This window comes from Telopea speciosissima, chromosome 9 (genome assembly GCF_018873765.1).
Source record: "Telopea speciosissima isolate NSW1024214 ecotype Mountain lineage chromosome 9, Tspe_v1, whole genome shotgun sequence".
Taxonomy (NCBI): Eukaryota; Viridiplantae; Streptophyta; class Magnoliopsida; order Proteales; family Proteaceae; genus Telopea; species Telopea speciosissima.
The window spans coordinates 45,617,404-45,689,492 of NC_057924.1; the positions used below are offsets into that span (position 1 = coordinate 45,617,404).

General features: G+C 39.6%; 2 long non-coding RNA genes across 2 annotated transcripts in view; both read right to left on the reverse strand.

The window, feature by feature from the left end:
* Window positions 1-25,739: 25,739 nt before the first annotated feature.
* LOC122639305 lies at window positions 25,740-38,458 on the reverse strand. Its single transcript, XR_006329495.1, has 3 exons — window positions 38,409-38,458; window positions 36,802-36,924; window positions 25,740-25,752 (listed from the first exon to the last, which is right to left on the reverse strand). It is a non-coding gene; the product is annotated as an uncharacterized LOC122639305 (long non-coding RNA).
* Window positions 38,459-65,858: 27,400 nt separating this feature from the next.
* The window catches only part of LOC122639304, a 6,290-nt gene continuing 59 nt past the window's right edge, over window positions 65,859-72,089 (reverse strand). The window contains exons 1-3 of the long non-coding RNA XR_006329494.1: window positions 72,007-72,089; window positions 71,878-71,884; window positions 65,859-65,902 (exon numbers count right to left, since the gene is read on the reverse strand). The exon at window positions 72,007-72,089 is cut by the window's right edge and continues 59 nt beyond it. This is a non-coding gene — a long non-coding RNA (uncharacterized LOC122639304). The remainder of the gene's footprint in view (window positions 65,903-71,877; window positions 71,885-72,006) is intronic.

Consider the following 72,089-nt stretch of genomic DNA (forward strand, 5'->3'; position numbering starts at 1 on the left):
TAATTCGATTCTGAAAAATCGGACTCTCACACGCTGAGCCGAAAGCCTCCCACAAATCGATGGTAAATTTAAAATTTGTCCATTTTTTTAATATTTATTTCGTATTTTTCTGTGAGTGGGTGTTAAAACAGTTTGTTTGTTTTAAAATCCTTGTAAAAAATAGTTAAAGGTTTTGAAAAATCCCAAATATATATTTTTAAAATGACATATTTTCCTCAAGGGCATTTTAGTAATTTCACAAATAGAAGCTCAAAAATCCAATTTTGGCTTGGTTTCTTGGGATGGATGTGATAGAGTACGACCTGCTGTAGATCTGGGATTTGGCTTGGTGAAAATTGCCTTAGAAAATTGGCCAAAGTGATTTTACCATTTTACCCTTCAAGTATATATATACACTTTTAGACTCTAAATCCAGATCAATAACCCAAAGAATTCCTAAATAAATCAAATCCATGATAATCAGCTAAGATGAAATATTTTTGATAGAATAATTCTAAATAGAAAGGAATGTTCACTATTCTCTTTATGTTTTTGGGTTGATCTGTAGTTTGTGGTAAAATATAGTATCTCATTTTATCTATTATGTTTTTCTACTGTTATTAAAATTCTAAGGGTGTACATAGGCTTTTTACCTAATTTAGGTTAAAAAAATAAAGATTAACTTTTTAAATATTTTTATTTATGTTATTATATACATATTTATATTTTCTTTATGATTATCAGTCCCATTGGTACAAAAACACAAGCAAAGCACACAAACCCCTCTCTCTCTCTCTCTTTCTTTTTATTATTATTAATTTTTTTTGAGTGAATAACCCCTCTCTTATAAAATTGTTAGTATTAAGTTGACTTATATAATGGCTCATTTAACATTGCTAAACTTATACTTAGATGTCAAGTTTCAGTCCGAACGAATATCACTCGTCATCAGAGAATAAAGTCTTAAGAAATTAAGGTTGAACAAATTAATAATCTTTGGAAACAGTTAAACAGTGGAAAATACTCAAAATAGAAGGAAAAAGACAATTCTACACATAGCCCATGTGGTTCAAAAACTGGCATGGATGATCCGAACAAAAATTTAATTATTCAACTGTGAGAATGGCTAAATTCTTTGTCGCAACAGAGTAGTAAGTGTTGAATAAAAAGGTTGACCTATTTTTAGAAATTAGAAGAAAAAAAAAAACTTATTTTAGTTCAAAAGTATTAATTTTATTTGTGCTACTATTTACATATTTATATTCATGCCTTTTTTTTCTTTTGGTGTAGAGAACACTACCTAGGTGTATGCGATACGCTGCCCTGCACCCTGACACAGGAGCGAGCGAAATGACCGCCCTGCCCTAAGAAATTTTTTCCTTTCCATGGGGAAACGAGCAAAATGACCTCTTATCCTCAAGAATTTCAACCTTTCCATAAGGGCACAATGATCATTGGTGTAGAGGCAACACACCGCAAACACCCAGATAGTGTTCTCTGAGCATAGATATACCTAAAAGGCATGGAATTATCCCCTACACTTTAATCACACGTTAAGTTGACTTTAAAAAAAAAAAAACTAAGTTGACTTATGAATTTGATAAAAGAAAGGTTGTTGATTCAAATTCATTAGAATAAAACGAAAAAAAAAAAAAAAAGATTCAAAACAACCTCGATTGTTCTCATGTTTATTGAGAAAGGCAACTTCAAAATTCCAATAATTTACTTTTGCTTCAGTTGAGTTGTTTATCATACCCATGTCCCATCCACAAGTTGGAGCCGATTGGCTTCCTTCCTTTCATTAGAGGGTTGGGGAGCTTTGAGCTAGGCTGCTGCTACGATACTTGAGGTGTGGAAGTGAACCGATCCAGCTTTTGTCTTTAAGCCGGTTGATGGAATGTAGTTTATAGTTTTGCTTTAGCGAATGAGAAGCAGCGTTTGCTTTCGGAAAGATACATTTAAGTTTCTGAGCAAAAATTAGAGAAGCATAATTAAAAAAAGGAAATAAAAAGCCAAAAGTATATGCATATTGTTACAGCTGAAATCTGACCCGATGACATTGACATTTTGCAAAATGGTAAAGAACACTGATTAGACCTGGAGCAGACTCTGAGGGGGATTCTCCGATGCCTAAGTCAGACCTGAGCAACATATAATCATTTGTGAAGGGAGTAAGAACAAAGTGTTTTTGAGTTGCCTAGATTTTATCTAGTCTCTTACCTTAAGTTTTGCCTTCATATTTATAGAAAGAGAGGCGGTGGAGGAGTCCCTTTCCTTGTAATGGATCACTATCTCAATAACAGATTTGTGATGAGAGAGCTTTGAATCTTTTGACGGTTTAGAGTTTGATTAGTCTTTTACCACGTATCGATCATCTACTGGAGGGTGTTTTTTATGTATATCACATAATATATTCCACTTGGTATCATTGACGAGAAAAAAAAGTAGTATTATACTGCATATTGATATGATGACATTAGAACCACAATTCTAAAGTCATCCAACCAAGTTTAATCAGAATAAACCATTTTAAGTTTTTGAGTGTTAGAAAAGGAAAGATGTTGGGTCAATATTGGATATTGGACCCAATATTGGATTCCTCTAGCAATAGCGATCTTTCTTTGGTGGGAAAGGTTTGATGGGTTGATGATTGAGTCCCAATAGGAAACTCAATATCCCTTACCCATGTGTGCTACCAATTTGGAAGTGAGAGGGAAAATCACATATATTCATGAGATTGCCAAAATTCATTAAGAATTCTCACATCCTTGGAAAACCGTGGAGCACCTCCCCTCCTAGAAACCGTCCTCTCTTCCATCCCCTCTCTTAGTGTTTGATCTTGGAGATTGCTTGGGTTTTGAAAACCCTAGTGCATGGAGGAGTTGGCTTGATCGTGTGGGAACGCAAAGCTGTGCGTGGTGCGAGGAACGACTGTGAAAGGGCTACTTTCGGGTGGAGGTTTTGTATTTGTGAAACTGTAGGTAACAAATCGAAACCCCTCAATTGTTCTAGATAATTAAATAGCATTCTCCATTGATAGAATCGATCCTACCTCACTTCCACGGATCTATGTTGATCGCCTTACAGTGGTATCAAAGCCTTGCTATCAAATGGGAATGTTTTTAATTTTTATCCACTATTGCATGTGATGCTCTTAGTTCAGATCCAAAAAAAAAAATTTATGTTGTGGCTTAAGGGAATCGCGCATGAACCAAGGGGGTGGGAAAACAAGCCCTATGGCTGAGGGTTTTCTAGACAGATGCATGCACACCAGGCGGCTTCAGCCACGGGTATGCTTGTGTCTTATGCCAGGAGGCCGTGGGCTATCGTATGCATCGCTCGGCAAAGGGAACTGGGATGTTGCGTGCGCTAGGTGCGTGCAGCCTGTAGCGCCGCGCCCCTGCCGCCTCGTGCCCCGCTCATAGCCCCTGCTATCTATTGCCTCTTGCCCTAGCGGGCGCTGTGCTTGCCTCTTGTGTGGCCAGTGCCTGCTGCTGGTGCTACCTGAGCACTCAGGCAACAGTTTGGCCCCTTTCTTTTTCCCATGGGCTGCCCTTGTTGGGACAACAAGCATATTATTAAAAAAAAAAAAAAAAAAAAAACCTGTTTTAAGGCTTTTTTGAAAGGAGACTCATTGGAGATGATGGGTGAAGGGATTTTTTTCTTCACCCACCTTCACCATTTTACATAATGGCTTATTTTATTATTATTTTTTGATAAGCATGTATGTGGTATTGATTAAATCATGATGTGCATTAGATGCTCATGGCCATTGTGACATGATTAGTCATGGTGATGGTGATTTTATGTGTTTTTGGGATTTTTCACATACAATATGGAATCTATAATTTTTGGGCATCATGTATATAATGAGGACCATGGTTATGGGATTTAATAATTCACATGCATCATGATGGTTGTGTGTGGTTGGCATGGGATGGCATGGATTTGGTTTTAGATGTAATTCCCTTCCTTTTTTAATTTTCCTCCAGGCAGTCCAATTTGATGAACTGGTTTCTTGAATTGTAATATTTTATTTTAAATGGGGTTGTAATAACTTTAAAAGTTATTTAAATGATCGTGGTCATGATGGGATCGCGATTGTGATCTTAGATCGATGATCTTGATGGTTCGGGTCGTGAGAAGATTGGAGGAGGGCTTGCTCACTTGGAGTATTCGAGTAGTTTACAGTTTTGGATTTATTTCCCTGTAATAGTTATGTTAGGAATCCTTAGAAGAAAAGGAAAAACTAGAGAAGAAACAATAGAAGAAAAAGAAATGGGGAAGAAAAGAAGAGAACTCGATGCACTGAGTTCCTCTTCCCCAGTTTGTATTTATAATAATAACCAATTACATCAACATACGAAACTCATTCCTTGACAACCAAGAAACTAAAAATAATAAGAAAATAACCCTAACTAGGAAACTAATATAAAACAGTGGAAACAAACTAAGAAACCAAGATAAGGACAATCACCCTATTCATGGTAAATTACCCAAACTATCCTTGTACCCCCATGACACAAGGGCCCATTCTCAACACTCCCCCTCAAGCTGGAGTACACATATAGCAAAATGAAATCTCCAGCTTGAAATAAAAGCACAAAGTAACAATTGTAGCACCACCCAACAGCACATCACCAGCTCAGGCACAATAGCCACCAATCAGTAACAGTAAATAAAAGAAACCGTGTCGAATAGCACCAAACAACGAGCAATAATAAATAATAGAGAACCCCAATCACGATCTAAAGATCATATAACAACAACAACAACAACAACATCACAGGTAGTAGATAGGCATCTTCCCAAAGAAGACAAGTAAAAGTGCAGCTCCAACAACTACATCACAAGAAGAATCTTGCAACTCTCTCAGAGGCACCATTTCACAAAAGGCTATTGTCTCAGAGGTACTACTGCGGTACTTGTACATCAGCTCGGTGCTTGTAGAATGCGGACCCAAGTCCCAAAGACAACATCTGGTTGCTGACCGACCAATCAACATATGGTTGTTGACTGACCACACAAAGACAGCATATGGTTGCTGACGAACCACTCGGCATAAAGTACCCGTGGACCAAGTAGATAAAAGTTGTACTGTTGCTGAATCCAACATATAAACTCTTAATGTTGCTGTGGATACGAGCATATTACACATATAGATAAAAATAATCTTCAATCTTAAAAAATGAGTGACTGAAGCAAATAAGTCTTCAATCATGTACAAACATCATATTGATGGCCAGATAAATCAGACAAATAATTCTTGAGCAACGCAATAACCACAAGCATCAATAATCACCAAGATATTCTCCAATCTCCCCCTCACGTGTAGCATTACACGTGAAAAAATAAGGTAATGCCAATGGGAGACAGCTAGAGTGTGCCAACAATGCCGATCTTTAAAAAAATTGGAACTCCAAATTGATATAATTTGGCCAACCAAAGAAACCGGAGCAAAATACCCAATTGAGTTCGGTGTGGATACAACCAAGTAACAATATGCAATAGCAAAAATTAATGGCAGAACTACAATTAACTCAATGTGAAAAGGGAAGGGCATGGCTATAATTAAAGAAATCCAAGTAAAGCACAAGCAGGGTCAAGGGTAAACTTAAAATTGAAAGGAAAACATAGATAAAGTTGAATAATAAAACAAGGGGATGGGTAATGTGGGAAAAACAAAAGTGGATGGGCTTTAATGGAGGGGCTATTGGAATAATAAAAAAATGAGGGTAACTTGTAATTAACTTGAGAAAATTGCGTAATATTAAAGAAATCCAAGTAAAGCACAATCAGGGTCAAGAGTAAACTTAAAATTGAAAGGAAAATATAGATAAAGTTGAATAATAAAGCAAGGGGAGGACAAAAGTGGATGGGCTTTAATGGAGGGGCTATTGGAATAATAAAAAAATAAGGGTAACTTGTAATTAACTTGAGAAAATTGGGTAATAGTATAGTGTAGGGGCAATAGTGGATAACATAGGGGACATCAGAGGAAATAGAAATTATTATTTGGGGAGTCGGGGACAGTCTTAGCAATAGGACAAAATAAGGATGTGACTGAAGTTAAATAAAGGGATAGATGAGGGGCACAATTGGCAAAGAGAAAACATGGTGACCTTTAACAACCTGTAACTTTACCTTCTTCCTCTCATTGAAACCAGAAACCAGTAGAGGAGAAAAACTTGCGATCAAACCAGCCCTTCTACCAAGAGCCCAAAGCAACCAAAAAAAAAAAACTCGAAGTAGCCTCGTAACTCTCGGCCTCAGTAGATGAACGGGCCATAGTTTTCTGTTTGCGAGAAGTCCAAGAAATTAAATTCGGACTAAGAAAAATGGCAAAACCACCGGTAGACTTGCGATCAAGGCCATCCCCTGCCTAATCTGCATCAGAGACTGCTTGCAAGGATCGGGTAGGAGAGTGTTCAATGAGCAGACCATGAGATCGAGTGTGCTTCAAATAGCGTAATATACACTTCACCATTTGCCAATGATTAGAAGTTGGCACATGCATAAATTGGCAGGCACGATTAATAGCAAAGGTAACATCTGGTCTGGTGAGGGTCACATACTGCAGGGCACCGACAACAGATCTTTACTCGATAGGGTTGGAATGAGGTGCACCCCCTGCAGCTGATGCCGGCTGGGTAGTAGCCATGGGATTGCTTATAGGCTTGCAATCAATCATACCAGTGTGACGCAAGAGATCTGAAATATAACAAGACTGTGATAGATGTAGCCCCTTGGAATGTGAAGTAGCCTGAACACCAAGGAAAAAATGAAGAGCTCCAAGGTCCTTAATGGGGAACTCCCCCGGTCGATAATTGTTGCAGTAGAGAAGAGATCATGGAAGAATCACTATCAGTCACCAAAATATCATCAACATAGATGAGATTGTAGCAGACATGAGCACCCTCTCTGCGAATAAAAAGTAACGTATCTGTCTTGGAACCATGAAATCCAAGAAGGAGAAGAAAATCAGATAGCTGATGAAACCAGGCCTTGGGCGCTTTTTTGAGACCATAAATGGAGCGACGAAGACGGCAAACATAACTAGGATGATTGGAGTCATTAAACCCTGGCGGTTGGGACATAAAAACCTCTTCTTCTAATTGGCCAAGAAGGAAGGCATTACTAACATCCAATTGACAGACCACCCTTGAGCGATGGCAATGAAGAGAACACAATGAATGGTAGTCGGCTTGATGATAGGACTAAAGGTTTCACCATAATCAAGGCCATGCTACTGGTGAAATCCCTTGGCAACAAGACGAGCCTTATAGCTCTCTAAAGGCCCATTCGCCTTGCGTTTAATACGGTATACCTATTTACACCCTATGAGATGCATATGGGACTGGCATGGGACCAAAGACCTAGTGCCATTACGAATCAAGGCATTGTATTCCTCGGCCATAGTAGTGCACCATTCTGGAACTTTGGATGCCTGTGAAAAGCAACTTGGCTCAATAATATCATTAGTAACAAGCATAGCATGAGGCCGTAGATGGGGCTGCACATCTTGAGAAGGCATTGGTGGGGGATTGGAGGGTACCAGGGCGGGTGCAGTGGTGGTAGTGTAGATGTCACTGAGAAGGCAAGTTCACCTAGGCGAGGAGGGTGGTGTTGTTGCAGGTAAGGGTGAGGGGGAAGTCGAGGCTAGAGAGGAGGCAAAAGGTAAAGGAGAAGGGGGAGGGCTAGCCACAACAGGCATAGGAGCAACGGAAGTTGGCAAGGGTAAGGGCACACCCGTGGGCGGTGGAGGACTCAAGGGGGAGAGCCGAATGGGGACAATACCCCAAGGGGAAGATGGAAGAGATGGAGCCAGGTGGAGGTCCCAATATAGACTGGGAAAACGGGAAGGACTTCTCATCAAAGCAAACATGTCGTGCAATAAATATCCTGTTAGAAGGGATGTGAATACAGCGATAACCAATATTGGAAGGGCTATGGCCAAGAAAGACACACGACAAAGAACGAAAATCCATCTTATGCTTATTATACGACCGTAAATACGGAAAACATAAGCAACCAAAAACTTTAAGAAAAGTGTAATCCGGTAATTTATGATAGACAAGTTGGAAAGGGGACACCCCATTGGAAATAACGGAAGGCATTCTATTAATTAGATACACCGCAGTTTCAAAAGCAAAAGTCCAGTAATGTTGGGGAACCGACCCTTGAGAAAGAAGGGATAGCCTTGTTTCGACAATATGTCTATGACGGCATTCGACTGCCCCTTGCTGCTCATGGGTATGAAGTGCCAAAATTCTGTGAGTGATTCCAAGTTTGGCAAAAAACATGGGGAGAGTCTGAAACTCTCCACCCCAAATTTGTTTGAAAAGCCTTAATTTTTCTGTCAAAGTGTCGTTCAACCAAGGCTTGAAATTGCTGAAAAATAGGAAAAACCTCAGATTTACGCACAAGAGAATAAAACCATATAAATTTGGTTGCATCATCCACAAAAATAACATAAAATCTATGTCCCGATAAAGACGGGGTAGCAAAGGGACCCCACACATCGCTATAAATCAAATCCAAAGGAAATAAAATTGTTCGTAACAGGTAAAGAAATTCTACTGGCTTTGCCTAACTGACAAGCCATACAAACATTACTAAGACGTGAAGAAAAATAAGGTAAATTATTTAAATTAAGCATTTGATGGAGTAAGCGCTCATGCGGGTGTCCTAAACGACTGTTTGAGTTTAAAATAATACCGCAAGCGTACAGGTCAATCGTAGCTACTGGTCGAACACGAGGAGGTCAACCTTGAATAAATTTCCACTTTTAATTAAGACGAAGTGTACAACTTACCAAATATGGAAAAAACCTATATATGGAAACTACCAATTATGAAAACTAGCAAATATAGAAGTAACTAAATTACCAAAGATAACAAATTAAAATAGAAACTAGGGCAACCGCTAAGGGAATGGATGAATTAAAAGTAAGAAAGTCACTTGGGAATGGGTTCCACCATGAGAATTAAGGTAGATCAATGACTAGCATATTAGGGCAAAGCATGCATACAGCCTAGGTCTATAAGATATGCGGCACGGCTCATATACGGCTAACATATCCTATGAAAATAGTGCTCATAAAACATATAATGTAAACAAAAAAATACATAAACATAATGGTGTCACAATGGATACGGCTAACGAACATGTATATAGTTCCCCTTGGAATGATATACAAGCTGTGGGCGGTCATCCATTGTAAGTACAATATTGATCATGTCCATTAATCACATAAACAATGCTAGCCATCAATTCTTCATTCTCTCATGTTTTCACCCACTCCCAAGAGGAGAGGTTTAGCTAGTCATGAAAACAATGAAGAGGGAAAGAAAGATTGATGGAGAAAAAGACATAGAAATTACTAAAACTAAAAGTTATAAGAAGAAGAACTTAGCTGGTTAAGGAGGTTGCACAATCCAATGAAGATGACTCTGTCACTCTAGCCCATCACTTGAATTCGCCGCACCCCGATAACGAAGAACAAATTACAAAAGTACTTAAATAAAATTACACATATGATCTTAGGGGAAGGGAGATAAAATTCTGTTTGAACAATAAGAAGAACAAAATAATAGAAAGGAAAAAAAATTGCAGAACTTGAAGAAAATAGAATAGCTTTGAATTGAATCTTCTAATCTTCAATAACTCCACAAACTTGAATGTCGATTACAGCCCCACTCAGAAATCAGAATTGCTTAATAGACAAAGAGACTAGAACATACAAGAATAGAACCAAAAAAACTAAAGAAGTACAAAAACTAGATGGGAGAGGAAAAGCTTGAGTCCATTTCTCCTCTCTGCCCTTTTATATCTTATTCCTAAGATAAAGGGAAAGAAGAAAAATAAAAAAAACTAAAGAAGAACCACCCAAATCGTGGTTGAATCCCATCCTAAATACAACTCTCCCCTTTGTTCTAAAATAGAAAGATAAATTAAAATTCCTAGAACTTAGAAACCTACCCTATTTAGAAGACTAAAGATAAAGGAATAGGAGTCTTCAACCTTGAAAAACCATTGTGATTAGGAGGGTCTTGCACAAAAAAAGTCGCCCATAGCCAGTGCCGAGTCTTGTCACATGAGAGAGAGAGTGAGAGTTTTTTTCTTTTTTTTTTATATTTTATTTTCTATTCCTTCATCATAAATATCAACTTCACTGAAAATCATTATTGAGCTATATCTTTCTATCCTGAGCCCAGATGGAACCAGTCCGAGGATTAAAGTTGCACCATTTTAAATTCCAAACGATATGAGCCCAACATCCAATATTTTCCGAAAGATCTCTAATTTTCCAAAATTACCCTTATGCCCCTATGCTTGATATTTCTCTCTTCTTCTTCTTCTTCTTCTAAACATGAATCGGCTCAAGTCAAGTGACTTCCAATATTACGCATTGGAAAGCTAATCCAGCTGAATTCTTCAACCTTGTAACGCGGTGTTTGGCTGTCCAATTAGACATGTATTCTCCATTTTGATCAAAATGTCCCTAAACCTGAAAAATGACAAAAAGTACCCGAGTAGTACTATTCAATGTGGTAAAATGAATGCTTTAAACCCTAAGATTTCACACATAAATGTGCCCATCAGATTCCCCCACACTTGAACATTACTTGTCCTCAAGTAAACAAAGCAAAAACTAATCTAGAATGCAAAAATCCTAACTCATTTTCGTAGGAATCACGGTTGCACTTAGCATGTGCAATAAGCCTTTAAACCCCTAGGTTACCCCTAATGGACGAATTGTGTCTCGTGAGTGTTTGCAGTTAATATACATACAAAATTCAATTTGTAAATCTATACAATGGCCAAGATACATAATGCAGCCCCAAGATAATTTATTTTGAGATTTTCTAGATATTCCCCCACACTTGAACTTTGTTATCCCACTCTGAGTTGGAGAACTGTCATACGTCTAACTTAGGGAGGTTTGGGGTAGGGTGAGTCACATTGTTTTTCCTTGAGATTAGATCGAGTAGGTCATCTAGACTACAAAAGACTTCAACTAGGAACCTTGGTAGAACCTTTAAACACATGCACAATCTCAATTTCACTTTGATTTCACTTTGCCATATATTTTCAAGTATTGAACTCAAATGTCCCTCCACTACAATTGGCTTGAATGACATGTAGGGCTTACACCAGACACCCAAGTTACTAAGTAGTGTTGGAATAGATTCTCAGTGCATATATCATTTGATTGCCACATTGTGGCTTTAGACATTGATGCAGTATGAGTTCAAACTTTTAATTTATATTTTTTTATTTTTTATTTTTTATTTTATTCTAGTCCAATCAGTGGAATGTCTTGACCTCTTAAGCTTTTTAGGTGGCTCTTGTAGTGAGCTTTAGGCCAATTACTCTCAAACCAGACGGCTTTAAGGAATTAGGTGTAAAACACCCCTCGGGCTTACTTACTCAAACCAAATAGGCTACAAGCCAAGACTGGATCAAAGAGCAAATATTTTTTTTTTTTGGGCAATCAACTATATCATGCAAGTGTATTATGGTTCAACCTTAGCACCTAACCAAAACTCATGTAAACAGGACGACTAACAAAATCGGCTCTCTCAATAGACAGTGTACTTTCAAAGAATTTAAAATCCCTTTGATCAGTATATTCCAATTCCCTCCTCAGTGCGGAATTTTTTATTACTTCAAAGTGTAGGGTATTTTGGATGCTCTCAAAGTCTTTCAGAATAGTAAACTAAAGAGGCTACACACTCGATCGAACCAAAGTACAGACTACAAATCGATGAAATCCCCCCATACTTAAATTATGCAGTGTCCTCAATGCATGAAAAAAAAAAAAAACAAGGACAAAGAAGAGGGGGCATACCGGATATGATCATGGTGGCTCAAAATAAGGGGGTACATGAAAATCAATGACCTCGTAAGAATGTGGTGAAGAAAGTGGCATGAGAGAGGAATTAAGAGATGTGCTAGAGATTGTAGAGTTTGTACCCTTACCTGGATCAATAATACAGTGCCCCCATTGTGTTGTTGGGACAGCACCTCTTATTCCTTTTCAGGTGGTTCCACCGGTGGTGACTTAAGAAGAGAAGTAGACAGATTACCATTTGGCTCAATAGGTGGTGGCTTGGTCCACAGTTTAGAAGGCTCTCCCCCATACTTGGATTGAGGCAAGTCTTCTAGACATTGATTGATACCTGTGTTAAGAGCAGTTGCAACCAAATTAGGTGGTTCAAAAATTAGATGCATGCCTTCATCTAAGCATGGTTGCTTTTCCAATCTAAAGACATTAAAATCACGAGATGCATTCCCAAAAGACAGCCTCATCAGACCATTTCTACAATTGATTAGCGCATTGCTCGTAGCTAAGAAAGGTCTACCAAGAATAATTGGGATTTGGCCTTTGATATTGGTCACAGGTTGGGTATCTAGGACTATTGAAATCTACGAAAAAAAAAATTCCCCAACCTTTAATAACACATCCTCAATTACTCCCTTGGGAGTCTTAACTGATCTATCTGCCAATTGTAATGTGACAGATGTTGGCTTAAGGTCTCTTAACCCTAATTGTTGGTACACTGAATATGGCAATAAATTGACACTCGCTCCTAGATCAAGAAGGGCATGGTCAATTCTAGTGTTACCAATCGTACATGAGATAGTTGGCCAACCAGGATCCTTATATTTAGCAACTATCTGTTGCGATAGAACTAAGCTCATATTGGCAGTCAGGAAGGCTTTTTTAGGTACACTGATTATCCTTTTCTGAGTACACAAGTCCTTGAGGACTTTTGCATAGGTAAGTACCTGGGAAATAGCATCTAAAAGAGGGATGTTAACTTGCACATTTTTTAAGACATTTAAAACTTTTTCAGTTATTGCATCATTCTTGTTGCTTTTAAGCCTATTAGGAAATGGAGCCTTAGGGACATAAGTCTTCTTAGGTGGCTCTTCATGTTTTTCTTCATTAATCACTATAGGTTCATCAGACGAACCTTGGACAGGGGGCTGGTCATTCACAACTATGGGAGGGTCATGTGGGGCACTTACAATGAGAGGTGGATGGGAAACATTCACAACATCAACAGGAGGCTCAGAAGTTAAAGGAGTTGGTTAAATTGGAACCTCTTGTTGGTACTCACGTCCACTCCTCAGAGCATATATGGCATTACATTGACTAGAGGGCTCTGAGTAGTGTGGACTCTGACAGATAGAGTTCAACTGAGTGTGAGGTGGATGGGCATAGAGGTCCTAGGGTTTGGGTCTGGTTGACTTGGCATCTTACCCTTTTCCCTTTCGTGGAGAGTATTGGCCAATTGAGAGATTTGCCTCTCCATGTTATGTTGGTTGGTCATGAATGTACTCATGAGAAGCTCTATACTCTTCTCAAGAGAATTTTTCCTGGTAGACTCATCACTATTTTTCAGAAATTCAGGTGGTTGTTGATTGATCATTGGGGTTGGTGGTGTGGGTCGGAGATTATTGGGAGGGGAGACAAATCTACGGTTAGTTTGCTGGGGAGCAAACTAACCTTGGATTGGAGACTGGAATGTAGAAGGACCAACTTGATTGGGGCCTTGGTTCCATGAGAAGTTAGGGTGATTTCTCCACCCTGGGTTATAGGATCCACTATAAGGATTGTTCATTACATGCACACTCTCATAGTTTCCATACCCACTAGACCTATTAGGGTACTCATCCATCACATATGATAAGGATTGGTATCCACTACCCAAAGGGGGGGGTCTGACAAACCTTATTTATCGGGGAAGGTCCCTTGGTCACTATATCTTCCAATCTTTTAATAAGACTGTCCAACTGAGCCTCTTTGGCTACAATTCCCTCTACCAAAAATCCCTTACCGGAGTTTTCATTTTCTTGAGTGGATTCCCACTCTCTGGTCTTGTCCGCTAAGTCAACCAAAAACTCCCAAGCTTGATTTTCAGCGGTGAATGATGTGAATCGGATTCCACCAACTGCTTGGTTTGATAATCTATATCCTCATAGATGATTTGGCACAGATGCCACGTATTTAGGCCATGGTGAGGACACTCTTGAAGAAGGTTGTTGAATCACTTCATGAATTTGGAGAAGGATTCGTTTGGTCTGTGTCTGAACTGCAGAATGTCAATCCTAATCTTATTGGTCTTATGCAAGGGAAAGAACTTCTTTAGGAAGACAACTGTAAATTGATCCCATGTAGTTATTGAGTCTCTAGGAAAACCATAGAATCACTTTTTAGCTTGATCCTTAAGTGCAAAGGTGATGAATCTCAAGTTAACTGCATCATCAGTCAATTGTTACATCTTAATGAGCACACATACCTCCTCAAACTCCCTAAGAAACAAATATGCATCTTCATTAGCTACCCCATGAAAGTGGGGCAACATACTAATGAAATTAGATTTAAGCTCATAATTGTTTCCTTGAGCGGCGAGTAAGCGAATGCATGAGGGTTGTGCAGTCCGTGCGGGATAAAAGCGGTCCCTAAGGGTCATAGGTTGCCTCTCTCCTTCCTCACCCATGGTTGGAATCGCAACTCGTTCTATCCGGTTCTTAGAATTCCTCACCCAAACACGCATACAAAAGCCACAATCTGAAATTAGGGCACTCCTCAAAACTCTATTTTTATTTTTTTTTGGATTTTTTTTTTATTAAAACACTACGAATCAATTAAAGTTGGAAACTAAACAAGTGTCACTTCCTCGGAAACGGCGCCAAAAACTTGTTTGAGTTTAAAATAATACCGCAAGCGCACGGGTCAATCGTAGCTACGGGTCAAACACGAGGAGGTCAACCTTAAATAAATTTCCACTTTTAATTAAGGCGAAATGTACAGCTTACAAAATATGGAAACAACCTATATATGGAAACTACCAATTATGGAAACTAACAAATATATAAGTAACTAAATTACCAAATATAACAAATTAAAAATAGAAACTAGGGTAACCGCTAAGGGAATGGATGAATTAAAAGTAAGAAAGTCACTTGGGAATGGGTTCCACCATGAGAATTATGGTAGATCAATGACTAGCATATTAGGGCAAAGCATGCACACAACCTAGGTCTATAAGATATGCGGCACGGCTCATATACAGCTAACATATCCTATGAAAATAGTGCTCATAAAACATACAAAGTAAACAAAAAAAATACATGAACATAATGGTGTTACAATGGATACGGCCAACGAACATGTATATAGTTTCCCTTGGAATGACATACAAGCTGTGGGCGGTCATCCATTGTAAATCCAATATTGATCATGTCCATTAATCACATAAACAAGGCTAGCCATCAATTCTTCCTTCTCTCATGTTTTCACCCAATCCCAAGAGGAGAGGTTTAGCTAGCCATGAAAACAATGAAGAGGGAAGGAAGGATTGATGGAGAAAAAGATATAGAAATTACTAAAACTAAAAGTTATAAGAAGAAGAACTTAGCTGGTTAAGGAGGTTGCACAATCCAATGAAGATGACTCTGTCACTCTAGCCCATCGCTTGAATTCGCCGCACCCCGATAACGAAGAACAAATTACAAAAGTGCTTAAATAAAATTACACATATGATCCTAGGGGAAGGGAGATAAAATTCTGTTTTAACAATAAGAAGAACAAAATAATAAAATGGAAAAAAAATTGCAGAAGTTGAAGAAAATAGAATAGCTTTGAATTGAATGTTCTAATCTTCAATAACTCCACAAACTTGAATGTCGATTACAGCCCCACTCAGAAATCAGAATTGCTTACAAAGAGACTTGAACATAAAAGAAGTAGAAAAACTAGATGGGAGAGAAAAAGCTTGAGTCCGTTTCTCCTCTCTCCCCTTTTATGTTTTATTCCTAAGATAAAAGGGAAAGAAGAAAAATACAAAAAACTAAAGAACCACCCAAATCGTGGTTGAATCCCACCCTAAATTCAACTCTCCCCTTTGTTCTAAAATAGAAAGATAAATTAAAATTCCTAGAACTTAGAAACCTAACCTATTTAGAAGACTAAAGATAAAGGAATAGGAGTCTTATCTTGAAAAACCATTATGATTAGGAGTCTTGCACAAAAAACGTCGCCCATAGCCATAGCCGAGTGTTATCACATGAGAGAAAGAGTGAGAATTTTTTTCTTTTTTTTTTTAATTTTTAATTTTCTATTCCTTCATCATAAATATCAACTTCAATGAAAATCATTATTAGGCTATATCTTTCTATCTTGAGCCCATATGAAATCAGCCTGAGGATTAAAGTTGCACCATTTTAAATTTCAGACGGTATGAGCCCAACATCCAATATTTTCCGAAAGATCTCTAATTTTCCAAAATTACCCTTATGCCCCTATGCTTGATTTTTCTCTTTTCTTCTTCTTCTAAACATGAATCGGCTCTAATCAAGTGACTTTCAATATTACGCATTGGAAAGCGAATCCGGCTGAATTCTTCAACCTTGTAACTTGGCGTTTGGTGGTCCAATTAGACATGTATTATCCATTTTGATCAACATGGCCTTAAACCTGAAAAATGACAAAAAGTACCCGAGTAGCACTGTTCAATGTGGTAAAATGAATGCTTTATATCCTAAGATTTCACACATAAATGTGCTTATCAACGACGATGCCCAATGTCAATAAAAGACCGAACAATGGAAAGAGCAAATGGGGGACTGGGAGGAAGGAGTTCATACAGACCCCCTTTACTCGGTTCGGACAGCAGAGTGGACTTGGTTACCTAATCCTTCACAAGAAAGTGAGATGGGTGAGACTCAAAGTATGCATTATTATCATTGCAAAATTTCTGAACAGAAAGAAGATGTTTAGAAATAAACGAAACATGAAGAACATTAATTAAATAAAAAGTACGATTTGAAAGGGAAGGATAGGAAGAATAACCAATGTGAGCGATAGGTAAGCCCTTACCATTGCCAACGTGTAATTGATCCTTTCCCATGTAGTCATCAAACTGAGAAAGGGATTCACCCCAATCCCTTTTGTTCAAAACCCTAGAGTCCCTATCCTCATAATTTCCCTCTTTCTTCTGTAAATGATGAATTCCTGCAACCCCCTCCCTGATGGGAATCTTATCTCTTCCCATTTTTTTTTTTAATCTCCTTCCACATCTCCTCTTATAGTTTGATCTAAAGTCTTATATGTTTTTCTACCCTATTCAATTTATTGTTAAGTTGATGAGTTCCTTATTCTGTTGTACTCTTAGAGTAGTCCCAATTCTTAATATATTTTAGGGAAATCAATTAATATGGGTATTCCTCATTGCATTGATCTTTTGTGTTTGTGAAACATTAATAGGTACTACAGATCTTCGACTTGAGAAGATGATGATTAATACCAGAGATTGTTGTCGCCGGAGGATTAAGCATAATGATGATGATGATGATCCAATACCTTTATTAGTGGTAACTGAAGATGTGTTGTTGAAAGTGTTTTCATGGCTCCCCATGAAGTCCCTCTTTTAGGCAAATTCAAATTCCTTTATATGGCATGGACACATTGCTTTTCGCATTGCCTACACGCTTTGACCTGGTGTGTTTCGTTTTTAATCTAGGACTTCAGGCTCCGTTTGGTTGCAAGGGAAGTTAAAGGGAAGGGAAGTGAAATTTTCATACTTAAAAAATGAACTTTTTTAATCATTACCCCATGTGACACCATGTGACAATATGTGACACCATGTGACAATATATCTAATTCCAAATCATTCCATATTTGGTTATTAAATTTCACTTTACTGTGCAACCATTTCTCTTTGGTTTTGAATGTAAAATAAATATTACATGTAAAATGTATCTTTACTAGATATGGTAAGAAATTTAAGTAGTTTATACAATCACATGGGTAATGATTACAAAAGTTTTTTTTTTAGGTTTGAAAAATTTCCCTTCCCTTTCCTTTAATTCCCCTTGCTACCAAACGGAGCCTCATGTTTGCAATCCAACTACACAGGAACTCATAACATTGCCATCACTGTAAAGTGAGAAATTAATGGTGGTTTCTTAGGTTTTGGATACGTTGAATCTACTAATGAGTATAAAATAGTACATTTGGTTCATCATTCCTCTGGTTTTCGTGTTTCTCTCCCAAGAGAATATATAGAATGTAGGGTTTTCACTTTGGGGATGACAAAGGATCTTAACACTATTCATCACCAATTGGTGGAGCTGAGAGGGTTACTTTGCTTTTCATGTGTTGCACTTAACAAAATGGATATATGGATGCTGAAAGACTACCATTACTCGGCATAAATTTCATTTTCTAAAATTGTACATGGATTCATGCATGTTGATCATATTTTTACCGGTATTCCCTATATTTAGAATTTGGACAATAAGAAAGGCCTGAATCTAGTCTTTCACTAATGACTTTTTTATAAATTGATGCAGAAGAGCTTTAAGTTTGATCAAATTGCTGAAGTTGCTCACTCCCAATCACAAGAGCTGGCATACACAGACCCGCCAACTTATGTAGTGCGCGTTTTTGTACTTTTTTGTGTTCCAAACATAAATGCTCAAGGGGGATATATGACAAATCTTTAAGGTCAATTTATTGCTACCGAAGGGAATTTACTATATGCAAGAGATAGCAATGAAGCAGAAGCAAAAACCATTCTCTATGGGTTGCAATTAGCTCGTTAATGCAGCACGGGAAGCGGAACAGATTGAGAGGGCTCGAATTAATTCACTCTCCAAGTAGAATTAAAAACGAAGCAGGGGTGCTTGGGCTCTGTTGCTCTTCTAGGCTATTGAAAACCAAAACGGGTTGCAATTCTTCAAGATTGCTTTAATGGAGTCCATGACTCAAACATTCTTTCATTTTTAAAAATCTGCCCCTTACAAACAAAAGACTTTGCTTAAATAAATGATTTCCCTCAACCCAATCTTGGTTCCCCTATAATCCTATGGCCAAGATTACAATTTATTTTAAGTAGAAGCTAGATGGGAAAAGAGACCATGCTCAAAAAATCCCCACCATTTATTCTAGGAAATAAACAAACTCCACCATTCCTCCCCTAATCTCTCGTGCTTGCTAATCATCCTCTAATCCCTCCCTCACTCTCTCTTTATTTTAAATAGTTACTTGAAATAGGAGGAGGCTGATTAGGAGGCTGATTAGGATCAATCCAAATCTTCTTTTCTTAAAATAATTCCAAAATCAGTCCTAATCTTCTTTTCTTAAAATAATTGAGAATCCAGGGCTGCATCATTCCCTCCTGGTTTAAAAGAATTCGCCCTCAAATTCACATCACCAACAACGGTCGAGCTCCACCGGGATTAAAAGGGAACATGGCTTCGTCACCAATCATCTTCTTACCAAATCCAGCGGTGACCCACCACAAACCAGTACCTCTAGTTGTCATGGTCTCCAAGGGTACTATAAGGATTGGAGAACCAGTCCATCGAACTTCCATAGCAGCGATGATAAATCAAACCGGTTGTACTCCCTCAATCAACAACTCGGAAAATTGGACAGTGATGTGGGGAGTGTTGTAACTAACCACTGGATGAAAACCATTCTCAATCCGACCCTCTTGCTTGATGCATGATTCCATCAAAGGCCTTAACAGAACTTGCAAAGACGCAACTCCAAAGCAGCAATTCCAACAAGGGCCCTTCGCATCAAGACAAGGGACTGTCGGTTGTGGCATTCCACAACTCACACCTTTCGATTTAGGTGCTGCTGGCACACCATCTTGTAGCCTGAAACATGAGGCAAAGTTGAGTTCGATCTCCTCATCCGGGTATTCATCGAATACCGGTGGTGATTCTAAATCAACCATTGCTGCAGGATGATCCTCCGTATCAACTTGTAGACGCACCGACGAAGGAGAAGAAGAAGAAGATGCTTCAGTCAGTATCTCATCCATGGTACGACGATGGGAAGCACTCCTCAAACGTCTGATCTCCAAAGTCAGATCAGCCACTTGACGTGGAAGTTTCAGGTGATCAATCTCCATAGCAAGTGTGGTAACTTGCTGCCGGAGTTCCCGGATCTCTCCTCTAGTGTAGATATCATCCATAGGAGCTGTCAAGCCTCCTCTACGCATGAGCTGCATGGCAGTGCTACTGGGCTCTGTTACAGATAATGCAGCATGGGAAGCGGAACAGATCGAGAGGGCTTGAATTAATTCACTCTTCAAGGAGAATTAAAAACGAAGTAGGGGTGCTTGGGCTCAGTTGCTCTTCTAGGCTACTGAAAACCAAAACGGTTTGCAATTCTTCAAGATTGCGTTAATGGAGTCCATGACTCAAACATTCTTTCATTTCTAAAAATCTGCCCCTTACAAACAAAAGACTTTGCTTAAATAAATGATTTCCCTAAACCCAAGCTTGGTTCCCCTATAATCCTATGGCCAAGATTACAATTTATTTTAAGTAGAAGCTAGATGGGAAAAGAGACCATGCTCAAAAAATCCCCACCATTTATTCTAGGAAATAAACAAATTCCACCATTCCTCCCCTAATCTCTCCTGATTGCTAATCATCCTCTAATCCCTCCCTCACTCTCTCTTTATTTTAAAAAGTTACTTGAAATAGGAGGAGGCTGATTAGGATCAATCCAAATCTTCTTTTCTTAAAATAATTCCAAAATCAGTCCTAATCTTCTTTTCTTAAAATAATTGAGAATCCAGGGCTGCATCACTCGTGGACAAGGTATTCAACGCATTGGTTTGGTTTCTAATGCAAAGGAGCTACTTGATGCTACTATTACTGGAGAAAGACAATCTTTTCAAAGGCTGGAAAAGATTCTTACAATGATTCTTCATAGATGGGTGAGCTGGTGGATATTGTCCCGTTCTGTTGGGAAGTGCACGACTAAGCAGTTGTGGAGGTTGTTTGAAGACTATAGTTGTGTTGTAAAGCTCAGAACTTGCAATTCGATTTTGCGACATCCAAACATTGTTGAGCATGGGATATTTCACTTACTCAACATGGCCACCACTGTAATTGTTGCTGGAGAGCTTGGGGTGTCAGTGAAGAATAAGTAGGCTTGGAATATATTACTCTCAATCTAATTCTACTGATCATGCTTTAGATAGTGGCTAACTTATATATTGTTGGCAAATTTGATCATTTTTGCTTGCTGTAGGTCTGGATTATTAATATGCATTCACATTATAGAGCTTTATTTGTTGCAGTTCATATTAAAGAATGTTATTGTATAATATACCTTAAAAGAATCCGTTTATAATTGGGAAAAGGGATAGTTGAGTTTAATGTACTTTAGAAGAATCCTTCTCATGTTTCATATTCAATACATGAGCTTTTGTTTGATAATCATAACCTATTGTATTTTAAAGTTTTAAGATTGTTAAGATTGAGCAACACCTTTTTTTTTTGGCAATTTCTTAAAATATTTCTGTTCAGGATCTGCAAGACTTCATAAGTTACCATTTGTTCTGTCATTAATAATGATCTTAAGGATAATGGGTACAATGGTGTGTCCTAGTTCTGATTCATGGCTACTATAATTCTAAGGGAGTAGAACAGTTTGGCTGACTCCCGGGCAAGGAAGGCCCTATCGATAACGGGTACAATGGTGTGTCCTACTTCTGATTCATGGCTACTATAATTCCAAGGGAGTACAACAGTTTGGCCGACTCCCGGGCAAGGAAGGCTCTATCAATAACGGGTACAATGGTGTGTCCTAGTTCTGATTCATGGCTACTTGAGTTATGTAATTCACAGCCATGAGCTCTCTCATTCTCAATAAATGATTTCCTTTTACCCAAAAAAAAAAAGAAAAGAAAACAATCAATTCAACTTAACTGAAACAGAGTACATTTAAACTACAAAAGGCTATTTATCACTGACTCACTAGGACATGATGCTTTTGACTTCTCAGTTGCAATTTTCCTCTTTGTATTTACAAATGCAGCTTCCTCAATGAGTTTTCTCCTCTTGGAGTGCAACTGCTCAAACTCTGCATTTACCTTTTTTATCTCATCATTGATTTTCTTGTTACTGTTTTCCAATTCCAAAGCATACATTTTGGTGTCAACAAAATTTTTTAGTTCCTCAATCCTTCTCATTAGCCATTCATTATCAATTTTCACAGCTCTGTGATCTAAACAAACTTCATACCATTTATCGATCATGTCTTTAGATATATTTTCATAAGTGGTAGCTTGCATCTGATGAACTATCTCACACATCTCAATTGTCCAAAGCATTCTTGAATTCTTTCCAACAACGATGCAATTTCTAAAGATATCACCATAACGAGAGCAAATCGAATCAAATGTGTATGCCACATTGGCTGGAATCTTGTATCTTTGTATGTCTTCCTGTTGGTTTGCTTCAGTGATTTCTTCTAATTCAATCCCTTTCTTATCAACTCTAGGAATGGTTAGCTCTTCCAAGAGAGATACTTGATCATCAATTTGGTAACTTGAAGACTTAGTTGTTGGTATAACAACTTTGAAGGCCACATCCTTATTTACAAATTCCCCCTTTGAAGCTTCAGTGATTCCTTCTACTTCAATCCCTTTCTTATCAACTCTAGGAATGGTTAGTTCTTCCAAGAGAGATACTTGATCATCAATTTGGTAACTTGAAGACTTAGTTGTTGGTATAATAACTTTGAAGGCCACATCCTTATGTACAAATTCCCCCTTTGAATCTCTTTCAAATTTATGTTCTTTTCCATCGACAATAACTTTATCTTTTTCCTTGGAATCCCTTCTGATAATATTAGCATCAATTGCTTCCTCCATTTTATCTACCATAAACTCATCAATTTTTTGGGTTGTTTCATGGTTAGCAACAATCACAATGCAATCCATGTTTTTTAAAGGAGTAGCTATGTCAACGCTTTTCACTTGGCCATCTAGTCCAGAATGAGTATTAGTACCTGTTGAAGCAGTCTTTCTTTTTCTTTCCTTAATTGCAGAATTAGCATCTTCTCTACCTTCCTCACCAGTAGTATCAAGAAATTTTTCTTCTTCTTGATGGTCACTTTTGCTACTACTAGCCTGGACATCCTTTCCATCATTAGTAATAGTCTGAACAAAAAGAAAAGGTCACACTTCAGTTAATAAACTTTATATACTCCTTGGAACCCTATAAACTGTAAATGAAAACAAGAACTCTTACTAAAAATTGGATAATTTTATTCCAAAGCCAAAAGTAAAAATGAAACAATTATTTACCTTCTTGTGGGTGATGTCTAGAGATGAGAACATTTGAACAGTAGGAACTTGCCTAAGCTCATCTTTCCATGATATTAGAACATCATCTTGAGCAACTTGCTTCCTATTTGTTGAAATTGAAGTACAATGTCCATTTGTTCCAACATTTTGATTTCCTTCAACAATCCCACAAGTGGAAATAAGTTGTACATCAATACTCTGCATCAAACAAGATAAGATGAATGAATAACAGAGAAGAACAGGATCTAGTGAACCCTAATCTATAAAACAAAAAAAAAATAAATGGGACATCCTTCATATTATTTTTAAAGTTAGAAATTGATCATAAAATTATGCAATACTAATTTATACTCGGCCAATAATTAATTAAATTCTAGCAAAACCTTACTTTCTCTGCTTTGGTGCCCTTTTTCAGCGAACATTGAATTTGAAGACGGACACTTGAAGCAAATTGTGGGCTAGGTCTTGCATCTCCTTTCTCTTGATGACCTAAATGTTCTTATATCCGGCGAATCCCACCACCATAGTAAATTTTTCCACAATAGTTACACTTAAGAATTCTTCCTTTTCCAGTAGGGTGGATCAAAATTTGACCATGATTCCACGCAATGTCGGTCTTAGAACGAGTTGCCTTTCTCTTGATAGAAGATGGGACATGAACAAGCATATTGGTATTTGATATTCCAACTGTTGAAAACAATTTAAGAATTATAATCTTGGTAGTTAATAAAGAAATTGGATATTACTTATAGGTTCTAGATTCCGATACTGCCTTTACCTTCAGTAGTTGGAAAGGCAATGCGATGTTGTTCATCTACCACTTTTGAGGCTTCATTTGGAGATTGGGAAGCTTCCTCTTCTCCAAAATCATCAACATTATGGACTGACATTTTATGCATATATTCTTGGAATGAATTTATGGCAAACAAAGGTGATTTCTTTCTGGTGTCATCCTCAACAGCTTCCAATCTTGTATGTTGATTAGTAATATCATCATTGTTAATTGTTCTGCAAGCTTGCAAAGATTGTTGCTGATCAAATGAATCCATGTCTTTTGGCATTTCTAATGCGATTTCCTTGTCCTGAAACAAATTTCATAATATAAACAGTCCATCAACTATTGTCTTTAGATACACTCTTTTCAAAATGGAGGCATTTAGTTCATATTTTCTGTGATTATAAGTTAAGAACACATGAATATGCATATCTTGGATTTCTTATTGGTGCATGATTTTCCATATCTTGTCCAAGACCATTGTTTGGCATCCATGAGGTTCTCCTGTTCCTTTGAATAAATTTATTTTCACCAAAAAAAAGAAAGGTATGTCATAAATAATTATTTTCTTTAATTAAAAAAAAACATTAATATGCATTTAAAACCATACTTTTATAAAATCAAAGCAAATGAATGGCTCCTGCTTCTAGACATAGGGCCACGTGAAATGATCGTTGTGCCCATGGGGATTCTGCCTTTCCATGGGGTGTGGCGATCATTCTCGCACGGCCTTGTGTGTAGCGCCCCCAAATCCAGATGTGATATGGGTGCTGGCCTTTGCAGGCCGCCGTGTGATAACAGTAGGTCTTCCACTTGACTTACATTTACATCATACGCAACGAAAATTTAATCAATCACATGTCATCGTATTGTAGTGGAAACTATGATATGTGATTGATTAAATTGCCACTGTGTATGATGTAAATGTAAGTAAGGTGCATGGAAGACCTTCCGTTATCACACAGTGGCCTGTGAGGGCCAGCACCCATATATCGCATCCAGAGGGAGATCTGGAAAATGGATCTAGACTAACCTACGTGTATGTTTTTTCTGCTTGTTAGACTTTAAATTTTGAGTCCTATCATTGGAAACGTAGTCCTTGCCCTAGAACCTTATAAGGGTCATTCCTCCACACTCGGAGCATATCCCATTTACATACGAATTGTTGAGAAGCCATGTTTCCTTTTTCTTTGCATCTTAAAATGTTTATGATATAACAAGGCATTCAGTTAACTAACATAAAATGTCGTGCTTGGCACGTTGGTCAAGTGCTCACTTGCTGAAGCGGTCACGGTTTCAAATTTTGGAAACAACCTCTTTGAAAATAGGGGTAAGGCTCCCTAGACCCTGCTAAATGCAGGAGCCTTGTGGACTGGGTACGACCTTTTAAAAATAAAATTTATAGGAAGGCATAAACAAATAATCATAGTCTCGAAACACAGTTTTTGATAATAAAACTCCATTAAAAAGCAGAATACATAGAGAAAGTGGAAAAGAAACTGGTATCGTAGAATGAAAAAGTTACTCAACCGGCAGCTGTAAAGATGTTTCAAAAGATGGGAGGATCCATTTTCCATGAACCCAGTGCCGACGGACCCGCATTTGTGACTTAGATACAGTCATAATTAAGCCAGTTGAATCAAGGATGGAATAAAATATGTATTCCTGCTTGCATAGAACTCCCCATATCTCACCCTTTAGCCATGCTTTACGATAATCTGCAAACACCTCAATCAATTCACCCCAATTGAAACTTTGATGATCACTCTCCAACTCCATAAGAGGCACTGGAGGCCTTATTCTGGATGCATCCACATGCATTTTCTTCCTCATTCCATTCCCTGAAGTATCCCAAGCCTCAACCTCAATATGGCGTTTGCATGACTCGAAGATGGTTGCTGTGAACCACCCACCACCATTAAAGCTATAAACCTCAACCTCCGCTCCAATGCAAATTATTTCTTTTAACTGTTCATACAAATAGAACAAGAATGGATGAAGAAAATTATTTAACAGAATCGTATCATCAACAATCCAGATCCGATCCTCTACGGCGTGGCTACCCCAACGGCCTGTGCTGCGCAGACACAAGACGATGGGCAATTTTATCACCGTCTTGTGTCTGCGCAGCACAGATCGTTGGGGCAACCGCGCCGTAGAAGATCTGGATCCTAGCATCAAAGCATAGATTGTTATAACTTCGCTAACTAATTCAAACCATGGTATCACATCAAAGCATAGATTGTTATAACTCGTGTGGTGTATTTTGTTTAAATTTTATTGAGGTTAAATTAAAGTTGCTTTGGCATTGGGAAACAAACAAAAAAAAAATGAAGATTGTTGGTAAACCATGTAGGCAAGCTTAGCAGGGTGGGTGTATTTTAAGACCCGTCTCACATTTCATTGTCTTTACGAAAGAAAAAAAAGAAAATGCAAAGGGAAAAGCTATAGTTTTACTAGAGTGTAGTAAAAACTCTCTGTGGTTTCAAGGAGACAGAAAGATTGCAACTCTTCAAGAATGCAGTGTAACTTTCCAAAGTTATGGAGTAGAACATTTCAAAAAAAAAGGGGGCGTACTCAGTGCATGAGGCTCCCGCCACTACCTGCGAAGGGTCATACCTAGTGCATGAGGCTCCCGCCACTGCGGGGTCTGGGGAGGGTCATAATGTACCAATCTTACCCTTGCTTCAAAGTTCCTATAAAAGACTCAACCGTTGAATAAATTCATTTCAATTTCATTCCACTTTCATAGAGGAAACTAAACCCTAATTCTCTAGCCTCATTAAACAAACCTAAAAATTAAAATTGAATCCAAATAAAGAAAAATAAACCCCAAAGTGAAACCCTAATTGCATTTGACCTTTTTGTCATAAAATTACCAAAAATAAACAAAAGCTAAAATAAAGAAAACTAGGTCAAGGTAACTCTTGTTCAACTTAGATTCCTTGTTACAAAAGAGTTACCAAAATAAACCTGAAGTAAGTTAGCACCAAGTTTTGCTCTGCAGGTGCACTTTAGCCTCCAAGAGTTTTAGGGTTCGATGGTGGATCCTCCCGCCGAGAGGGGGAATCGCCCACCGGATCCCCTTCGGCCGGAGGCTGCAGGGGGCAGTGTTGGTCGCTCTTTTGCCGCAGTGGTTGCTGCTGATGTTCTTGTGCCTTTGGAGACTCCGACGATGGAGATTAAGACACTTCTGTCCACCAAGGTGCACCAGCGGTCTTCTTCTCCGACGCTGAAATCGCCAAGTCTGTGGAGCCTTTTCAGATGGCATTAGTGGCGAAGTGTGCATTTGGGAGACCCACCCTCTTTGAGATTAAGCGTGCCTTGCAGTCGTCGTCCCACCTTGCGGCTGATGTGCAGGTTTCGACATTGGACTCGCTGCATATTCTTCTACGTTTTGTAAACCATTCGGACTTTGTGAGGGTCTGGTTGAAAGAATGGATGGTGGTTAAGGGTTTCACATTTAGATTCTTCAAGTGGACCAGATTCTTCAAAGTAGGTTAGGAGGCACCTGTGGTTCCAGTTTGGGTCTCGTTCCCGAACTTGCCGATAAATATGTATCACGACAACTTTTTCCGTTCGGTCGCTGGGGCGGTTGGAAAGGTTTTGAGGGTGGATGGGGCGACGGCGGGCTGCACGAGAACTATCGTGGCCAGGGCCTGCGTTGAGGTGGATGTTCGCTCGACGCTACCGGAGAAGATATGGATTGGCTGCGGCTCATCAGGGTTTTTCCAGAAAGTTGTGATGGAGCGATGGCCTTCCTTCTATTTAACGTGCTCCAAGTTGGGGCATGAGAAGGAGCATTGCTGCAAAGCCACCAGGAGTAATGATAATAGCCTAAGGGCTAAGGACCAGATTCAGCAAGGGGGGGAGACTAGTACACCCATCGTGGAGGTGGAGACAATCACAGAGACTGTGGCAGCGAACAAGGGGAAAGCCATGGTGGTGCGAAACCACGGGGAGGGCACAAGTAGAGAAGCACCAGTGGAAATCGAGGGACAAACCCAGTGCCAAAAGGGGTTTAACGGACCACAACAGAATACATTGAGGATGGTTGAAAAACGCCCTCAGTGGCGCCCTACTGGTCGAACATTGGCTTTGGAGCAGGCATGGAGGGGACCTTCTAGGCCCTTGGGAGGAGACAACGACATGGTAGCTGTGTCAGATGGGGAGCATGAACCTGAGGGATTGGAGGGATTAACTATGGCTGCGAGTGGTAGGAGGGATGGGGTGAGTTTTGCAAGACCCAAGGGTACTGACGAAGAGGCCGTGCTTGAGACCAAAGATGGTAGCAGTATAGGCACGGGTAGAGTGGACATGGGCTGAAAGGCCATGGTGGAGAAGCTTCGTCCATCCAGCTTTGCGGTGGACAGAACGTTTAATGTATTTTTTAAACGTGTTGTAGAGGAGAATGGCGGCTGTAGCTTGATGGTGCCACCATCCAGCCCCACTGACAAAGAAAACTTGGTGATAAAACAGCCTGCAGTTTTAAAACCCAATAGGATGATTACTAGGTCCATGGGACCCACGCCCCCCCCCCCCCCACGCCGAGTTTATAATGTTTGTACTATTTTAGAATGTTAGAGGGTTGGGGAACAAGCCATCTATTCGGCGTTTGAAGGCAATGATTATGTCTGATAAAGTGGATTTGGTAGCGATTGCGGAGCCTAAAATTCCTTTTGCGAAGGCTGCATGGATTACGAGGAAATTTGGGATGGATGAGGTGTGCTCGAATGGGGTGGAAAATGGTGAGCGACTTTGGGTTTTCTGGAAAAAAGATTCGCAGGTGAAGGTGGTCCAAGGGCAAGAGCTAACAATCACATTGGAATGTACGCTTTTAAACTCCTCTAAAATACTGTTATCCTTTGTACATGGCCATTGCTTGGTGGGGGACCGTAGGTGTCTGTGGGATGGGCTGCTGGAGATCGCAGCTGCTAGTAACCTCCCCTGGGCGGGGGGGTGATTTCAACGCGATTCTGAATCCCAATGAGAAGGTTGGGGGAAGACCGGCGTGTGGCATCTCTCTGGAGGATTTCGGGAACTTTGTGAATGCAGCTGGCCTTTTTGATGGGGGATTTCAAGGTAACGCTTTCACTTGGTCCAATAACCAAGATGGTGGAGGTAAAATTTTGGCTGTGGTTAGGCAGTTTTATTTAATGGTGTGTGGGCTAACACTTTTGTCTTTGTGTCTAAGGTTTTTCATCTAAATCGGACATGCTTGGATCATGCTCCTATTCAGACTTGTGTGTGAAACTCAGACCCTTCCAACACTAACGGAGGGGAGTGAGTGAAGCAAGAAAGGCTCTTAATGAGGTCCTTCTGCAGGAGGAGATCTTTTGGCTTAAAAAATCTAGGGTACGATGGCTTCAAGAAAGGGAAAGAAACACTAAATTCTTCCACACCCTAGTCAATGTGCGAAGAAAAAAGCAACGCCTCTCTAAAATAAAAAATGGTTTGGGAGATTGGTTCACTAATGAAGAGGACATTGCTAATGAAGCAGTCAGATTCTTTTATGATATTTTCACTTCTCAAGGTAGCCATCAGGACGACAGTTTGCTACATGATATACCCTCTTTAATATCTGATGAGGATAACAAGTTCCTTCTGGGGACCCCTTCCCTGGAAGAGGTTAAGAAGGCAGTTTTTGGGCTTTCTGCAGATAGTGCCCCGGGCCTTGATGGTTTCACAGGGTACTTTTTTACGGCCTGCTGGGAGATTATTGGCAGCGATGTTTCAGGGGGTTTTCTTCCGAGAGGTTACACTTCTGCAAACTTGGTCCTGATTGCCAAGAAGGACAACCCAAACATAATGTCTGACTTTCGCCCGATTAGCCTGTGTAATTTTTCTTATAAGATTATTGCTAAAATTATTTCTCTAAGGCTAGCGTGCTTACTCCCCTCTATTATATCAGAGGAACAAGGTGCTTTCATTTAGGGAAGGAACATCCATGACAATGTGGCCTTGGTACAAGAGATCGTTCAAGGCCTTAACAGGGACACTCGCGGTGGTACTGTGGTGCTTAAATTGGATATGGCAAAGGCGTATGACCGGTTAGAATGGGATTTTTTTACCCAAGTCCTGAGGAAGTTTGGCTTTGCGGAGGAATGGATTACATTAATCGTGAAAACGGTGGAGAACTGCTGGTTCTTGGTGATCCTTGATAATGGTCCTTCTGGGTTCTTCAAATCTTCTAGGGGAGTCAGACAAGGGGACCCTTTGTCTCCCGTGCTGTTTATCATTGCGGAGAAGGTCTTAAGTAGGGGGTTAAGAACACTATTTGTAGAAGGTAGAGCAAAATTTTTTCAACTCCCACGGGGATGCTCGGGAATCTCTCATAGCTTGTTTGCTGATGACACTATTATTTTCTCGAAGGGGCTGAAATCGTCCTTAAAACAAATAATGGGCTTCCTTGCGAGGTACGAGGAGTGCTCGGGGCAGTTGGTCAACAAGGATAAGAGTTGTTTTGTTATGAGTGAGAAAATGGCAGAGCGCCGGTAGCGAATGGTGGAAATGGTGACTGGTTTCTCTAGAAAGAAGCTCCCCATACTCTATCTGGGTGCTCCCTTATACACAGGATGGCTTCGTGTCAGCTTCTTTGATGCTTTCCTTGCTAATGTGCGTCAAAGGGTTGCGGGGTGGAAAGGACAACTGTTGTCTGCAGGTGGGAGGTTAATTCTTCTCAAGCATGTGCTCTCCTAGATGCCAATACCCCTCATGTCTACGCTAGACATACCCAAGACGGTGATAAAACGCTTCAACAGTACTTGTTCGGATTTTTTATGGGGTACCTCAGAGTGGGGGAAGCGGCACCATTGGGTAGGGTGGGAGAAGGTCTGCAAATCGATCAAGGAGGGAGGTTTGGGGATTCGTTGGTTGGAAGAGATGGGCCTGGCTTTGCGCCTTAAGGGTCTATGGACTCGCTTTGGAGTACTTTCTTTAAAGCAAAACTCTTTGCGAATGAGCATTTCACGCTGGCTGGGGGGAGGAGGACAGGGACGCTTTCATGGAGGAGAGCACTTCTACACAAAGAAGTTTTTATTGCAAAATCAAGGTGGCTAATTGGAAGAGGAGATATTAATTTTTGGTTGGATAAGTGGTCAGGATGGGGTGCCCTGGTTGACTTTGTGGATGGGGCAGCCCACCTGGATCTTAACATCACCATGAAGGAGGTTCTTAACACGGTAGGGGAGTGGAACTACGAGATTTTGGCGATGATCGACTCTAGCCCGGTCATAGACAGCCTAACTACAGGCAAGTTCGTCCTTTCAGATAGGGAGGATTGCTTGGTGTGGACCCCGGAGAGAGATGGACAACTGACTACAAGGTCAGTGTGGAATGAGATTGGATCACCCTCCCCCAAGATTCATTTCGCCAAATGGTGTTGGAACCGTTCGATTGCCACCAAAATTGGGTTTTTCACTTGGTAGGTGCTATGTGGGGGGGGGGGGGGGTCCCTACTGATGATGCCATTATGAAAATGGGTATCCCGCTAGTATCGAAATGCGTGTGTTGTGGTCAGCCGAGAAGGGAATCGACGTATCACTGCTTGATTGCAAGTGGGACAACCTGGAAGGTGTGGGGTTTTTTCTCCTCTTTGTGTGATGTGGAGATGGTGCCGGGGCAAGGGGTGAGAAGCAGAATTTTACACTGGCACAGACACGCTAATGTCACTAAGCTTGGAGGCAGGGTTATTAGCTTACTTCCCTCTTTCATTATTTGGGAACTTTGGAAGGAACGCAATAACCACAGACTTGGTGAGCGAGCTCGCCCAGCCAGCCGCATTATCGAGGTAATTAAGCTCTGGATCAAGGAGATTCCCTTTGCATCCAACTTTAAAAACCCTCCTTCTTTCAAAGATTCTCTGCTTCTTCAATTTTTTGACATCACACACCCCCCTATTTTACACAAGCCTCCTTTCCCAGTCTACTGGTGCCCCCCCTTCTCCTCAGTTATGCTTAATGTGGACGGGGCTTGTAAGGGAAATCCAGGTGTAGGGGGGGTATTATTAGAAACAGGGAGGGGGAGGTTATTGCAGCATTTGCCAAATTTTATGGGCCGAGTACTAATTCCTTGGCTGAAATCCGGGCATTGAGAGATGGTTTGATCTTGTGCGCTAAGTTGGGCTTCATGGATTTTCATGTTAAATCCGACTCGACGGTAACGATCGTAAATACCACAAGAAGAAAGTGTGGGTTTTGGGAAGGATGGTACTAGTTCCAGGATATTGTAAGCCTGATTGATTCTCTTAGACCAATGATCTCTTTTACTTATCGTGAGGGGAATAGAGCAGCTGATTTCTTGGCGACTTTAGCTTGCACCACGGCAACGGATCAGGAGTTTTATGGCGACTCGAACATTCCACAGGGGCTACGTCGAATTGCTACGGAGGAAGCGCTTGGCTTCCCTGTTCTGAGAAAGTAGGGGTCCATGTCTTGTGGGGTGGGTGTGCAAGGGGTGTGCCCCCGTGTTGAGGTCTTGAGAGAAAGTTGTAATTTCTTGGGTTGGGGTAAGGCGGGAATGTCCCCCCCCCCCCTGTATTCTTTATTCTTTGATTTGGTTAGTAATAAAATTCTAGGGGCCGTCCCGGGTCCCAGATAAGTTTGGGGTAAAAAAAAAAAAAAGTTACCAAAATAAACAAAGTCTGATTAAAGGGAAAGGAGATTTAAAGAATTCGGCCAAGCATGGCCATCCTCCTCGTAGTGGCGGGTCGGTCGTGCTCCAAATCATGAAAAGTCCTCTAAGGCTAGGTGGTTTTCAAAAATCTTGAACTAGGTTGTCCAAGCTCCAAAATTGTCCCAAGGCTCTCTCTCTCTCTCCTCAAAACCATCCAAGTGTAAATCCTCCATTAGGAAATTGTGCTTCATTTAAAAAATAAGGCAAGGAAAGGAAATTCAAAATTGTGATAAGGGTCTGTCCATAGGTGGGGGCTTCTTGCTCCAAGAATATTCCAAAATGTAGCCAAATAAATAGGGAAAGAAGGGAATGGGTTATCACCAAAGTCGGCTTGCTCTCCTCCCAAATTTGTTCAACCTATGTGTGAATTTTATTCTATAAAAGTAAGGGACAAAGTGGAATTGCAAGTCATGAGCAATGTGGAGTAGGCAAGCTTGACCAGTTGGTGATCCCTCCAAGTTAACTATTTCCTAAATTATAACAAAGGATAAAGAAAGACAATCTTTGTCAACTCCAAAACCGGTATTCGTCAAGATTGACATTTAAAAAATAAAGATATAGGAGTGGTGTATAGGCTTGTAATAGGTATCGGCATCTCCACCTATCATTGCCATACTCCACACTTTTAGGAATTGGAAAGGATTAAAATCAAAATTTTCCAACTTTGCTGAGTCATCCTCCACTTGAAGCATGAAAGGAGGGGCCGGGCTTGGGCCTGGATTAGAGCCCCACCCTCATTATGATACATGAACACATGATGTGGCTATTTTTGACAGTGACCACTGTTTTGCAATCTCTCTTTGATTCTTCAAACTTTATTTTCCCACTTAGTAGATTCCATTTGTGCTGAAATTTGACATTTGAAATGGATATCTTAGGATCTATCTTTTCATCAAATTTGGGTTAAATTTTTTTGAAAATGTCATTCTTTACTTTTGCTTAATCTATCCATATATGTTGTTTTTTCCCTATGTATTTAAATACATATCTACTTCTCTTTTTCAAATTAAATTTTTTCGTTGTTACATGGCTAGACTTTAGCCACAAGTTTTGAAAACCAAAAAGCTGCCACAAGGCTATACACAACTTCCTTCATAGGGGCCTGAAATGACGACTTAACCTCACTCGAGCAGTGTGTTCGGACAGGGGGTTAGGTCTTCATTTTCGGCCCTCTATGAGAGGAACCAGACGATTGTACGAAGCAAGGAACTAGAGAGGATAATGATCCAAAAAAGTGATTCTTAGAGGCACATGCAATTAACTATATAAGAACTTTTTTTCTAGTTTGAATTCTGGAAACTTATCTCCATTTCTCTGCCGTGCCAAGTTCCCCAGTGCCTCTAATAAGGGGAGGGGGAGCAATCCAGATCATCTACGGCCTGCCTGACCGTAGTGGCCATAGCAGCGCACACAAGGCATGGCGCAATGACTACCTTACCCCTATCCGAGCTCCTTGCCCGAGTGGGGTTAAGGCAGTCATTGCGCCATTCCTTTTATGTGTGCTGCTATGGCCGCTACGGACAGCGTGCCGTAAAAGATCACGATCCGGAGGAAAGTGAAACCCACCCGGGCAGAGTGTTTGGGTAGGGGTAGATTGGTCATTATGCCCTCCCTTATTAGAGGCACTGGGGAACTTGGCAGGATTATGTTCATATCAATTGTGAAGCACAATCAAACAAAATCAGACTTCAAAGTTGAACAAAAACAGCCATATACTTGCAGAATGGGAATAAATTAATTACCTGATCGAGTGATGAATCTGAATGTGGCCGAATCCATTCCGCATCTCTCCATTCATGATGGACCCTTATCTTTTCTGTTGTTACACAAATGTATCCTATTCTGGGATGAGAGACAAAATAATATTTATTCAAACTCCACAATACCTCCAAGATCTTTCCCACACACCACAACTTATCATTGTCTAGTGCCTCAACCTCATCATGTAATTGGAATGTCTGATGGCTCTCTACCTCCAACACAGGCGGCTTCGGTCTTACCATAGATGCATCATCGAACTTCTTTATGCCACTCCATTGGAGTTCTACCTCAATTTCATTTCCTTGCAAGTCCATCACAGTCCCAGGCTCCCATCCACCCATCTTATCATTGAAGACCTCAACCTCAGCTCCATTACAAAATTGTGCATCTTCCCATATCCATCCTTTTGTAGGTATTTTTGACCTTTCAAGGTAGCCCAAGCAACAAAAACAAATTTATAATTTTCCCTTTAGAAAAGGGAGAAAGTTCTCTATCCGGGAGTGTTGGCGTAGCTATCGCTCTCTATCTCTCTCCTCCCCATATGAAAAGACACTTCCACCCCTTAGTTTTGAGGAGGAGAGAGAGTGACACATGGGACTGCTGCTGTAGGCCACACTACCAGACAGAAAACTACTTCCCAATAGATAAATAGGAAGCAGTTTCTGTACGGGAGTGTGGCCTACACCAGCACTCCCATGAGTCTATCTCTCTCCTCTTTAAAACAAGGTGGCAGAGGTGTCTTTTCACATGGGGAGGAGAGAGATAGACTCATGGGAGTACTGGCTTAGGCCACACTCCCAAACAGAGATCTTTTTCCCTAGATAAATATACAAGGAACCAGCTAGCCTTGGGAAACAGTTAAGTTGCGCTATTGTAATCTGTTGATTGCGGCTTTAAAACTTGAAAACAGCTTCTAAGACTGCATACATTTGTCCCTTCCTGACCCTACTTAAATATTAAAATCTATAGGGGTATTAATGAACCCAAAGGGAAGGGAATTATTCCCAGTTGATGCCTACTATAGGGGGCAACCCGGGTTGAAGCCAAAGTGTTTTCCCTTAGCAGGAGCCTAAATGCCTTCTTGGCGTCTATAGCAAAACTACAAACAGAGCATCTATATCAAACTAAAAATAGAAGTATTAATTTTACAAGTTTAGATACAAACCTCTTCTTATCCGAGTCACAAACTCCTCTTATTAATTCTAGAGAAAAAGAGAGCTGTAACAATTACTCTGAAATGCAACCCGTCAAACTTGGACAAATATATTACAACATATACAAAAATAATTTCACATATATAGGGAAAGAGATCTGTACTTGGTCGCATGGTCTCTACACAAGCATCTGGTCCAATGGGTGAGTAAGGCATCATGTCACGGTGCTCTGTTAGAGGACATAGAAAACACCACCAAGTAGAGATCTTTTTCCCACAGATAAATTATCAAAATAAGAGGGAAAAATGATTCATACATGCGGTCTTTCAACCATGCCCACTATTCTTTTACCACATAGATAGAGAATATGATGATTTGGTAGTCTGATTATTGGCTATACATCGAATTTGTTGGGCCATCTCAACCCAATGACTTACCATGTATTTAGGGTTTTTTCCTATGTGTTTGGATAAGTCTCCTTGTTCAAATTTTAACTACCTTAATAAATAATTAACTTTTGAGGAGAAGAATGTTAAGCCATCTCGTGGTCCTTGCAGCTAGAAACAAGATTGCACAAAATTACTATTCAGTCCTCAATGAACTAAAAAATCTCATTCAATCAAATGCTCCTACAAGACCAGATAGCAATCTCTTTCAACAATTGTGAAACAGTTTAACTGATGTGGGAACATGACCTAGAGTAAAATTTGGGCATTCATTAGGCTGCCACATGGCTGTTATTATCAATTTTAGTGGGCGGGGGACAGGAAAATTATCTCCTACAGGTCCCTGCCCGGCCCAGTTTTCCAATTCCTCTAATAGGGGGTGGTGGACCCCACCCGGGCAGAGTGTTTGGACAGGGGTAAGGTGGTCATTTCAGCCCCCTTATTAAAAGAACTGAGGGAACTGGCAGGGTAAGGAACTGGAGAAGATAAAGATCCGCATGGGAGAACAGCTAGGCATGTAAGAATCTTTTCCCTAAATTGGAATTAATTACCTGCTCAAAAGATGAATCTGATGACCATTTTCCTTCCACCCACTTCCCACGAACTCTTACTTCGGACTTGGATACTTGGTACACCTTTATACCATCCTCACCCATTGTCTTGATAGAATAAAATGGGTTCTTTCGAGTACCATGTACTTCCCAGATCTCTCCTTTCTGCCAACAACCACATAAGTACCCAAACACTTCAACTACTTCATTTTCCTCGAAAGTACGATTATTATCTTTCTCTACTGATGGTCGAGGCCTTACTCTACACAAATCAACATATAATCTCATTCCTGTTCTATTGTCATCCCTCACGCTATTAGATTCAACCTCAATTTGGTTCCCGGCTGACCCCAATATGGTCGAAGGAACCCATCCTCTGTAATACAAGCAGTAGACTTCAACTTCAGTTCCAACTGATAGAGCCTCCTCCATTGTTCTTTGTTTTAATGTCTGTAGATTACCAACAAAAGAAAGAGCAAAATGAGAATCTATGGTAAAGTAGGTTGTTATGTCTAGCCATTTCCTCTCACATCTTAATTTCATATAACATTCTCTTGTATTTTGCATTTGGACATTAAACGTCCTCCCCAATCCCATTTCATATATTTATTAAAATCCTCTGCAGTGCCGGCGGGGTGGTGGTGCATGCACATCCGGTAGCACAGCAGAAGCCATGTGTGCCACTTGATCTTTACTGTGACGTTGGATGTGTACCGCCACTCCGCCGGTACTACAGAAATTTTTATCCTCTCAGGCTCCCTGTCCGGTCAGGTTCATAGGTTCCTCTCATAGGGAGGGCAGAAATGACGACTTCATCCTACCCTGTTAATGTGTTTGGGCAAGGGGTGAGATCATCATTTCCAACCCCCTATGAAAGGAACCTACAAACCTGACTAGGCAGGAAACCTGAGAGGAGTAAAGTCCGTACTATAGAAGATCCTGATCCCTCATAAATAGGGAAAATTTTAATTCAAACTGCACATGCTATATGGGTCAAAAGAGTGTGCAAAGTTATATACACTATATTGCAAATATGCCACTAATATATATAATGGATGTTCGAGGCATTATTGGTTAATTGGTATAGTTTGAACCATATATATAATATATATTTTGCTAAAAGGATCATTTGTGTTGACAAGGAGCAAAAAATATAAGATACAAAGAGTAAACTGGTCAAAGCAAGGCAGACACACCTATAGACTTGTCAGATTTACTCTTTCACCTACGGCAATGCTATCAGTAGGGGAGAAAATCAGCTGACAAATGGACTAATAAGTCCGACACCTATATCATGGCCTACACTAAGCATCAACTAGAAGCTCTTCATCAACTGTGGGAGGGAGAGCCACCATCAATGAGGAATCCATCAATCTAGTTGTTGATTTAGCAAGGAAATCAATAATCCGGTTTGCTTCTTTGTAGCAGTGAGTAATCTTCACTATCAATTGATTTGTGATTATCATTACTCCATACATTGCAATTTGGTCTTTAATCTAAAGTCTTTGGAGGAATCGAGGCACAAGGGTGATCCATATAGCCTGATAGAAGTCGAAAGTACAAACTTCTAATACTTTGAGTTTTATAGACTCTGGCACACTCACGCTCTCCATCAATACCATTTGATTACGATAGACCGATCTCACGGTTAATTAATTATTTGAGCAATTGGAAAAAAAAGCCAAACAAAACCTACACCCAATTTGATTTATACTTTGCAATAATCATGAAAATCCTATCTCCCCCACTCCACACCAGATCCGACTACTCTCCACGCAGCCCAGCGCCCGAGGGGTGCCATGGGGGCATCCGACAGCACTGAGCCACAACCCAAATTGCCCCCCCCCCCCACCCCCAAAAACCCGAACAAAAAATGAAATTGTACAATGGAAAAAAACAGAAAGTTATATAAACTAGAAGAAAGAATAAATTACCTGCTCCAGGTACAAAGCTGATTGTGGTCGAACCCATTTGCCATAAACCCATTGTCGACGAACACTTAAATCATTCTCGTCTACATTAATGATGCCCACTTTTGGATGAGTGATGGAATAGAAACACTCAAAATCTTCGAATCTACATATCTCCAAGACTTCTCCTATCCACCAACCACCACTGCATGTCTCATTGTCGAAGTGATACACTTCAACCTCTTGGTGCAAACTAAATATGATTTTATCATCCTTAATCTTAACTGGGCTTGGCAAAGGCCTTACTAGAGAAACATCATAAAACTTGCCAATCTCATTCATAGAATGTTTAACCCAAGACTCAACTCTAATTTGGTCTCCTTCCAATTCCTTATGTTTCCCCCCATCCATAGAATTCTCAAAGATCTCAACTTCACTCCCAATGCTAAATTGGTCATCTTGGCTTTTTGATTGAACAGCAGCTCTTCTTTTTTATTTTTTTAAAACAGCAGCTCTTCCTTTAGACCTATATAAGTCACAACAAAAAATCATAATTAGTACTTAAAAAAATTTGTTTTAATCAAGAAAGAAATGCATGGCTGAGCATAATTTACTAAAATTCAGCTGTAACTATGGCCTATGTTGGATCCTAAAAGCAAAGCAACTTTTTCTCCATTAATTATTCTCTAAATCATTGTGAAGTAATCAGTAATAAAGTTTTGGGAAGTAGTTTTCTGTCTAAAAGTGTGGTCTACGCAAGCACTCTCATGTGTCTATCTCTCTCGTCCTCAAAACAAGGGGAATTATGTGTCTTTTCATATGGGGAGGAGAGAGATAGCCTCTTGAGAGTGCTAACCTAGACCACAGTCCTGGACAGAGTTCTTTTTCCCAAAATATTTAAAATCCCTTGTATCTTCTTTATTGGGACTTATTAATTTAGGAATAGGGTCTAAACACGCCCTCAGTAATATAGCGAGCCCCTCCCCTCCCCCAATAACAGCCATATGGCAATTCAAGTTGGGTTAAAAATTTGTGGAAGACCCCAAGGCCGCCCTTCACCTGCCAAATTTTAGTTCAATCCAAGTTTACCAAGTGATAAACACGGTATTGAAAAATCAAGGACTACCAAGTGACTGTGGTGAATGGACATATGCGGGAGGGTACTACATATGAGAAGATACATTGAGTCTCAATCTCAAATTTGACATGTGACAAATTCGCATCTTTTGCTAAACATCCAATAGTCATAATTTTCATATCATTCCATATGGCCAAAAACATTAAAAAAAAACACACACCCGCACACACACACAATAGATGGATGAAGTTGCACTTGAATCTATTTTCCCTATTGTTTCCTAATTTGTTTATATTTACTAATTTAGCTTTGACTAACCTCCATTGCTCTAAGGAATGGTCCCTGGGCCCTGTCGAAGAGTCTCCACTCTTGATTGAAGGGGCAACAAAAACCTGTAACAATCCCCACAGATCAATTTAATCAGATTATTTATTTATTTATTTATTTTTGGAGATGAAAAATCAAATGCAAGTCAATGGTAACCAACCAAAGAGAAATGTCGTGCTATTAAAGAGATTACAATCACATTTAGCCGCCTGAAAGTCGATTAACCTTATGGGTGCTGATGTGTGGTTTGTGTGTTTAACAATATCAAAAAATAAATAAATAAATAGAGATTATAATCACGAAATGCCACGAATGATATAAATGGAGATGTAGGGGGGGGGAAAAAAAAAACTCCTAATCTTATGTACAATAGTCCCACATCGGTCCCGTAAGGACTTGGATGTGGCCATATATTATATTGGGTTCCCTTCTCTTGTAGATCGGTTTATACGGGTGAGTTCTTCTAATCATAATATTGGTGCTTTCATTGACCAGTCTTTGCAGTTGATTACTTGAGAGGGGTGACCTAATGCCAGAGTGTGAGCCCCTAGGAAAGGGCTACATGTCGTATATAATAGTCCCACATCAATCCCGTAAAGGCTTGGATGTGGGCATATATTACATCAGGTTTCCCTTCCTTGTAGACCAGTTCATGAGGGTGAGTTCTTCCAATTGTAATACCTTTCCAGTCAGATCAACTGATTAGGTTGCTAGAATCAGAAGGGGGCAAGGTCGAACTCCTTTAATTCCGAAAATAGAGTCAACACCAAAGGTTGGAAAAGCACTGCCGAAAATTAAAAATTTTATTTTAAAATGTCTTACAAGAGTTGGGACTGCCCTGTGACATTTCATAAGCGGACAGGAGATCAAACTAGAAGACCCCAATTCCAGTTTTCTACTACTCTAAGAGGGGGATGGGGGGAAAAAAAGGGCTGCTTTAAAGTGTAGAGAAAACCACGAACCGAAAAATGGGATAGTTCTGGTTTTTCGATTGAACCACCAATTTGGTGCAGTCATTAAAACTACTACTTTACCCTTCAATGAGAGGATCCATGCCAATACCGTCCTGGTGGAACCTGACTATAAACTTTATAATTTTGTGAAGGAATCCGGGACAGCTTGTAGACTTCAACTTCTAGAGCTGGATGCTCAAATATTGGAAAGGCAAAAGGCAGATGGGTGGATGTTTCCATCCCACGGTGGGGAAAAACTTTCTGCATGTAATTTTAGTATCGGCTCGATATCTGTTCTATCGGTTAATCCATATCGGTATCAGTGTTTGATAGTAGATCAAAGCACGGTACAGACAGAGTGTAAAATTGTAAGAAATTAATATCATATCGGTATCTTTGAGGGAAAAATTGTCTGATACAATCTATATGAATCAATACTAATATTATTTGTATCAGTCTGATACTGATACCTAAAACTATGCACACAATAGACACCAGCTCTGCTAAAAGTATTGACAGCACTAGGGGTGCAGGTTTGTCCTAGAGCTTAGTTAGTAAGTTCGGGAACGGCAATTGAACGGGAACGGATACGTACGGCAGTTAAACGGATTAGACGGTAATAATACTTTTCAAAAATCCGGCTTCATAAAATGCATACGGTAATAATACGGTACGCGTTTAATACGGATATAATACGGCATAGACGGCAATAATACTTTAAAAAAAACGGACATATATTCATTATATAACATGCATTCACCACCTAATAAACAAAATAATATCATGATTTTATTAACTAAAATAAACACAATAATATAATATGCTATATAACATCTCTAAGATTATCATTTAACATACCAAAATATCAATAATCTACAAGAAATGAATGTAGATTGTCTGAAAATGACATGAGCAAGTTGAAAGACCAGAGAAACAAGAGGAGAGTACAAGACTTAAGTGCCGCTTTGTTGAACGGAGATGGCGAGGATGATTGGAGATGGAGGGCGGCTACTTTTGCCTGCTACGGTTGGATGTTCAACGCAAATCGAAAGGGACGAAAGGGAAAGTGAAATCGTTTCCCTAAATTCTAATCTTTTGGATAATTTTTTTTTTATAAAAAAAACGTATAATACGTGTATTATTCGAGTATAATACGTGCTTGCTTAAAAAACGCATTTTTTTTATAAAAATACGGGAAAATACGGGGACGGGAGTATTATATGTTTAAAAATACGGGAACGCATATAATACGCGTATGATACGCGACTTTACTAACTAAGTCCTAGAGAGCCTGGGCTAGGGCCAGGCTAGGCTGGGACTAAGGCCTTGGGTTGAGCTCAGCCTTATATGTATATATATAACCTGGTTGGGAATCGTATTGTTGCTATTTAAATTCAACAAATCGAAGGAAATAATAGTCTACGGATAAGAGGGAGATATAGGGAGGAAGATAATCATAGAAATTAACCGTACTAGATGTGGAAAATAAATATTGAGGTCTACCTCCTCGTGGACCGTAGTAACCCGCCATGACTGGATGTTGGGAATAATGCTCGAAGTCTCTCTTGGAGTCTCCCACTTCTTAAAGTCTATCTCTTTCTTAATTTTTCTCTCAAGTCTTGCATTCTCAATGGTACGAGACAAGTGATTAAATAAAAAGAGGGACTTAAGTGTGCATCTCATATGTAATTCTTCCTTTTCCTCGTAAGTGGAGGTAATTATATGACTTTATTACTTATCTAATCATATCATACTATCATACTATCATATTATATTATAAGTGTAGAAACTCAAAAGTCATGGCAAATCTTTTCATACCAAAAATGCCCTTCAACAATATTAATAAACCCAAAAAAATTGTCTCTTATTCTCTCCCAAAAAATAGTGTTCATTAATATTCAGTAGTTTTACATTAAAATTTCCCTTGGTTTTAGGTAACTATATTTAAATTATTTAAGAATTTAAAATAAAAAAAAAAAAAACATAGAAACGTGTGTATGTACATTACCATGCTTTGTACATACAAAAACATAAAAAAAAAAAAAAAAGGGAAAGCAACGACTCCCCCAAAAAAAAAAAAAATCCCATTCTTTTAGGTAAGTAAAAATGCCCTTCAACAATATTAATAAACCCAAAAAAATTGTCCCTCATTCTCTCCCAAAAAATAGCCTTCATTAATCTTCAGTAGTTTTACAATAAAATTTCCCTTGTTTTTGGGTAACTATATTTAAATTATTTAAGAATTCAAAAAAAAAAAAAAAGACTTTCCCATTCTTTAAAAAAAAAAACACAGAAACGTGTGTATGTACATTGTCATGCTTTGTACATACCAAAAAAAAAAAAAAAAAAGAAAGAAAGAAAGAAACCAGTCTATGTACATCTCGCTCTCCCAAAAAAATAAGGTTCATAAATTGAGAAAATAAAAGACTTTTCCCTTGTTTTTAGGTAAGTATATTTAAATTATTTAATAAGTTTTAAAAAAAAAAAGTCTTTTTAGTTTTTCTAACATTGTTTTATAAATTGAGAAAATAAAATTTCCCTTGTTTTTAGGTAACTATATGTAAAGTATTTAAGAATTAAAAAAAAAAAAAGACTTTCCCATTCTTCCAAAAAAAAAAAAAAAACATAGAAACGTGTGTAAGTACATTGCCATGCTTTGTACATACCAAAAAAAAAAAAGAAGAAAGAAACGAGTCTATGTACATTCACTATACATCTCGCTCTCCCACAAAAATAGGATTCATAAATTGAGAAAATAAAAGACTTTTCACTATCTGAACAAATGTTTACACATGCATTTGCACGTGCGTTTTTATTAGTTAAAACATAAGTAAGTGGAAGTTTACATAACTTCATTAATTGTTTCATTAAAACAAATTAATAGTGAAAGTTTACATAACTTTATTACTTGTTTAATTAAAACATTAACATCAAGATTAATTATGCCAATGTAAAAATCATATGCCACATCAGCTAACATTCTCCTACTTAGCTTAGATTGTCACATGCAAAATAGATGATTAAGTTCTAAACTTGATGTATGACCATACTGAACTTAATCTCACTGAAGAATCCTACATTCAAGAAGAAAATTCCAACTTAACGAATCATGGTGGTCCAAGTTCCTATACTTAACTCTTCCCTTCCATGTATCATGATGAGCTATCCTTCTCAACTTGAACCATTACATAATGAAGTTTAAATTTTATAGAATAAATCCCATGATTAATTCTGAATTGGCTCAATGGTCAATTTAAGTCCAAAGTTTATTGCCTAATGACTTTATAGGCATATGTTTCTCTAAGCATATGTACACAACTATAACGAATATCAGGAAAATTAAATTGGCAGTACGTAACTTTATTGATACTTTAATCGGAATCAAACTTTATATTGTAGTATATGAAATTACATTTAAATACATAATGATTTGTATAAGCCCATGTTCTTTACATGATCTACAAAAAAACTGTAGGTACAAGTCCTTTGGTAAATGGGTCAACAATCATATCATTGGTATTTATATGTTTGATCGAAACCTTGTGATCCCGAACATCTTCCTTTATGACAAAATACTTGATTCCGGTATGTCAGCATCAACTAACTGAGCAAGTATTGATAGAAAATCTGACTACAGCCGTATTATCGCAGTAGACACACATCGGCTTTTTAGTGGAGGGTACAACTTTAATGTTTGTGATAAATTATCTCAACCATGATGCTTAAGAGATAAACTCATAGCATGCTACCACTTCAACTTCTATAGTAGATGAAGCGATCTTTGGTTGCTTTATGCTTCTCCAAGATACTGCTCTTCTAGCTAGTAGAAAAATAAGGTCTGGTGTAGATTGTCTTATATCTTCACATCCAACATAGTTTGAATCTGAGTATCCCTTCAGCTCCAATTCTTCAACACGCCTATAGGTAAGCATGTAGTCTTTGGTGCCTTTAAGGTTTTTTTGTTGTTGTCCAATGTGATATTTTAGGATTCTTCTTGAATCTACTTAAAACTCACACTGCAAAGGCAACGTAAGGTCTTGTACACCCCTAAGCATACATAAGACTGCCCACTACAGATGCATAGAGTATGTTCTCCATTTCTTTTAACTTTAAATCATTCACCGGGCACTGCTCCTGACTAAGTTTGTCACCTTTAAGAATTGGTGCAATACTTGATTTGGAATCTTTCATCTTCAACCAATCCAAAATTTTATCGATATAACCTCTTTGGGATAATCCTAGGGTTTTTCTAACCTATCCCAGTGAATCTCTATGCCTAAGACATATAAAGCTTCAACATGTCCTTCATATCAAAATTTGTGATAGGAATTCCTTAGTTTCATGTAGCAGTACAAGATTGCTGCTTATTAAGAGAATATCATCTACATACAGAACTAAAATAATGAAATTGCTTCTTTTAGTTTTGATATAGATACATTGATCTGCACAATTCTCTACAAAATCGAATAAAGTGATTGTATGATCAAATTTTAAATACCTTTGTCGTGAAGCTTGTTTCAATCCGTATATAGATCTCTTTATCTTACAGACAAGATTTCATTTATCCGATGAAAAACGTTTAAGTTGTTTCATGTAAACCTCTTCATCAAAATCTCCATTTAAAAATGCAATCTTGACATCCATCTAGTATAACTCAAGATCATAATGAGCCACCAATGCCATAACAATGTGCATCAAATCTTTTCTAGATACTGGTGAAAATGTTTCTTTATAGTCTATATCTTCCATTTTTACTATAATATTTTGCCACTAGTCGGGCCTTGTATTGCTCTATATTACCTCTAGAGTCCCTTTTGTTTTTGTAAATCCATTTACAACTTATAGTTATAACTCCTTTTGGTAGCTCAACAAGTTTCCACACCTAATTCTTAGACATTGATTTTATCTCATCCTTCATGGCGTTAAGCCATAAGTTGGAATCATAGTTGTCCATGGCTTGTTTAAATGACATTGGATCTTTCTTTATTCCAATAACATTTTCACATTCTTGGAGGTAAACATAATATTCTAAAGGTATAGTCAACCTTCTAATTCTTGAGGATCACCTTAATTCTTGTTCTTCATTATCAACATTTTTAAGTTGAACAACTTGTTCATCACTAGGCTGATTCTCCTGTGGTGACTACTCATGAGTTACTTCCTCATGAGTTAAATCTTGATGTACTACAGGCATTAGATCAAATGCCATAGGTAAATGTATTATTCTTGATCCTTCACTTTATGACGTAGAAACTTCTTGTGAAAGTGTTAGTTCATGGAAATATATTTCATTTCTTTATACTCCCACTGTTAATGCCATCATCTTAGAATTTAGTTATTTTAGACTCGACAATAACAAGAGTATGCGAAGGGCAATAGAATCTGTGATCCTTAGATTTTTCTGGATATCCAATGAAATATCTAGTAATGGTCCTAGAATCTAATTTGGTTTCATGTAGATTATATACCCTCACTTCAGTTGGACATCCCCAAACACGTAAGTATTGTACATTAGGTTTCCTTCTTGTCCAAAGCTCGTAAGGAGTCTTCAGTACAACTTTGGAAGGAACTCTATTTAAAATATGTACAACTATTTTCAAGGCTTCACACCACAATGATATAGAGAGATTATAGTTGCTAATCATACTTTGTACTATTTCCATTAGTGTACGATTGCTTCTTTTGGCAACACCATTTTGATCTAGAGATCCAAACATGATATACTGGGCTATAATACCTTGCTCTTGAAGATAACGAGCGAATGGACCGGGCTTCTATCCAGACTCTGTGTACCTCCCATAGTATTTACCACCTCTATATGACCTAACAATCTTAATTATTTGGTCTGTTTGCTTCTCTACTTTACTTTAAAGATTTGAAGACATCTAAGGTCTCATCTTTATGATCTACAAGATAAAGATTCATGTTTCTAGAATGTTCATCTATAAAAGATATCAAAGATCTTTGACCATTTAGGCATGGTGTAGTGAAAGGTCCACATATACCTGTATGTATGATTTCAAGTATATCTGTACTCCTTTTAGCACCTTTCTTGGACTTGTTGGTCTGCTTTCCTTTTATACATTCTACCTAAATTCCAAAATCAGTGAAATCTAGAGTATTAAGTTCTCCTTCTTTCTCTCAATAGAGATGTAGCCTAATCTTTGGTGCAATAACATGAAAGATTTTTCAATAACAATAATTCTTTAAATGCCTACATTATTGGATGCAGATAATAAACTACTTTCATAAGCAGAATCAAAAAACAACAAATATAAAACATCAATTAAGCTACCAAAACTAATCATCACATTGTTTTTCAAAACCTTTAAAGCTGTACCAAATTGAAAAACAAATCCTAATGGTACCAAACATGACACCAATATCAAGTTCTTCTTAAAAAATATATATAAAATGTCCTATCCAAATCCATTAAAAATCCTGATTACAAAACTAAACTGGAAATTCCTATGGCTACGATCAGATTGCAATCGGTTGCGTAAATAGATGCATCTTTCATTTTTCGTTGATAGCCTAGTTTAAAAAAAGCCCTACATTATAGTGCCAATGTGAGTTGTACAACCTGAGTCAACCCACCATTAATTGTTATGAGAATCAACCAGAAATATCTCATAGTTGTAGACACTGAATTTCGTCACCTCTCCACGATGATGACAATGGGACACAGACAGACATCGGTATCTCGCTTGAGGAGGACACTTACTTCTGCACCCAAGCTATATCACCCTTTCACCCCCCCAAAATGACTTAATAAGACCCTTTTACCAAATGTTGAAGGAGGTACTGCTCACCTTCCCCGACCACGGCGATCCTGCTAACCTACCATACTAGATGCAGAAATAAATATTGAGGTCTACCTCCTCGTGAACCATAGTAACCTACCATGACTGGATGTTGGGAATAATGCTCTAAGCTTCTCTTGGAGTCTCCCACATCTTAAAGTTTATCTCTTTCTTTATTTTTCTCTCAAGTCTTGCTTTCTCAATGGGACGAGACAAGTGTTTAAATAGAAAAAGAGGGACGTTAGTATGCACCTCATGTGTAACTCTTCCATTTCCTCCCATTAAAGAAGTGGAGGTAATTACATGACTTCATTACTTATCTAATTAAAACAATAAGAAAGTGAAAGTTCACATAACTTCATTACTTGTTTGATTAAAACATTAACATCAAGATTAATTATGCCAATATAGCAATCATGTGCCACATCAGCTAATAGGAGATAGTGATATTTTCAAATTTTGGTATTAATTCCAAGTGGATAGCTTAGTTGGCAAGGACCAACATTTTATGCAATTAAGAGGTTATACGTTCACTCATGTAGGGCTTAAATATCAATAAACGTTGGTTATTTTTGGACTAACAAAATATTCTAAAGATAAAATAGGTCCAAGTCCATTCTTCCCTGAGTTTTGTAGGGTCTGAGGCTTGAGGTGAAATATCTCAACCCGACCTAGGGTTAGGCTGAGCTTCGGCTGAGCCATTGAGACCCTAGGTTTTCAAAAACCTGACCTGACCTGGCCTTGTTGCACCGCTATGCAAAACACTTGTCCTTTTGCTTTTAGAAATACTCTTCCATTCCAAATTTCACTGTTGAGACATGTGTCGAGCATTATGAAATCCAGAGGATCCATAGAGGGGGTAGTGGATTCCATGTGGATGGCGTGGGGTTCCAAGGTGATCTGAGCTCGGTGCAATGGGTCCAAACTCCACCCGATAAGCCTACGAACCAGTCACTTACAACTTCTTGACTTAGTGGGTACGTGGAAGTGTAAACCCCCCCTTTGGTTTTTTTTTTTTTTTTTTTTTTTTTGGGGTGTTGGGTGGGAGGGCACTACAATGGCTACTGTTATGGGTAAAATACTCCAACAACTCACATTGAGACACATGGAGACACGAGAATAGGAATAGTGGGCCACGAGGTTCTCGCCTTACTTTCCCGATATGGAAACCTTTTAAAAGCCTAAAAGCAGGGAAATACACTCTGATTTGGGAACTTAGAAGATCTACACTTCCAATTCCTCATTAAAGGAAGGAATCTCACCAATCTACGATATATAAAAGCGTGTCTAAAACAGACTCTCCAAGAATAGTTCTCATTCCTAAAAGGAAACTATTAAATCAAGCCAGATCCATATCAGAGAAGGATCCTCCTCTCCAATCCAAGATACCATGCCATCAATATAGATACCACTCCCCCCGGGGGCAAGGTATGTTACAATTTCTACTCTACACTTAGAGGAGATTGCTTTGTTATTCCCTTCAGTTGCAAAGAAGTTGACTTAAGCATCGGAGAGTCTTTACTGGGCACAGTCTCGGCCCTCTCACGGTGTCTTTTCATTCATCTTCCATGGGTATTTCTCAAAGTGCAGCTTGCAGTTATGGGCACTCAGTTTTTAGCTGCAACAACCACCGATACGGCCAAAAGATGGAATTAGATGCTTAAGGAGGCTGCCCTTACATGGTGGGAGTGAGGCTCACACTGTTGCACATTTGTGAGAATATGATCCACTGACTAAACTTCGGGCACTGTTTATGTAAGCAATGCTAAACCAGCAGAACAAGCCTAGGAGCGTGCCTCAGCCTCTTGGTTCTCGTCAAAACTGGGGTTGAGGGCTAAGAACTTAGGCCTGATTTGGTATGAATCATATTTTCTTAGAATGTACATTCTCAACCAAACTTTGGCATCTCTTTGTTGCTTGTTTTGGTGTTGCTTGGCAACAATTTGATTCAATTCGTTGCATGGCTTTATGGTGGATGAGAAAGACCCATGGTTTAAATTTTAAAGCCCCCCTAGGACTGGTTTGATTTTTATAGCATCCAATATTTGGTGGGAAAGAAATAGGAGGCGACAAGAAAATAAATTTAGATTTGAGGCTCATTTCTTCGAACTCACTAAAAGGGATCTTCAGGAGTCTAGTGTCAAGTTAAGAGGTACTGTTAAATTTGTGGAAGATCTGGCGTCTAGTAGAAGATTGGGTCTACCTGTTATTTCTTCTCTGCCGAAGCATATTGTTGAGTTGTTTTGGTGTAAGCCTCCTGCTTCTTGGATCAAGCTCAATGTTGATGGGAGTTGCTTAGGAAATCCTGGAAGGTCCGGTTGTTGGCGGTGTGATGTATGATCATGATGGCAAGATCATTTTCTCGTTCAAGCTTTTCTTAGGAGTTAAGACCATCTTTGAAGCAGAATTTGCTGGTCTCATGGAAGGTATTCTCAAATCAAAGGAGTTGAATGTGTCTGCTCTGTGGATTGAGTTAGACTTTGCATCAGTTGTCCTTTCTGTTCAGTTTAGAACAATTCCTTGGTTTGCGATTCAAAACTGGAATTATCTGCAACCTTTCTTGAGTTCCATCCCATGGAAGATTATGCACTACTATAGAGAGGCAAATCACATTGCTAATTACCTGCCAAAAGAGGCTGCAAAATTGGGGATTTCAAATTCTATGATCTCGTTTCCTAATCACATAGCTAAGGAGCTTGGGTTTGATGCAATGAATAGACCGAGGTTTAGATTCTGCTAGTGGGGGGGGGTATCCCTACTGATGGAGCTGCTTTTCTAGTGTTTTCGCCTGAGAATGCCTAGGCTTTTGATTCCATGTAATTTCTTTGTTTTTTCTCTTTCTTTCAATGAATTCTTTTAGCCCAAAAAAAGTTTTGGGGGGGGGGGGGATTTCTATTTAAGAAATTGTTTGCTTTGATTTTTGCACCTTATTTCAGTGAAATAGAAATCAAATGGAATAGAAATTCTAAAATAGTTGATGAGTTGTTTCAAAATTTCTATTTCATTTGATTTCATTCTTGATCTATAATGTGTAAATGGTTAATTTGATGGGCAAAGTAGTAATTTCATGTTAAAAATACATCACCCTTTTTCTTCTTCTCCTAATGGTCTCACCACCACTACCACGACCACTTTTCCCAAAGAAATATAGAGAATCTATTCTTAGAAATTGAACTACCAATGGATTTTTTTTATTCTTGAAATATTTCATATTGATACAATCAAAATAATTTCAGTTTTTTTTTTTTTTTGACTAAAAATCTTTTTGTTGACTATTTCATGGAATCCATCCAAATTTGAAATAGAAATCATACCAAATATGACATTAGAATCTTGACTTCTCTTCTTTTGGAGAATGGTTTCAGAATACGAGTCTTCACCCCCTTCCCACTTGCCAACAACTTTTCCCACCTACTTCTTATTGGACCATGAATCATGATATTATGACTACAATGGCTCTCAAGCTACAGATTTACTTTTAAGATAACAACGCTCCTAATAATAATCACAATAATAATAATAATATCAAATGTTCTCTACGTTGGGTGCAGGCTGTGTCCAGACACATGGGGGTGGGTGAATTGACTATCTTGCCCCCTGAATGCCAGGCCCATATTTCTGGGATTCTGCACTGTGGGCACAAGCTGCACTGCGGCACAGAGAACAGCCCTAATAATAATACTCATAAATACCTGATGATGTAAATGTAGACTTGGTGGTTGAACCCATTGCCGATATACTCGTAATTGCGACTTGGATGCGGAATAGATTCTTAGGTTAGGGCAACGATATTTAGCCTTACCCAAGGCTTGGACAGAATAACACATGTTCTTCGTCCCAGCTGTGCCATGGATGACTTCCCAGATCTTACCAGTTATCCACAGGTCATATAAAAGACGCATTTCAATCACTTGCCCTTCCTCGAAGATCTGATCGTTTTCCTCCTCCGGTGGCGGCTGAGGTCTTATGTTGGATGTTCCAACACGCATTTTTATCCCATCAGCCATCCCCAACTACCTCTGGGTCTCTACCACAAATTCGGATCCGTATACCTCCAAAATGGTAGCTGGAGCCCATCCACCAATGTCCTCACCCAGTCTTACTTCATAGAAGACCTCAACTTCGTCACCGACCCTAAACTGTATCACTTCCTCCATTTCTGTCTTTCAATTGAGTTTGAACAACTCTCTCTACCTGCTCTGTTCAGTTTAATAGAGATAAAAGAAGAAAATGAGAAAACTAAAAACGGGAAACAAATCCGTAAAAATAATAAAAATATATTCTGAAACAGATCACAGAAACGCACACTCACCGCTATATTTCACTCTTCAACTCCCGTCGACACTCTACAGTTGGCCAGAAGCCATGATGAGGGCTACCCTCGTCCCCATCTCTCTCTCTCTGGTTCTCCTTTTCTTTTTCTAGTATTGATCTGCCATCCTCCACTCAATGGGAAAATACTAAAGAGTAATCTTCAAAAGGGATTGTGGGGTGCAAAAGTCAAACATAAATAATGAGATGAAGAAAGTGGAAAGCGATGAAGGGAGAAGTAATGAAAATTCAACCATTAAAGAAGAAGAAGAAGAAAATAGGGAAGGGCAGGTCCTACCTAGATGTAATCACGGTGCCAAATCCGTGTCCTCTTCTTTACATGGTTCTCCAATAAATAGAGGGTGAAGGAGAGGAGTCGATACTTCAATCGACGCACCCAATAAGCGTTCAATGAAAGTATTGGATATTTGTGTCTATCAAACAATAATTGGAAAACTGGGTTTTGATTAGGGCAAGTCATCCTAGTTGAGTCAAAATTTTAAAAATCTGGTCCAGAGTCGTGTAGAATAGGCCAAGGTAAAAAAAGACAAGACTAAGTCATAAATGGTTCGAGTCAAATAAGACTTGGTGTTTTTTACTCGAGTCATGACAAAATCGACGAGTTTACTCATTTTTAAAAAAATTATAAAACTAGTTTACTTAGTAATGGAGTTAACTATATCGTAAATCCATAATCTAAAACAATAAGAACAACTCGTCGACTCCCTTCTCTTATTCAATGGTCTCAAAATGCATTGATATGTGATTACTTGATTTTTTTTCCCCATATTTTTTTGTATTCTTATGATTTTTTACTAATTTATACATATTTATTGCATTATAAAATTAAAAAATGTGACTCGTCTTGATCGGGTTTGACTAGGCCCAGTCAACCAGTTTTTCTAGAAGACGAGTCGAGTTAGAAAACCTGGTTTTCCAACAATATATCAAACCCGATTTATATTAATAGAAGGGTTTATTTTATATACAGTGCTCTATGAAGGTACGTGCTCATATACAGTACCTTATGAAGGAAGGAGTGCCAGACTTCCTTTGTTTAGTAGAGCCTAAAATTGGGATTGAGAAGTGTCCTCTACAATTTTTTACGAGACTGGGTCTGCATGCAGAGGTGATCACCAATAGGCATGAAGCGGGAATTCCCAACATTTGGTTCCTATGGAGGTTTGGCTTGGCCCGGCCAAAAGTCATCATGGTTTTCAGAGCAACATCTCACCTCACAAGTGGAATTGCAGGGGATTAAAAGTATTATTTCGGTCATGCAAGTTGTTTTCGGGCCTGCCGGCGTCAATTATGGTGTGATCTGGCATCCATTGCAGGTATCAGTTGCCCATGGCTGGTAATTGGCGATTTTAATGCTTACTTATTTACATCTGACAAACGGGGTCCGGGTCGGTTTAATGTGGGCTCAGCCGAAGACTTTGCTACGATGATTGAAACAGCCTCGCTCATACAAATCCCCTCGGTGGGCAGAAAGTTCACTTGGTCAAACAACCGGCGGGTGGGTAATGTACAGGCAGTACTGGACCGCAGCTTCTGCAACGAGGCATGGTGGACTCGTTATGAGGGTTGTGTGCAACAAGTTCTTGTTAGGGGATCCTCTGATCACTCCCCTCTGGTGATCTCATGAGATAAGGTGGCGCGCCCTGCTAACGCCCCTTTTCGAATGCAACGGTTCTGGACAGAGCATGAGAGCTTTCGCACCTTCGTGCAGCAATCTTGGGCAGAGCCTATTAGGGGTACTCCTCTTTTTGTTGTGGCTGCAAAGTTGAAAAGACTTAAAGGACCTTTGTGGGAGTGGGCGCGCAAGGTGTTTCCTCACATTGATATTGAAGTCTCTCGCTCAAGAGAGAGTTTAGAAGAGATTCAGGCATCCATGGAAAATCAGGGGTTCTCTGAGGAGCTGTTTGAAAGGGAGCTGCAAGCAAGGAGAAAATATGATCAAGCAATCCTTTTACAAGAGAAGCTATGGAGCGAGAAGGCTAGAGATAAGTGGGTTAAGCAGGGAGACAGATGCTCTAAATATTTTCGCATGTCTGCAAAGATTAGAAGAGTAAGAAACACCATTCGAGAATTACATAAAGAAGATGGGGTAGTATTGTCTGATGTGAGCGCTATTGGAGACTGTATGGCCTCACACTTTAAGTCATTTTTCAGAAGAGGAGCTACCACCAGGAAAGAAGGTCTTCTTACTGCAATACCAAAGCTGGTTTCAAATGAAGATAATGACATGCTTGCGAGAGTTCCTTCACATGAGGAAATCAAAGCCGCGGTGTTTAATCTGGACCCCTCTAGTGCTCCAGGACCGGATTGGTTTCCAGGCGCCTTTTTCAGAGTATGCTGGGACTTTGTTGGAGCTGACATTTGTAAGGGAGTTCAAAATTTTTTCCGGGAAGGAGTAGTCACGAGGGGTATTAACAGCAACTTCCTTAGCCTGGTCCCAAAGGTGGAGGAGGCAAACAAGGTTGGGCAGTTTCGCCCAGTTTGCTTAGGGAATTTCTTTTTTAAAGTGATCCCTACGATTATGGCAACTCGATTAGCTAAGATTCTGCATAAGCTGATCTCTCCAGAGCAAGGGGCATTCCAGAAGGGGAAAGTAATTTTTGAGAACATAGGAGTGGCGTCAGAGCTGGTCAATGTTATGGCACTCAAATGCAGGGGTGGTGGGTTAGGCATGAAGCTGGACATACAAAAGGCATTTGATTCCCTTGATTGGGGCTTTCTTTTCGACGTCCTAATGGCCTTTGGGTTCTCACAACTATGGATTTCATGGGTGCATCAAATCTTGCAGACTACTAGGATCTCGATCTTAATAAATGGAGGTCCAGTGGGATTTTTTGGGGTGGAAAGGGGGCTGAGGCAAGGAGATCCCCTGTCCCCTCTTTTGTTCATCCTCTCGGAAGAGGTACTTTGCAGAGGACTTACAGAGTTGCTTAGTATGGGAAAGATTTCAGCGCTCCCAGGCCCAAGGAAGGTACAAACTCCATCTCATCTACTTTATGCTGATGATTTGTTTATCTTCATGAAAGCAGAAATAAAAAGTGTGAAGTGGGTAAAACAGTTCTTAAAAGACTATGGCTCCTACTCGGGTCAAATAATAAACCTGGCAAAAAGCAAGGTTTTTTTGGGTAGAATCACATCAACCAGAAGGCAGCAGCTGTCTGCAGTACTTCAAATTCCCGTCTGCAAACTTCCCACACGGTACGTAGGTGTGGATCTGGTGCATGGAAGAGTGAAAGCAGAGGTGCTCATGCCATTGGTAGACAAATTTAAAAGAAGGTTGTCGGCTTGGAAAGGGCGCCTATTGTCCATGGCGGGGCGGGTGGAGTTAGTCAGATCTGTGATGTGCAGTATACCAATACACAATTTCTCTATATACCTATGGCCAGCCTCAGTCATTGTTCTAATGGAGAGATGGATCTGTAATTTTATATGGATGGGAGAAGCAGATAAATCCAAGGCAATTACGGTTTGTTGGGACAGTCTCTGTAAGCCCAAGAAGGAAGGTGGACTTGGGATTCGACGCCTCAGAGACTTAAACATGGCCCTAATTATGAAGCTGGCATGGTCAATAAAAAAGGAGCATACTGCCTTTGCCGCTTTCTTGAGATGGCGATTATTGAAAAAGGATGGCACATCTAAGAATCCAATGGGATCGTCTACTATGCTCCCTGGGCTTCGCAGGGTGTGGCAGTTCGTTCAATCTGTAGAAAGGTGGGTTGTGGGCAATAGATCCTCAATAAGATTCTGGTATGATAAATGGGTGGGGGAACATAGTGTTGAAGAGCTGTTGAAGCCAAGCCGGATTCCCTCTAGCTTAACTGCAACAGTTTTTGAATTTTTAGAAGGGGATCATTGGGACTTCCCAGCTATAACATCTTCGCCAATTCAAGCAATGTTTGAAAAGATGAAAGCACTGGGCGTCACAGCAACAGCCAGAGAGGATCTTCGGATTTGGGCACATTCACAAACGGGGAGTTTTACGGTGAAATCAGCTTGGAACGGCTTGAGGTTGAAGGCTAACCAGCCATCGTGGATCTGGGCAATATGGCAACGAGAGTTACACCCTCACAGCTCTCTGTTCGGTTGGTGGATGGCTCATGGAGCTCTCCCAACAGACGACAAGGTAAGGCAGTGATCAGTGCCTATTGTTTCAAGGTGTGAGCTGTGCCATAATGCATGTGAATCAGGCCAACACATTTTCTTGGACTGCAATTTCTCGGCTCAGGTGTGGAGAGAAATTCTCTCTTATTTTAGTGAACCCTGGCCTAGGTTCCCATCAATTGAACTTCTTTTTTCATGGTGGCGAAGGAAGACAAAGAGTGTGCCATTAAGCAGAGCTAGGGAGCTGGTTCTCATCATTGCCTGTCAACAAATATGGTTGGAACGAAACTACAGAAGATTTGACAACCGAGAAGGAACGCCGATGCTAGTGGTGAAACGCTGCTTGAGAGAAGTTTCAGATTGCTCAAGAATCAATGCAGTCATGGTGAAGACAATAGACGAACTGGTCATTGCAAGAAAGTTTCAAGTGACCACTGCAAGGCCATCAGCAGGCCCCATATTAGAACTCAAATGGTGTCACCCACCCCCAGGATGGACGAAGTTGAATATAGATGGCTCGTCACTGGGAAACCCAGGATTGTCAGGTGTAGGAGGGATTTTCAGAGATCACAAGGGACATCCAATCAAGGGCTTTGGAATGTTCCAAGGAGTGGAAACAAATTTTAATGCGGAATTGGCGGCATTTTTTGAAGGAATGAAAGAAGTGCAAGCACTACAAGTTAGTAAGCTATGGGAGGAGTGTGATTCGGCATCGGTGGTCTTCTCCATACTCTCAAGCACATACCCATGGCATTTTCTACTGCAGTGGTGGGCAATTTCTGGATTTCTTGGCTCCATCCAATGGTGCATCACTCACTGTTTCCGCAAGGTTAACACAGAGGCAGATGCACTTGCCAAAAGAGCAGCAACCCAGCAAGAATCTTTCTTCTAGACCTCTGCTCCCCCTTACATTGCCCAGGCAATCGAGTGGGAAGCAATAGGTCGTCCCTATTACAGATTCTAACCAACTTGTGGTTAGAGCCATGATGTCCCATTTAGATGTAACACTCTCATTTTAATCTTAATATATACATTGCTGATCTTTACCAAAAAAAGGGTTTATTTTATATTCGCACATGACATATTTTATTGGGCTCATAACTTGTTCTATGAGTTTTCATCCAAAACAATTCTCGACTAGGGTTAGGACCAGACATCCAGTTCATATTGTCGTTACATTGTATGTTACGAGAAATGCGTTTCGGTACATAAATGTTAGTACACATATTGTGTGTATATATATAAAAGGATTTGGTAAGAATCTCTCATGTGTTACAGCCGGTTGTGAGAGAACGATATTCGAACCTGTCATTTGACCTTTGACCTGATGAGAGATCCTATTTGTTGTAATGTTGTGTCACTTATTTTGGTAAGTCAATGATTGACGTCCTATGAATTAAATATCGGTGCACTAGACATGTGGTCCTGCATTGTTAATGAAAGAGATGTTGAATAAGGAATCCGTTACTATTAATTCAGGAATATTAAGGAGAGAGAGAAAGCCTATGATTGATCAGACATAAATCTGATATCAATGTCATTTTTGTAAATTGTATACAAAAAAAATTTTTAATATGAAAAATAAAAAAATAAGTATTGAAATTTATTTTTAAATGTTTTACAATGTCCGATTGTGATCACAAAGTCTCTGTAATGGACATGTACAATGAGTTGCAGTCAGGTGAGCAAGCCTAACAATTCCCCAAAAACTAGAAAGTGATTGACGGAAGTGCTCTTTTGGAACATCATAGGAGTAGGGAAGGCTTCTGGGAGAAGGGCCTTGGATTCTTTGTTAAAAGAGCACTCTCCAGATTTGGTTTTCCTAGCTATGCCTAAGCTGGAAGTGAATAAGTATCCTGCTCTTCTTTTTTTTTCAATAGGAGAGGGTACTCAACTGACATATTAGCAAATTCTAGAGCTGATATGGTCCCAAATCTTTGGGTCATATGGGGTCGTCATCTTCAACGTCCAGTGGTTGTCTCAGTCTCAGACCAGCAGATTTGTTTCTCTGGTACTTGGTAAGGGGAAAGTGTGTATATTTCTTGTGTTCATGCAAGTTGCTTCCATTCAAGAAGGCGTGAGTTATGGACGGATCTGGTAGCAGTGGCTCTCATGCCATATCCATGGATGGTTGTTGGTGATTTTAACGCTACTCTTGTCTCTAATGAAAATCGTCATCCAGGAAGATTTAGCTTGGGGTTAGCGGCCAGCGGAGTTTTAATTAAGCTATAGTTGATTCCTGCTCTCTGATTAGTGTGCCTTCTCAAGTTCTCATGGAAGATTCTTGATAGATCATTTTGCAATGATAATTGCCTAGTAGGGTGTCCTTATTTCAAGGTTATTCTCAACTTGTTTTACATCAAATAGCCTCTGACCACTCTCTATTACTTATTCGGTCGAAAGCTATTCCAAAGTCCTATAATTGTCCTTTCTGGTTTCATAAATTTTGGATGGAGCACCCGGATTTTCTACAGATGGTTTCTCAGTCTTGGCAAGCAGAAATTAGGGGGAAGTCGAGAAATTAAAACGCCTTAAACCTTTGCTTCACTCTTGGACTAGATCAGCTTTTCCAAATTTTGATGTGGCTCTTAAGGAGGCTAAGGAGAGGTTGGATGAAGTTCAGGCTCAAATTGAAAGAGAGGGTATGGACGGTTTGCTTTTTGGTCTTGAGGCTGATGCAAAGACGTCTATTTTAAAGGCCTTACATTCCTTAGCAGAGAAGTCGCGTATTTGGTGGTTGACTGTAGGTGAAAGAAACTCTAAGTTCATCCATCTCTCTACAAAAATTAAGAGAGGAAAGAATTTGATTAGATCTTAAAAAAGGAGGCAGGCTCGATGATTTTTGATCAGTCACAATTGGCTTCTTTTGTAGTGAGTATTATGAAATTTCTCATAAAGCCATTCTGTTGACTGCTCATCCTGAAATTTTGGATTGTATTCCAAAAATCTTAGATGATGTGGATGTTATGGGTTTGGAGGCAATCCCGTCCAATGATGAAATTAAAAATGTGGTTTTGGATCTTGATCCTAATTGTTCCCTAGATCTTGATGGTTTCCCACTGGATTTTTTCAGGAATTGTTGGGAGTTGATGTCCTTGGTTTTTTCCAAAACCATCAAATTCTTCCTCTTTTCGATTTATCTTCCAAGAGGGGTCAATAATTGTTTTATCACTTTAATTCCCAAGGGGAAAGGGGCTCTCTCTCTTGATAAGTTTAGGCCTATTTGTGTGGGTAATTTTCTTTGCAAAAGAATCTCTAAGGTGTTGGCAATGAGGTTGGCAGTCAAGCTCCCAAGGTTGGTGTCAAAAGATGAGAAGAGCAATGCGCTTTCCAAAATGGAAAAATCATATATGAGAATATTAATCTGGCTTCAGAACTGGCCAATATTATGTTTTCGGCTACAAGGGGAGGTAATATGGGCATAAAGCTTGATATTCAGAAGGCATATGACACTTTGTCTTGGGACTTCTTATTTAGTGTGCTAAGGTGCTTTGGTTTCTCTGAGCGGTGGATTGGGTGGATCCATCAAATCCTCTTGTCTTCAAGAATTTTGATTCTAATGAATGGTGATCTGATTGGCTTCTTTGGGATGGAAAGGGGTCTTTGTTAGGGCGACCCCATCTCTCCCATGCTATTTATTTTGGCAGACGAAGTTCTTTGCAGAGGCCTCAATGACTTATTGTCCAGGAAAAATAAAATGGCTCTTCTAGGCCCTAGAGGTGTCAAGGTGCCTAGTTACTTGCTTGTTGTTGATGATGTTTTTGTTTTCATGAATACATCTTCCAAGTACTTCGATAATCTTAAATATTTATTGATGATGTATCAAGAGTTTTTGGGCCAACGGGTCAACCTAGAAAAAAGCAAGATTTTTTTTTTGTCAAATTTCCCCTTCAAAGGCATCGTGTTATTGTTGAGTAGCTGAGAATTCCTGAATGTTCCCTCCCAAGTCGTTATTTGGGTGTTGAGATTTTTAAGGGTCATACCAAATGTGACCACCTTCTTCCTTTGATGGATAAGATAAGAAGCCGGGTGTCGGGTTGGAAAGGCAAACTCCTCTCCTTGGTGGGTCTTGTTGAATTGGTAAAATCTATAATTTTGGGAATTCCAGTACATAATTGTTCTATTTATTTGTGTTCTAAGTCACTTGTGAAGACCTTGGAGCGTTGGATGCGCAATTTTATTTGGTTGGGAGACTTGAGCTCGTCAAAAAAAAAAATCACTGTTAATTGGGATTTGGTTTGCTGCAATAAAGAGGAGGGGGGATTTGGAATTCGAAGATTATGCGACATCAATAAAGCTCTCCTTTCTAAGCTAGTGTGGAAGATATATCACGGGCAGACTGCTATGGGTCGCTTCTTTAGGGCCAGATTTGTTAATGAAGATGGGTCGCTGAAATCTTACTACAAATCTTCCTCTATTTGGCTTGGAGTTAGGATGCTTTAGGACTTTGTTTCTTCTCATGAAAGATGACTGGTTGGTGATGGTCAAAACACTCGTTTTTGGTTTGATAGGTGGTTCAGTCCTTGCTTTATTGTGGACCTTTTAAATTTGGATGCCTCTTTATTCTTGGGTTTCAAGACTCGTTTTTCAGATTTCATTCGCTAATCCAAGTGGTGTCTCCCTAATGTCGTGTCCCATAATTTGAAGGATGTTTTTAATGATATTCATGATGTTATACTGCCTAACCCGCCTATGGAGGACGTGTGTATTTGGTCTCCTTCTCCCTTAGGTGCATTTTCTGTTAAATCAGCGTAGGAGCTTCTGAGAAAGAGGAACGTAAAGATGGCTTGGTTTACTTCTGTTTGGCTCAAAGAGCTTCAACGTCGTCACTAAGCCTTTAGATGGAGGTTTTATCATGGCCAGCTTCAGACAGTTGATCAAGTCTTAATCAAAGGTATTTCAATGCTCTCTAGATGTGATCTTTGCCTCAAGTTGGTGGAGTCATTTCACTATTTGTTTGTGGAGTATAAATTTGCCCATACTTTATGGTCCTCCTTTGCTTCTGCTTTTGGTGTGGTTTGGCGGTAGCTTTCGTCTTTCCCTGAGATTTGCTCTTGGTGAAAAAGTAAGGCTTCAGTTATCTCTTTAAAAAATGCCTAACTTGCTGGTTTGATGCTGATTCCTTATTTGGAGCACAATCGAAGTTGTTATGATGAGAACTCGCTGTCTCACCATGGTCTTTGGAGTTTGGTTATGAGAGAGCTAAGTTTAATATCTTTAGCTTGCTGCCACAGTGTTTGTTCCATTGATGATTTATTGCAGGCAAGATCGTTGAGAATTCATTCTCATCCCTACATTTCTCGGCCGTTATTGGAGGTTTTTGGGCATTGCCTCCTTCACCATGGTTAAAATTAAATATTGATGGATGTTCCTTAGGGATACTAGTTCGAGCTGGTGCAGCTGGCATTTTTTGAGATCATCATGTCAATGTGATCTTCTCCTTCAGGCTTTCCTAGGTATCAGAACTAATTTTGAAGTAGAATTTTTTGTGCTAATTTTGGGTCTTGAATTTGCAAAGATGTTGGATGTTTCCGATCTTTGGATCGAGTCTGACTCTACTGCGGTAATGGTTTTGGTCTCCAAAGGGGCAATTCCTTGGTTTGTTAGGCAAAGATGGTGGGTTCTTCTTCCTTTTCTAGCAAGTGTCCATTAGAAGATTTCTCACTACTTTAGACAAGCTAATCCTGTTGTAGACTTTCTGACCAATTCAGCTGCTAAGTTGAGAGTTTCTTCCTTAATGGTGGACTTGCCTTCCTATATTAGGGATGATCTACTGATTGATGAGCTCCAAAGGCCGAGATACCAATTTTTTTAGTTTTTTTCTTCTTTGTAGCTTTGTTTTTCTCCTCCTGTTGTCTTCGATGGGAGGGTTTTCTCAAAGCTATTCTTTGGAGGTCCTCAACATTAATGAAGATGTTTAAGACTTCCACACAAGTGGTCAATAATAAATAGTAAAGAATTTTCAGCTTGTTGACCATGCAACATTAAATACTATTACATGGAAGACCGCATGACAGTCATAGAAGACTTTGACTGCAAGGACTTGAGACAGTTAATCTAGGATATGCACATAACATGGTCATTGAACTCTTGATATTGGATGATGAATATTGTTTTGAGAGAGTGGATGAGTGGTTCGGTTGGGATGGTTGGCAATAGAACCCGATGCAGTGAAAGAGATGCTAGGTGTTCATGTGGGTTGGATGGTAGAACCATATTTAGAAGATGGGTTGTATGTTGTTGACCTTTCATGGTTGAGAACCGATTAGGCATGGATAGAGGTTGCTGCTTTCGTTTCTAATATCTCTTAAGCTAAATAGCATGTTGGTGAGCATCTCCTAAATCCCAAATATCGACGACTTCAAGCACCTCTTGATTATAGGATTCCAATCCGCCCAACTATTTGCTTATAGACGCCTACTCCGAGTCACCAATGTTAGTGCGAATTAGCAATTCATTGAACTCATTGGTGTATTGCTCCACTGTGAGGGGGTTCCTTATTGCAAGTGTTGATACCATCTATTTATCCTTTCAGAAATTTTTAAGTAGTATATTATTAGAAGAATCTTAAACAAATACAGAAATAGTAACTTAAGTAAGACAGTCTTCTGCCCTTACTAAAAAAATAAATGCCAGAAACCAAAATCACATAAATGGGCATCTCCCCCTCCCCCCCCCCCCTCCCCCTCCAATGGAAAGAATTCAAGGGACTAAAAAACTAAAGTAATGAAGGAACAAAATATAGTCATACAGAAAACCCCATAAAATAGAGTACAACTACAAATCAATGCAAATTGGTAATTAAGATCTGCAAGCCTGGGCTATGCTATGCAAGATAATTGTCTCCACAGTTAGACTCGGTCCAAACCCTAATAGCACACCCTAATCAAAACTTTCTCCAGTTATGGCTTTTCCTTCCTTCATAGATTTATTCCTTAGCTCATCCAAAATGAACATCACAGTGGGGCTTGACATATTACCATATTCGCTAACCACTTTCCTTGATGACTTCAGTTTATCCTCCTTCAAACCAAGGGTCTGCTGGACCACCAGGGTGAGACACCCAAAAAATAGAGTTCCAATCATTAATATCAATCTTGTTGAAAGCTTCCTCCAACATTTTCCAAAGTTCCCAGAAATAGTTTTGGCTACATCCTTGAATAATCTGATTGAAAGACCCGTTTGACGTAAGTGGCCTTCAACCATATCATCCGAGTCTGGGAGAATTCGAGATCCTGCTCAGAAGAGTTAGAAAAGTGGACGCTCAACTGATGTGTCAGGGTCTGCACCAACACTATTAAAGCTGCTATGCCATCTGCAAAGATTTCCTGATCACCAACTATTAAACTGATGTGTCAAGGTCAGCACCAATGATCTTCATCTCGTTCTCTCCATGCCTTCTCTGATGGTGATTGGGCTAGTGATAGCCTTGATCGAAAATCAACTGGTGGATTTGCCATTTATCTTGGCCCAAACCTAATCTCTTGGAATTCTCGTAAGCAATGAATGGTTGCTTGCTCCTTCACAGAAGCTTAATATAAGGCCCTGGCAGATTCTTTTGCGTAGTTGATTTGGCTAGAATCTTTATTTGGTGAGCTGGAATTCCCATTGTCTAGTTCCCCGATTCTATGGTGCGATAATATAGGTGCTATAGAACCAAACATGTGGAAATCGACTTCCACTTCGTTCGTGATCGTGTGGCTAACAAGAAATTGCAAGTTCAATTTATTTCCACCAAATATCAATTAGCGGCCACTTTTACCAAGGCCCTAGGTGCTGCCCGTTTTCAATTCCTACGTGACAAGCTGAAGATTCGCGTTTCGGAATCTCCACCTTGAGGGGGTGTATTCAGGATATAACTATCTTTCTCCCTTTGGATGCCACATGTGATAACGTTTCCAATTGAGGATGGCATCTTTGGTTGAGGATCTCTTTAAAATTGTACATGTGATATACAATCTTCACATGTGATAAAGAACCCCTGTGATAATGGCAACTCGGCTCTCACTGATTCACCGCATCTCAACCTCTATATTGTATGTATCATTGTTATCTTGTTTCCTTGTATAACTCCACAAAGGCTCTCCTATCTTGTACTCTATATATACTCCTCTTTGAGAGAGATCATTAAGGAATGAGATTATTCAATCTTAACACTTAGTCATGCTCCACACATGCTCTATGGCCTCCTCCGTGCTTGAGATTCATAACAAGCAGCCTCTCCTCTATGTACATCCTTAATCAAGGTTATGTTTGGGCATTCTTACCCCCTAAACGTCAACCCACTGGTAGTTATAGCAAGCTTAATAACCTCAAGATAGGACCTTTGGAGATTCATTCTGAGTCCGGATCAGCTACCCACATGGGGACGGGTGGGGACAGATCTGACCCTTTCATGGAGCATGGGTCCCACACCCTAGAGGTGGGTCCCATACCCCCATGGAGGGTTCAAATCTGTCCCCACCCATCCCCATATGGGTAGCAAATCTGAACTCATTCTTAAGTGCATCAATTCTAGTGTGTACCAGTTGAAGTTACCATCTCATATTGGGATGCATGATGTCTTTAATGTATGACATTTGAAAACCTTATCTTGGTAATTCGCCAGACAACTGGGACACGAATTCAAGGGCGAATTCTTTTGAATTGGAGGGGAATGATGCAGACTTAGAAGATTATCTTACAAGCCATCTCGGAAGCCATCACTGATCAGGTGGAGGTTCGCCAAAATCATCCTAAACGGATTAGGTGCTCTGCGAGGATTCAACAACGCAAAAGTTGTCCAGCTTAGCCTTCATACAAGTAATTAGAGAGTTCTTGGAGTTTTCGAATCAGGCAAGTCATTAGAGCTCTTTTAGTAGTTAGAGTTTTATTTGTTAAAGGAGTTGTAGTTAGAAGTTTATTTTTTACAGTAGTTAGAGTTTCATTTTCTTAAGGAATCGGTAGTTAAAAAAGTTTAGGGTTCTGGGAGTCTTTATTTAAGAGCTCTATGGTTGTAGAGAACAGGAACTCTCCTTTGATAACAATGGATTATTTTTTTTACAAGATTTCTTTGGGTGAACCTAGAAGAGTTTGAACGAAGCCTTGAAGAGTTTCCATTGAAGATCCATCAATCATGAATCAAAGATGCATTTGTTAAATTCAATCATCTGCTGCCATTTGGGAAATCACAAATCCTCCCAACTTCTCTCTTAGAAATTGGACCGAATTAAAGTCTCCTAAGGTCACCCATGGGACATTAATATGACTTGCCATCAAAGAAAGAACAGCCCAAAGAGCTTGCCTACCATCCAAAGATTTTGCCCCATAGACAGCCGAACATTCCCACACCATAGAAGAAGCCAATACACTGAAAAATGCAGTCCCAACATCTATTTGTGCTTTCAGAAATTTTTAAATAGTATATTATTAAAAGAACCTTATTCAAATACAAAAGAGTAACTTAAATAAGAGGGCCTTTGGCCCTAACCAAAAAATAAATGCCAAAAATCAAAATCACATAAATGGGCGTCTTCCCCTCCCTCCTCCCATGGGAAGAATTCAACGGACTAAACAACTAAAGCAATGAAGGCACGGAATATAGAGCCATACAGAAAACCCAATAAAACTGAGTGTAACTACAAATCAATGCAAATTGGTAAGATCAGCAAGCTTGAGTTATGCTACGCAAGATGATTGTCTCTACAGTTAGACCTGGTCCAAACCCTAATACCACACCCCAATCAAACCCTTCTTCAGTTGTGGCTTTTCCTTCCTTCATAGATTTATTCCTCATCTCATCCAAAATGAGCATCACAGTGGGGCTTGACATATTACCATATTCGCTCAACACTTTCCTTGATGCCTTTAGTTTCTCCTTTGTGCACACCAAATTAAGTTTAAACACAGTGGCCTCCTCTGTCATCCCTTTCCATTGCTTTGCTTCTTCTAAATTCTTAAGAGTAGAAAAGATACAAGAAACATTTATTCAGGGAAAGAATCCAACTACCTAGTCCCTCCCTCCATTGTATTTACAGATGTTCATTTTCTGCTATGCTATGCAGCTATGTAATATATACAAATTTGTAGAAGATCCTATATGGATCTAATGCAGTGATGAGAAAAAAACATTAATTAGAGAAAGAACAGTTCTACCCAAAAAAAAAAAATCAGAGTACCTTTAATGGCGAGACAACCCCTATCGACTGCAACTCCGGTTCTCCTCGACGGATCCGACGAGATGGGGGCAACGGCGAGATGGGGGCAACAACGAAATAAAGGATCTCCGTCCTTCGTGCTGTAGCGTCGCAGCTCGACGATTCCAGCGGCAGCGGCAGCTTCTTTGTTCGTTCAGCTTCTCTGTTCGTCTCTCAATGAGGGCATAGGAGAGAGAGACGATGAGATTAGGGAGCGGCAACGGCAGCTTCTTGTTCTCTATTCGTCCAGCTTCTTTGTTCATCTCTCAATGAGGGCATAGGAGAGAGACGATGAGATTAGGGTTGGGTGTCTTTGGGTTTGAGTTAGCCATGGGTTTAGTGTTGGTTTGGTTAGACTTGACCTGAGTTAGGTTCTGGGTTTGGGTAACCATAGTTACTTCATGACTTAAAAACAAGAGAATGATTTAAGGCCATTGGATTGAAGACTGCCACGTGTCGCATTCTGGAGGGGGAAATAATAAGAAATAATGGATTTGGAAATGGAGATAATTAAAATCCGCTAGAACTTATTGGGTGGGTAGAAAACATGCAGAGTCTTAAGTAAAGACTGGCTACTCAAAGAATTTGGATCATCTACTGCTGAGCTGTCCGACAGGACCATGCTGCCCAAACACGGTGTTGCGCGCAATGTCCGCCTTGCCCTTGCCCAAACGCCTTGCTCGAGTGGGGGTAAGGCGGTCATTACATGCAGCACCGTGTCTGGGCAGCACGGTCCTACCGGGCAGCTCGGCAGTAAAGGATCTGGATCCCTGCTCAAAAGCATTAATGTTTTTGTCGTGTGATAGGATAGGCTTCAAGGAGACTTTGGAAGTCATTGGCTGCCAATGAGACTTTTCTTTTAACCTTTTGATAGGTAGGCCCAACCGCCCATCATAGAGAAATGTAGTCAGTGGCATCAAATGAGGGATTTAGATCGTCTACGGCCAAAGTCTTGGCAGCCATCGCGCTGCCATGTCCATGGGAGCGACACGTGGAGATATTACCATCTAACGGTTAAGTTATAAAAAATTCAAATTTCATGGAAGTGACTAGGTTATCTCCACAACCAACCCGATCGGTCCGAACTGACCAAAATCGACCGAACCGAAATGATTTAAAAAAACCCTAAGTTGGACAATGCGATGAGAAGAGGAACCAAAGGTCGTCCTCTTCCTCTCCTCACTGTGCCAATCACTGAACCAAAATGCTCTTCGGCCACTCTTCACCTTATCTCCGACCTGAAACACAACCAAGGTCGTCTTCTTCCTCTTCCACCTTGTCTCTCACTGATTCAAAATCATCTTCTTCCTCTTCCCCAGTCGTGAAAGGGCTTTGCATTTATTTATTTTTCACCAAAATCGTCTTCTTCCTTGATTGTGAAACATGTCATCTATGTCCAGGCCTTAAGGGCGGAGGAAACATTATTGTTGACCCTGATGAATGGGTACATCTTCTTCTCTTTCTTTTCTGCAATGATTTCTTCTGGGTTTTACTTAATATTTTTCCTCATTTTGAAGGTTATCCATTTCAAGTTTCTAATCAAATTCATGCTTACTATTTCTTAGATTCTTCTTGTAGAATGAAGTTTTTTCTTCTCTCAATTGGGGTTTTGGAGTAATGGTGTTTAAGGATTAAATCACAAAGTTCTATTAATATGTTTCTGTTTCAGGATTTTGATCCATTCTCTTTGAGTATTGATGGGGATAAACTTCAAGGCCATGGAACAACTGATTGTTGAAGTCGAGTGTGGTTGCAATCTTTATAGCAAACGAAGAGAATTCATCAATTCCAGCCTTCCAGGGTTGGTGTGCATGAGCTTGTGAAACATGGTTGCTTAATAAGGGTTGCAGTCTTTATTGGATTTATTATGCTTAAGAGCAAATGCTCCCCAAGAGAGGTACGGTGAGGAGAGGAACCGCACAGGCAAGTGAGTTGCGGCCATCACTCACAGTGAGGAGAGCAACCGCAGCGGCAGGGTGAAGAAGACGAGGGTCTGAAAGTGGTCAGTTTGTTTTGGTCAACTCGGACTGGTTGGGGTTGGTTGTGGAGATAATCAAGTCTACATTTTAAAATTTGAATTTTTTTTAAATGGATCGTTAGATGATATTTTATACCCGTGTCACACCATGGGAGCGTGGCAGCGCGGTGGCTGCCAAGACTTTCGCTGTAGAGGATCTAAATCCGTCAATGAGACTTGATGGCTGCCAATAAGGCCTTTTTTTTTTGACCCTTTTCGATAGGTAGGCCCAGCCGCCCATCAAGGAGAATTGAAGTCAGTGTTTTTTAAAAAAAAAAAAATTAAAGAGTTCAAGTCAGTGAATGAGACTTGTAGTCATTGACCAGAAGGGTGAGAGGGTCATAATGTTGCCTTAGCAGTGCTTTAGTGTTTTTGTAGATAGACGGTTTCCAGACTTAAACCCATGACCACCTGATCACAATGGAGCAATTTTTATCGTTGCACCAAGGCCTGCTCTTTACTTGAAGTCATTGACGGCTAATAAGTTATTATTACTATAATTTTTTTTTCAAATAGGTAGATTTGGGAGGATTTGGATCCTTTGTGGCCTGGGGTTGAGCGGCCATTGTGTTGCGCTTAATTCACAGGCCGCCACATGGATTTGATGCAAATCCAAGGATTGGTAGATGAGTTCAATTCAAAATTCAAAATTACTGCTCAAAATTCCAAAAGGCCATGCCATCGTCTACCAAACATTCAAATTTGCATCAAATCCACGTGGTGGCCTATGAGTTGAGCGTAGCACGAAGGCCACGCAACCCCAGGCCGTAGAGGATTCAAATCCGACTTGCGTTGGGTTTGGTAACGTGTCCATTAGAGGAAATACTCTCATTTTTAGAAATCAAAATAAAAAAAAGAGAAAATTACTTAGATCCAATAGATAGCAATAGAAATTACAAGATAAGTAGATTTCAAATTTGTTTTGCATCCACTATTTTCTATTTTAAAAGATCTACTTAATCCCCAAAGTTGGTTAGTACTCATGCCACATTAAAATAAAATAAAATAAAACTTCCAAAATTGACACAACCTAATTTAACTGTTTTAAAAACAGGAAGGTATTCATATGGAGGAGATTCTCCCATTATTTCCATCAAATAGGGTGTAAAGGGTTTTTATGTCATTTTGGACTGATTTAAGGCAGGTTGTACACATGCACGGTCGTGCATTTTAGGCAAAACAGAACCTGTTTCTTTTGTTTTTTGTTTTTGGTCTTGATGAAAAAATCGAACCTGGTTGTAACCCATACCTTTACATTTATTTTAAAAGCTGCGTAAATGCGTAATGATTGTGGTCCGGATATCATTTATGTAATAGACGGAAATCAATGGAATTGGCTGTTTTGGAATCTTATAAATTAAAACAATCCAAATCCATATGCTTATTAGCCAATCAGCAGCATTCTACAGATTTATGTGAGTTAATTTTCCTTAGATGATCTACACCCTATTTATCTGCTGCTGTGCACTGTAGCACTACTGTGCCATCGTGCGGCGCAGCAGCGGCCCCACTATGCACACATGGCCGCTGCTGCACCTCACGATGGCACAGCAGCGGATAAGGGTCCTTCTCTTCATTGCGAGTGAAGAGAATCCTATTACTGGAATGTCATAATTGTTGTTCCTATGATATGAAGTCTGAAATACCTTTGGCACTATTCTAAGAGTCCTATGATTAAATGTGGTGGATAAAGAGATTATCTTTTCACCATGGGTGAAGGAAAACTTCATGCTCGTTTACCAAAAAAAAAAAAAAAAAGGGAAAACTCATGCTCCATAAGCTCAAATTGAGACACTGCCTGAGCTTATATTGCCATGCCAGTGGCCAATAAATCAACTTCCAAAAGTCTCTACTCACATTCAGTCCTAATACCCCCAATCGTTTTAAAATATGGTTCTCTCGATTGCTAAAGATGCCATATGGGGAAGGGCCTCCGAAGTATTTGGGGCTCCCCTCAGAATTTGGGGCCTTTAAAGCTCATCTCTTCAGAGACATTCAAGAGAAAACTCTCAAGAAGCTACAGGGCTGGAAAGAGCGGTTGCTCTCCCACGCTGGGAATTGAAAGAAATCTTATTGAAATCTGTTGCTTTCTCATCGAGTACTTACGTAGCCTCCCACTTCAAAATCCCTGCTTCTCACCATTCCAAGCTCCAAAGTGTTGCTTCTCATTTCTTCTGGGGGGACTATGAGGGCAAGAATAATATCTGTTGGGTTAGTTGGAAAAGACTTTGTAAGTCCAAGGAGAGGGGGGGTTTGGGTTTCCGAGATCCGGCTCTGCAAAATAAGGCATTACTTGGCAAGTTAGCGTGGAATCTCTGGCAACATCCTAACACCTATTGGGCGACTTTTATGAAACAGGTATATTATCCTCACACTGATTTCCTGTCTGCTAGGCTTGGCTGCAACCCCTCTTGGGCCTGGAGGGGAATCCAGGAAGGGCGGGTTAAGAATACTAGACTAGTTCAGCTACGGTAACTTGCAACTGGATCAGACTCTTCTAGAGATGTAAACGGATCGAATACGGATCAGATATAAATCGGATGTGATCAGATTCAGATATTTCATGACTGAATATGGATGCGAGCCAAATTCGGATTATTCGATTTTTTCCCCAGATTTACTTAAACGGATATGAATGCCCCTAAACGAATACGACTGCAAACCGAATTCGCATTTAGTAATATTTGCTTACATCCCTAGGCTGCTCTATGGCATAGGGTGTGTCAGACATCTTCTGACTCGACACCAGAGCTCGCCACGTGGACGAGCTCCCATTTGGACGGCACAGATCGAGTTGGAAATCCAGATTTCAAAATTGAAAAATCCTTCTATCCATAGCATGTGTATCAAGCACTCCTATCTATGCTTCATTGATCTTTGCCATCCAAATAGGAATTCATCCACATGGCGATCTCTGATGTAGCACCCTTGCACCGTAGAGGAGCCCGATCCCGAGCAACTGCCCTTTTTGCGTGGATTGTCATTAATATCAATTTATTATATGGGAAAAGGAATGCCACCCGGTCGTACATCTGGGCGTGTACCTGTGCCTTAACACAACATATCGCGAATTGGCCATTACACCCCTACTTTTCCAGGGGTGTGATGGTCATTTCGTGCTCAACTGTGTCTGGGCACAGGTACAAACCCAGACGCACGACCGCAGCATTCTTTCTCCCTTATTATATATAATTCCATTTGTCTAGCTAATATTAGTTTTTTCTAAAAAAGTGGGACTCTTATTTTGGGTTAAAAAAAAAAATAAAAAAAAAATAAAAAAAACCTCCCTAACTTTTGAAATTACATTTTGAATTTTTCGTTGAACAGTCATAGTTGTGGTTATTTGAAAATAGGCAACCTAGGCACTGCTCGATAACCTTACCAGAAACTGTTTCTGGTGTTTTTTCATTCTGAGAAATAAAAAAATATCTAAAAAGTGCTTGATAAACAGTGTTCCATAGAAATTGTTCTCTGGTGGATAAATCAAAATTCCTGCTTCTCAAAAGACTTTTGACAGAATATGTTCTGTTCTGTCATTGCTCAGCACAAACTTGACAAGTTGTTCCCGATAAAACTTGACTAAGGGAGTTGAAAGCACTTGTGACCGAAGGCTTTGCAACTCTCTCTCTCTCTCTCTTACAGCAATCCCTATCTCACTCTCTCTCCCTCTCTCTCTCTCTCGCTTCCTCTCTCGCAGGCTCTGCAACTCTCTCTCTCTCTCTCGTAGGCTCTGCAACTATCTCTCTCTCGCAGTCTCTGCAACTCATACCCGAAATCGAGTGAGAGAAGGAAACGAGGTCGAAGCTGAGGATGCTAGTGGGTATAGTCCCTTCTACGGTATGTCATGTTGAAGAAGATGAAGAGGGTTGCGATGGATTCTTCTCCTTTGTATATGGTTGATGAGGATGCTAGAGCCAGG